Genomic DNA, 60,948 nt, shown 5'->3' with positions numbered 1-60,948 from the left:
CAGGTAGCTCAATTCCTGTTTAGAAGTAAGATGCCTATAATGCTAATGGGAACATTGTATGAAATTATTTAATCTGTGGGCAATCAGGCCAAACAAATCCATTAATCATTCATAATCATTCCTACACATCTGCATTGCAAGAGATACAGTTAAGTACAAAGGAAAACATTACAGATGGGGGGAGGGTGAAACAGAGAATAAGGTAGATCAGTACAACTGGCATGAAATACATGGGGATTTAACCAGAATTTATTTTATTAGCTACAGACCAAGTCCAAAAAATAAGTGTTTAGAGCAGAGTTTGATTTCTTAAGTCTAAAATAGAGATGGTGGAAAAATCCCAGTGAGCTGTATCTGACCTTGCATCACGCCTAGATTCCCAAACCACGTTTCCTGTTTATACAGGAGCAATAGTCTGCTGTATAGAGCCTCTCTGTGTGCCTAGATCTGCACCAGTTCAACAGGGCTGAGCAGCTTGGCACTCTTTCATATCTCAGCTCAATCAGGAACTAAAAGCTTTGTGTTGCTTCATTCAGTTCCCCAGAGAGGCTCAGTTCAAAAGGTAATCCTCAAACCTCTTTAAAGGATGCCAATCAGACTGAGTCTTGACAACTGGAGCTGTACCTGTTCCCTCTAAAAGACATTTCTGTGATCTTCTAGAGCAGGTAAAGCATTTATCCAGGAAGTGGAAGGTCTGAGTTCAGGGCCTGTTCTTTGCAGATCAGAGATACCAGAAGCCATATTGATGTCTCGGTAAGTGTTCACATGAAACCAGCCTCAAAGCTTGATCACTCTCAGTCTCAGCTCCATCCCCTGCACAGGGCACTCCAGAGCAGGTGATGAAGTACAAGGATACTTAAATGAGCACTACTGTGTTCCTCTCAGATCTGACTAATGCCATGCCAGCAGAGGGAGCTGCAAAGTAGCTGAGAGGGTGGTGGTAGTACCTCGATATAGCTGTGCCAGAGGCCTTCCCCCCTTCAGCATGTTCCTGCTCTTAAGGAAGCAAAAATCTACATACATCTAAACTATTTCAATATGGAAAGCTGATTTTTTTTAAAAAAGAGATAAGTTATCAATTTTTAACAGATGTTAAAATTTTAATCTTCCTCTCAGCCTAGCAATAGCTACTCAGGAGTTCGAATTTGCAGCTAACAGGTTGATAGATATAAGCAGCACTGGCTGCTGGTCAACTCTCTGGGAATGTTTTCAGTGAATACAGGTTTGGGAATTACCACTGGATGGCAATCTTGTGCCACAGAGGCTGTAACCACCTGTGATTTTATTTGGCTGCGAACATAGACCTTTTTTAAAGACTTCCACTTCTTCAAATACCATCATAGAGTTACTCCATGTAAGGTATTTAGTTTAATTTAGAGTTGCACCAGCATAGCTGGGACAAGAATATGAACCAGATGTTGAGAAGTGATATTTTGACTGTTAATTCAATTATTAAAGTTTTGAACAATTTATGAGACATAAATACAAGGAGCAAGAGTAGAGGCTCTGGCCATGAAAGACTTAAGAGTACCCAGCATCAGTTCTTCTGTTATTACAATCTACACTAAATTCTAATCACTGACCTTTAATGCCTTGTTACAAGCCAGTGGTTTTGCCCTTAAGACTGCTGTATTATACACAGTATTTAAAGGTACAAAAAATTTTTACTATGGCTGGCTTAAAACAAGAAGTTATCTTAGTTCTGAAAGTCAACATTTGAAGTCTTTGTTTTAAAGTCTATGTATTTAAAATGTTTGGAGAGTGTTTCAATAATTTCTAATCCCAACTGTTATGTTTTTATTTTGAAATATTTGAATAATGTCTCATTTTTTTCACATATAATAATAATTGTGTAAAAGTCAACTTTTTTTTCAGAAAGTATTTAGGTTTTTTGAAAAAGAACCAATTTTTGACTAAATCTGCATTGTTAAAAACTGGTGATTTTTCCAGCTTCCTAGTGGAATAGAATCCTATTCCCAATAACTCTTTAGTAAAGATAACCCATTTAGTTTAATGTTCTCTCTGCTTGTTGTGTATCAATGGGGTGTATGGGAGACCACCAGGAAATTACTCCAAGTACATTTGCAGGGAAATATCTTCCTTAAATTTGTGCTTCTGCTCCTTTTCTGTTGGTACTGATGGTGACACCTCTTTCCCATTAAGAGTTTCAGTTCCCCAACCCCAGACTTCACAGTCCTCTAAACACTAGGAATATCTGACAAGTTCAAGAACTCCTTCAGTAAAATCATCTTCTCTACCTTCACTTTCACCAAAACTCTCACGAGAGCTGGTAACCAATTTAAGCTGAGGTGTTTTCTATTTTGGGGCTGGTAGCATATCTCTGGTTTCAGCCAGGGAAGGAAGTGCTCAGAGTTTTATCACAGCCAGATCTTGTGATTTACTTGGCATAACTGGAAGAAGGAAACGATGTAAATATGGGCTAAAGCTTATTCTTGGGAAATGCACAGTTCCATGGACTTGAGATCTTTAATGTATATTTTTGGTTATTCCTTGCTGTCACTTCTGTTCTCTATTTGTAGTATGAGAATAATAACCCACAAATTCTGTGATGCTTGACAGAAGAGTTCTTTCCATGGGCTAAGCGTACTCAGAGGCAAACCTATCAGGCTCAGGGTAAGAATGTTTCAGCACGCCTTTCCTTCCCTCCCTGGTTTTTAATTCTAAATTAAGAGTTGACTGTAATGGCTGAATAACACAGCAACTTGAATATACTCAGAGAATAGGCTGGAAACTCTTGGCTTCTCACATTTCTGCCCTTCTGTCTTTACACTTGATGCTGGGACTTAGAGCATTCCCAGCTGACGGGATAGTCTGCAATTCCAATTCACCTGTGTCTCACCCACTCTGGTGTATGTACCCTTGCCATTCACTGAATAGCTGATAGTTAATTTAATGTTTTTAATCTATTTTGTGGCAATTCTCCAGGTCTGTGTTCTTGTTTGTGGTTTCTATGTATTAGCTATTGTAGGTATTGGTAGTTGAGAGAAAGGCACTTAAAGAAAAGTTACAACCTTTAGGTAGCATAAGTGGAGAACTGAGATCCAGAGAAATAAAGGTATTTGCCCAAGGTCGCATGCAAGTTTTCTGGCACTGTTAATCTACCTGATCTGATTATCTAAGGCATGTAGGCACCAATGCATATTTAGGTGCATGTATCAGCCACGGGAATGCTAAACTGGAGAAGTTAGTTTGGGAAAATAAAGGAGGGGAAAAAAAGAATAAAAGGCATGCTTGGCACAACTTGAAGACTTTGCAAGAAATTTCTACTTTCCCATTCTTTGAATACTTTGGAAATACATAAACACTAGAGATCTGCATTTTAAAATGTTGTTTCAAGCTGGAATAGCATCTGTTAAAGGCAGTTAAGAAACATCTGGTTTTCCATTCCTGGAACCCTGAGCTGAGGCAGCCGTTTTCCTGTCAGCTCTGCTGTGGAGCAAAATTGGTTCAATAGGTCATTCTGTTCTCTGCATTTCTTAGCTCTCAGTTTCCTATTAAAAAGATGGCCAACAGCATGAGTAAGCAGGAGGGGAAAGGAGATTCTGTGTAATGTGTGTATTGGCCTGTGAAAAAAAATCCATTTAGCTTCAGACTGAGTTAGATAACTGGTGAGAGCAGAGTTATTAAGCATTGCAATGAACACCAGGGATTATGTGGAGCTGTAAGATTTATTAGCCCCCAAATAGTTTATCTTTCATCAGTGGAAATAACAATCTGATACAAATCCCACTGAAAACAAAACAACGCTTCACATTGATGGTCACTGGGCTCTGGACCTGACCCTCTCTGGTATTGCTGATAGATGGTCTGGTGGAAACTGGTCACCAGTACACAATATATTGGTTGCAACTGTTAAGTCCAATCTGAACAGCTCCAGACTGGATGCAGCAATTGGAGGGCCAGCAATGGTTGTATGTAACCATCTTTTCAACCATCACTCACTCCAGTGGAGTTAATCTGAGAACAGCTGGGAGGGAGAATCAGAAGAGGAGTTCAATGGCCTCCTGTAGAGAAGACCAAAAGCATATTGTGTAGGTTTAAGGTCTGACATTCCCAGCTCTCTGTGCTTTGACAATCCTTGGACAAACAAATACATTGTTGAGAACTGCATATTTTTTCCCTTCATCTTTTAAGAATAGGATCAAGACTCATAAAGGCATTCAGCTTCTTACGCTCCCCCTGAAATAATCAGGCATTAAAAGCATGAATAACATTGAGATTGTGCACCATGATCTGATATTTAATTAGCAATGAAAATCTGTATCATTCAGTCAGTGGCATTAAAATTAGGTAACAAGTACACTGAGTTGGCAGAACCTTCTATATGTATCCTTACTGAAAAATGACAGCACTCCTCTTTTGAAAACAACTGGGAAAGGACATCTTGGGACCTTCTGTCATGAACATTTTGTTGACAAAAAAAAGCCAACAGGCCATTGGAGTCCTCTTTCTTATATGGATATAATTTGGCATCATTCACACTAAAAAAGCAAAACTAATCCAGAGGAAGGGTTTCTTCTTTTTTTTCATTAGATGTGACCTTTCCCTTCCACTTGGTGAATTTAAAATACTGAAGAAGTGAATCCTAATCGGAGGAAGAGTTTCCAAAACAGAATTGGAGATGCAGCACTTTCTGTGGCAGGGTCTTGCAAAGTGCTGATGGTAAATTAACTGATGGGAGTCAGGAAACTTGTGAGAGGCAGATAGGGTGCAGGAAGGGAAAAGGGAGTTGAACATCTAGTGGGCAGTTACAAGCAGCTTCCTGACACTATTTACTTGATGAAACATTTTGTTTCCTCCAGAGCAGTGTTTGACTTTGCTTTCATCATTGCCAGTGTAGTAAAGTCAAATGCTGTTATTTATGTCATGTCTGGCTTACATTGCCCAGCATTCACATTCTGATACTGACGTGACCATTCCCTGGCTAGACTGGAATTATCTAAATCTACATGGTGATTTGGTCCTTCCAAACCCCAACTAGACTAGAGACAAATGTATGGTTCCTTAAATAAGACCTAGTCTGACTGCCATGAGAGACTATGCCATTTTACTTCATGAATGGCAAAAAAATAATAACATGTGAATATGAAAAATGCTGTTGTCAATGTATAGTTTGGGACGGAATGATGCGGGTTTCTGTGATGCCTGGGTTCCTAGTCCATTTTCCTAAATGCTATCTTAATCTGCTTTCTTCAGTCTCATCTGATTTTTGTATTTGCCATATATGCACTTTTTTGTGCAAAAGGGGAGGCTCAGATTGAACATTAGGAATTTCTTCACTGAATGAGTTGTTAAGTTGGAGCAGTTTGTCCAGGGAAGTAGTGGAGTCACCATCCCTGGAAGTGTTCAAAAAACAGGTAGGCATGACACTTTTTCATGTGGTTTAGTGGGCATGGCCATACTTGTTTGAAGGCACTTGATGATCTTGGAGGCCTTTTCCAACCTTGATGATTCTTGATTTTGTAATTTGTCTGAACACAGTTACTGTTGTTGTCTGTTTGGAGCACCGAGATCTGGAACTGCTGTGACTTACAGAATCACACTCGGTGTGATTCAAAGGACCAGCACCTGTTACAGAAAACTCCTGCATGATGTGAACACAGACGTGCTTCTGCACTGCTCGAGTTCCACCTCAGCCCCGCTTTTCCTCATGGATTGTCTCCCACCCGGAGCTTTACGTAGGAACGAGGGACATCTAGTGGCTCAACAGAACATGGCAAAGGAAGATGTTCTGCCCCAAAAGATGCGTTGTTGTTGTGCAAATAAGACGGTTCAGTGAAATTTAAGCTGAAGACTGTCTCAGTAGTTGAAATGTAGTTTCAATATATGCAATTCCCTTAGCTAAGAGACAAGTAAATTGTGATGAATTTTATTTTTGTGTTTCTATCTTCTTTGAAAAGGTGGGCTGGCTTTGAAACTTACACAGGTTAAATGTGTTCAGTACCTAATTTCAGGAGGACAGAACATCCTCTTGCTCTAGGAGAAGCTGAGATACAGCATATGTGGATAAGAAACAGAAGCAAATTACACAACACAGTCTTATATATTATTTTTATCCCCTAAATGAACAAATTTATTTTATGCATAAGAATTCAGGATGTGATTACTTAGACTCGGTGATACCTGATAGCTTTCAATGACAAGAAATGAATGTGAAGAGCAGTTAAATGGAACTTTTTTCTTTCTCGGCAGTGTGTTTCCTATTTTAATATTTAAATAATGAGTTTCTTTAACAAGCAACCCACTCTGAGTCATGTTTTCCTCTCTCCCTTTTGTTCTTATCCTAACCAGTAACTGCTTGTCATCCCAATAGCTTTTATTACGAGAGATGAGGTGCACTTAAGAGAATCAAAAATATCTGCATTGAATTATACACTGGTTTTGTATTGTGAGCCCATTTGTGCTAGGTTTGCCATTCTGTCTTTTTCTAGTCTGTACTAAAAATCTGGATGAAGTCTATTACGATGCTTAGACCAGGGCAGTGTTTGACCTCTCAACCTGCAATAACTAAAACTGACTATCAATGACTACCCTTGACTACCAATGTCAGGTAGTCAAGGGTGTAATCTCTGAATATGTCTTGTTCCTATCCTAACCCCACAAAAAACCCCAAATTCCATTGATGCAGACAGAGCTGGCGTATTTTGGCTGGGGCATACAACTAAAGAAGGCAGCCTATATAAAAAGAGGGAGGCTTCTCTGGAAATGAGAGCAAATCATTGCCAATTATTAAGACAGATAATCTTTAGAGAGCAACAGGAGGCATTCTGTCTCACCTGAAATGCTGATAAAACCTGGAAGCCATGGGAGTGAGAGGAGACTGAGAAAAGACGAATGACTTGTTATTTTGCAAAGATGTGTAACTTGGGAATTTTTTTAAAAGAGTAAGGAGTGATGATAAAGAAAATCCTTTGCTAACCAAGAGGATTTTGTCTTCCCTTTCCCTTCTGAACAGACTAAACTAGAAGCTTGTAGGCATTGGTAGTTAAGCTAAGGAAATAGTGAATAAGTAAGCAAATGGGTCTCCCTGCCCAGTTCCATGTGGAGCCCCTCTGAAGACTCTCTGCTAGAGATGAGGGAGGATTCTCAGTCTGTGTGTGTGCCATTAAAATGATATAGGAACAGTTATTTTAAAGTTGCTCAGCTTGCATTAGGAGCTTGAAACACAGAAACTGGGTCCAGTGGTTCAGGCTGGTGTTGTTGGGCATTGTTATTGGCTACTGTTTCATCAAGATACACCGGAAGCAGGAACTTCATTAATGTCCTACAATTAATGAGTAGTGGAGAGAATATGGCAGCAGAATCATATTATAATCATTAAGATTAATGAAAATATTTCTTTACAGTAGGGTATTAGCAGCCTTTATTTATGTGATTGAATCTGCAGGTATTAAACTCCTGAAATTTTAGGTGAACCAAGAGGCACAAAGTTATGTTGTTGAGGTCCCATTTATCTCCAGATTTGTCTCAACAATAGTTCAGTGTAGAGAGAAGTTGACATGAAGAGAGCTTTGAAAGGTTTCTGTTTGGATCTCTAGTGAAGGCCACATTTAGGATGTGAACATGGATATACCATGTTGCTGGCAACATTCAAACTAGTATTAGAAAAATATGAGCTGGAGTTTGTTTAGCTGGCAAGTAATTCTTTCTATTTCAGAAACTTCTGGGAAAGAATGGCAAAGCCAAGGTACATCTGAAAATATATATGAACTATTCTGATGCAAGTGTGGTCAATGACCAGAATGAAGAAAAAGAAGTAGACTGGCTTTTTAATGGAAATTTATTAAATGCGAACTTATTAAATCTCTACTTACCTTTACCACTGTGAGACTCTGGTTACCACATTACCACTTTACTGATTAATAGGGCAGTACAAAATGAACCTAGAGTTACCTGAGTTTTAGAGTGAATAATTTTCCTTGTGAAAAAATCTAGGAAAAATTAACAGTCCTGTATTGACCCCAGATGAGGTGAAAAGAGCATGTTTTGGGGAAATGTTGGAGAATGCCTTGGACAGATTTTGAGCAGAAGGGGTAAATGGGAGAGCTGACACTCACTACCTGGCATCCTTCACACGTAACCTCTGTTACAGTGCTGGAAATCAGCCTAGCATTCCTCTGTTCTTCTGTTGATGCTGGAGTGCCAACAGCAAAAAAGCTGTGACTGCTCCACTCAGCCTTCCACTCCCACTGTCCTGGTGCTTTGCCCCTGGCCCCGTGCAGGCATGGGTACATATTTACTGACTAATGCACACTCAAATTTCCATTGACTAATCTTCCTCTGGCAGGGTGAGTCATCACATAGGAAAGGCTGTTTCTGCTTGTTCTTTGTTCGGATTGAATCCAGTCAGAGTTCCAAAAAGGCCAGGCCAGGCCAATACCTTCAACACCTATGACCATCTCTGTTCTTGCATGGTAACAGAGGGAAGCTTTAAAGGATGTCTGTAGCTTCAAGATTTCTGAAGGGAAAGATCCTCCTTGGAAACTACTTTGAAAGGAGCTGGCAAAGTTCCTGGTAAGAACTTAGCCTTTTCTCCATCTGTCAAAACAAGGCACAATCCTTCCCTGCTTCACAACAGTCTTGGGAGGAATCATCAGTTAACATCTTTAAAAGTGATTTCCTATTATAAATCACCTAGGCTTGGTTCTTATGAACACAAACTCATCTTATCCTTCCTAAAGATCTTCTCCCTCTTTTCACACATCTGCATTCTTCTTTGCATTCTACTATTGCAAAGTGCAATTGCTGCTAGCATTGCTTTTATACACCTGAGAGCAGTTTTAACAATCGCACTGTATTTTCCTGAACAATTAAATAATCAGCAAAAGAAAATAATTCTTCTTCAATTTCTATTCTCCTTTTTATCAGTATTGGAAAATGCTTTCTACCTCATATTGCTGACTAGTAAAATTTCTCATCACTGCTCCAATTCCTTGGTATTGTTATGAAGAAGAATATCTGCATATATCTATAAAGCATTTTTTAGTCCAGCAGTCTTTAAGAGAATTAACTGTGATTGAAACTGGGAACTCTCTATAAATAGTGCCCCTGTATAAATATTATGTGTTGCCTATGTTTGCATGCTGCAGGACCTGTATTTCTTTCTTCAGAAAGGCAACTTTCTCTGGAACAGAACAACATCAGACCAAAAGATCAGCACTGTTTCAAATGTGAAGTGTACTATCCAACTGGAATTGCGCAGGGAGCCAAGAGAGCAAAATGCTCTGGAAGCTCCTGCAATCAACTTCATGCCAGAACTGGCAAGATATTTTTAGCTATGACACACTCTTGAAGATTTATTTAGGGTTGTAAGAGGTACCCAAATCTGTGGGTGGTGACCACTTCAGTTATGGTCCTGCCTTGTCATCATCCAGGTTCTCCTCCCACACATGACCTTGCCTGACATGTGAAGCAGCCCTTGCTTTTCTCTCTCACTGCCATGATTCCTTTTACTCCTGTCATCAGTGTCTCTCCTACTATAAATGTTAAATCTTGGCTTTCCCTCATTTCCCTGTGTTATAAATCCCTTCCACTTCTTTCCCAAAAGAAAACTTCTTCCCTATCCAGGTTTTCTACCAGATGCTGTATGTTAGCATAAGGAAACCTCCCAGCCTTATATGTGTACATGAGAGAGGAACATGAGTTACACTTCATATGGACTTCACAGTGAGGGTGGTCAAACCCTTAAACAGGATGCCCAAGGACACTGGAATGTCCACCCCTGGAGATATTCACACATAGACCAGGCAAAGTGCTAAGGAACCGGACCTAACTTTGAAGCTCTTTTTTTTTGCAGGTAAAGGATGAGGTTATCTCCAGTGATTCATTTTAATCAAAATTATTTCATAATTCTAATTAAATCTTGAAGAAAAAGAGGAAGAAGGAGAACACACAAGAATCTAAGAAAAATATGGTTTTCTGGCAAGAAGCAAAAGGAAGACAACAAAACAAAACAGAGCTGTGCACAGTTATTCTGCTTTTTATGCTCACACTGAGCATAAAACCCAGGATGCAATCAGAGAGATGCTAAAATCTGCAAAGAAGAGAATGAACACCAATATATCTGTGGTTAACCAAGGCTTACTTCATCTGTTTGACCTCAAAGCCTGGTTAGAACTGAGTGTGTTGTCTTCAGAATATTCTCCTCTGAAATATTCCAAGGCACCATCTGTTTTATTTGCTGCAGATTTGCAGTAGGAGAATGATGCAGGCAGTACCCACCTCCTCAGAGCTTGGGCTGAGCAGTGACCCAGGTGCTGCAGCCAGATGTTCACTGGAGATTAACCCCTTTGGGGCTGCAGAGGAGTACGAGCACACCAGGGGTGCCCCTGCCCCCTTCATGGCAAGCAGCAGTTCCAGCTTTCTTGTCTTATGACCACTTCAAAGGTAAGGTTTGCAGTCCAGTGTGTGAATACATGAAATGTCCAAATCAAATCCAGAGCTGTGACAAGTCTTTGCTCTTTTAGGAAATCTTAAATCCGGGTGGATCACCTCTATAGGTTTTATACTACTAGTAAAAATCAAGGTGAGAGCAGAGAAACAAAAATATACATGTAAACTCTATCACGGGTTTTTTAGAAGGACTTCCTAAATTGTACAAAAATTAATGTATTAGTGATCTTAAACGACACTCTTCCAACTCATAAATAATTTGAGAAGTCATTGTCCCAAGATCCTTCATTCCAGGGTACAAGTAGTTAAAAAGTCCGTAGAATCTTTATGAAGAAAATGGTTCTGTGGTCTGGTTTATTTTACTACTGCTGCTGGTTTATTTGGGAGATGCATCACCACCGGATAAACGAGCACTGATAATAGCAGCATCTGTTTAATAAATAATATATTATAAAGTATTGTTCCCTTATCCTCTTAAATAGAACAAGTTCCTGAAATTGAAAGTCCCCCAACAAAAGGTACAAATAGAACAAGAAATCTGGCAGCAAGATATTTCTTCTTTAACAATAGAGCTGCAAGAGCAACACCCTGTTGTACAGTTCGGTAGAAGAGTACTGACAAATACTGAAACATAGAATGCCTGATCCCTAAACTGATTTAATATGATAATTTGGAGTCCTCCAAATCCCAGCCATTAAACTAAAAGCCAATACATTTATGAAAATTATTATAAACTATCACTCATGCATGGCCTTAATGTTGAGTCTGGGATGAATTGCATGAACAAAAAATCACTGGAAATTTTTAATACAAAAAGAAGAAATTTGAAAGGCAAGCACAATGACCACCATAACAGAGAATGTAGCAATTCCTAACACAGCATTAAAATGTTGCTTGCTTGAAATCTGGGCTAAATTTTCCAATGAGTGTGTTTTATGGTATTATAATAGAAACAATATTATCCTGACAACTTGAAAGAAAAATGAGTGGATTAGTAGACAAATTGATAAAGCTAGAAAGGACAAAGAAGCTTCCAGGCATGCAAATGCTGCTTCAGATCTGAAGTAAAAACAGAAAAAGCTAAATCCAGGTAAAGAACAATTTTGCTGAGTTAGGACATCTGCTTTGGTTCAAATGTTTATTAATTTCTATTTTAAAAGCTGTAGACAAAGACCTGGTAAATACATTTATAGTAATATATCCCTGCAAATTATTTTTGAAGCAGACTTGCAATTAGAAAAGGATCTAAGGAGTAAAACTTAACCTGGCAAATCTGCACAAAATCACATTGACTTTCCATAAGATTTAAAATCCTGTTTGCTTACATTGCTTTAGAAAATATTAATTGGATTCCTGAATCACTTAGATGCTTTAGAAGATTTTACTTTTGCTGAGAAAGGCAATGAACAAGTCAGGATACTGGCAAGGAGTGTATACACATGGATCCCTGTTAGTTACACAGACCCAGCTGTGGCGGGCCTGGGTATATTTGCCTCAAGCTGGTAACAAGTTTGAAGCTTGAGCTCTGACAGAGGCAGCAGCAAGCATTGCCCTGAGGTGCTCTCAGTTGTAATAGGTCTCTTAGGCTAGTCCTACTACTGATGTAAACATAGTTTTATAAGATTTTAATTTTTATTTATTGGAACTTTTCACTGGAAAAGGTAGGACAGATCAATTAGAAAAGTAATTTTCTCTTATTGGCCATTCAGGATTTTAAGCTGTTACTTTTAAAATTATCTCCAACAGTTTCCTTGTTTTTAGAATGAGTGCATGATATCATATCCTGAGCCCTTCCCTTTTCTTGTAACTTTCTGAGGCACTAGGAGGAGTCCAGCTATAGTCATCATGAGGATTGGCCTGTAAAACTGTAGTGGAGCTCCTTCTGCCGCCTCCTGCCTGCCTGATTCATACTCCTTAAGAAACTGCTGCTCTAGGACGAAGGATCCTTTAAGCACAGTGAGTATCAGCTGAGAAAGCAACCAATTTATCCAGCTTGTAAAGTTGCATCAGAGAGCAATCACTGCTCTGTATATTTACATTTATGCATAGTTTGGGACACAAAAGAAAAAGGAAGATGTCAGTATTTCACACTGAAGTGGAGAAGGGAATTGCCTGGCCCAGCTGGGGTGAAAAATGAGCAGCAGTGACATGGGAGGCTCTCAGGGTGCAGAGATTGGATTAAAGGTGTGGGCTAGGTGTAGAAAAGCTACATGTATTGTGCCAGGCAACATACCTATTTGCTGTGGATGGACAGAGAGACAGGAAAAAACCAGCTGCTAAAACGTATATACACGTAGCTGTGCCCAAGCACATGGAACTGTATTAATGCCAGATGACAAGCACCTCTTATTTATTCTAAATCTGGTTTCGTATAAGGAATGTAGTGGTACTAGCTAGTAATAAGCAAAATAAAAGGAGAATAAAAGAAATAGTTGTCTTCAGTAATCTTCACTCATCCCTAAAGCATGCAGGCCAAGTACACATTCACAGTGAGTCACTGACTCCTTTTAGTATAACTATAACCTGTGGTGGTGTTACTGCTGCTTTTTTCCATCTTGGTCTGTAGCTCTGAAATGCTAAAGAGCTAAAGGCTCTGCTACCACTGGTGGAGGGCCTAAGGTTTTGTCTCGATGTCTCTGATGTGATAATTTAGTAGAAACTAGGTAAATATATAAATATAAAACTTATTATCATGATTTCTTATTATATTTAATATATGTATAAGGTAGCATGATCCATGTTTCACAGTGTAAAAACTGTTATCATGAAAGTAAATAAATGACATGCATTTATATCTACCAAATGAACTTGTAGAACTTCTGTATTAACCTAGGAAGTTGCTTTTAAAAGGATAGAGCAACTGAATTTTCCTGTGTCTGTTGTCCTCATAGAATACCAAGCGCTAACTTCATTCCAAGGTTGTTAAATCACTTATGACCATGCCTTATGTAAAGGCCTCGATCTAGGATTTGATGAAAACAACAGAAAGCAGCTGTGATATTTCTGTGAATGCTTAAGATAGCAATAACTGTCTCCAAAAAAGTCCTTGGTGATGTGAGCAATTATACAAGAAGCACATAACCTCTGCATATGTCATTGATGACATTACTTTGTATTTTCACTTTGCAAACTGTGGTTTTGATGAGCTCCTTCATGGGGTCACAGCACAGTGTTAGTAAAAAATATTGCTTTTTGTTGTCTGCTAAACTGCACAGTGAGGTAAAAACTCCTCTTTGGTTAAAAAATTGCTGATATAGTTAGTTTTATGATAGAACAAACCTGACATTTTTCATAACACGGCTATGATAAGAGTAACAGGAGGCTAAAGATGTGCTGTGTGCTGCTCATTAGCAGCACACAGCACATCATTAGCATGGAGATTGCTGTACCAGAGATGACCATTAGAACACCTCCTCCAGGCTTCTGCCTCCTGCAGTGACCTGCACCAGCTCAGTCCAGAGAGATCAGCTGTCAAATAGGCTTCACAGGTGATGTTTTTACATGCCTACCAATTAGTACTTTTACATGTCTACGGGTTAATAATTGTCTTGTACCACGCAATGTGAGGGATTTGTAACTCTCATTTAATGAAATATCACAGTGGATGTTCACATTTCCATAGAAATGTTTGCTTCTTGAATTCACTGAGGTCTTGATTCCAACAAAATTGTGTGGCCATGAGTTGAGTAAAAATTCTATTTTAGAAAAAACATTATTTCCTTTCTCTGGATTTAAGTCGCTGCTATTCACTTCCATTAGATGTAAACTTGCTTATACATCATAGAAAAAACTCAAGTTAGTATTTCAATTGTTTGGTCTACTGAAGAATAATTATATATTTTTATTCCTACTTATTGTTTGGTCTGCCTAGTTTGTGGCAATGATTTTTTTTCACCTTATACACTTATTTCAAGGGCTTGACACACAGTTTTAGAATTCTAGAATATGTGATGTAGTCAGGCCACTTGCCCTAGATGAAGCCTAGGTTGGCCACTTGCCCTAGATGAAGCCATGCTGAATATATCAAATCTCCTCCCTGTCCCACATGTCCTTTCCTGATTTCTTACACCTGGGTATTGACAGCTCTTGCTCTGTGGAAAATGTCTAGGTCTGCCAGCTCTGTTTTGTTCTTTTTTTCTCTGAGGACAGTTTCCTGGGGGCTCCTTTTGCCAACTCCTTAACGAGCTGGATTGTTTTTTGGGGGTTTTTTGTTGTTTTGTTTTTTTTTTTTTTGCTTTACTAGAATTCTCTTCACCTAACTCATATTCCCAGGGACTGCAAACTCCACCCGTGTGTGATCACAGCAGCCCAGGGTGCTGCCAATATTGATCTCATCGATTAGCTCACTTGTGTTGCTGACTAACAGGTCCAGTAGTTAATTATGTTGTTGTCATGCTTTAGAGATCCAAAGAAAAGAATTAATCAAATGAAGGAGATGTGTATTTTCCTTTACAGAAACTATCTGATTCTGCTCTTTATTCTTTTTTTATACATCTTCAAAAATAAATTTTCCAGCACCTTGCATTCAAGAAATGTTTGGTGCATAGCAAATGTTTAATTAAGCAATCCCACACAGCACTTGTGAGGCAGCCTCCTTCATTTTACAGGTGAGACAGAGTGAGGCAGTAAATTAAGTGACTTGCTTAATATCACAGTGAGTCAGTGCTAATGCTGAAAATAGACTTTGTCTTCTGGTTCTTTTCTCTGTATTTTAATCATCAAAGTAGACTCCACTCTAAAGTTGAATGAACTCCTCAGTCTATTAAAATAATTGTTCTAAATTCTGTTTAATGTTTTAATCACCTAAGCAGTACTGAAATATTTACAAAAGTTTTCCTTGCTTAGGATCTATTTGTCTTTCTTGTTCAGATTTTGCTTCATATGTTTTGTTTACAGTGATCCTGAACTTCAAAAATATAATCTAGCAGATCTCCACAAAAAAAAAAAGGAGTGCACTTTAAAAATGCTCTGAGTTTTAAGTTTTAAGTGCAATGTCCTTCAGTCAATATAACTTTTTTCATACTCTCATGAGTATAGGGCCGTTCCACTCAATAATAGCCATAGCTTTACTTAATGGAGCACGCTGGAGTTACTGGCCCACAGAAAGACAAAGATAGACTGCTGGTTATGCTGTCATGACAAAATGAAAATGTACCCTGAAGCACAAAAGAACAACAGCATGTTAAGTAATATGTGCTTAGAAGTGAGGTACTGAACTACATGCTGGGTCATCTCTGAATAAACTGGTAGAGAAAGAGATGCCAACCTTGCAGACCTGTTTAAATTAACAGTACCCATGTTCAGGCTAATGAAATGCTCCAGCAGCTTGAGAGCTTTCCTGAGCACAGTCCAGAGGTTTGTTTATGCTGACAGGACATACATAATTTTTTCCAATCCTTGCCATGTTACCTGTTTAATAGTGTTCTTCAGCATAGGATAGAATAAATGGCCCAGAAAATATGTACATAGGCATAAGACTTAAAGAGGCTCAGGAAAGAGGAATGAGGGAATGATATTACTGTGGCTTGCTCCCTACTAAACCTGAGTACAGACATAGCTGTCTGTTACACAGCCTTATACAATACTTTGTATCATACAATATTTTTAGTGTGGGTGAGACAAGCAGAAAAAGCTGTGGTCAGCTCCAAGATTTTTGTAAAGACTTTTGCCACATGTAATGAATTTACATTTTGCATTGTGATCTAGGAAGCCTTACAACTTAATTGAAATTTAACAGCAAAATACCTTAAAAATTCAACTGCTTCATTGCTGAATGCCAATAAAGCTCCTAGGTGGCAGAATCAGTCAGAAAGCATTGGCAGGCTGTATTTATAGAAACAACTCTAAAGTAATTTAACACATTGTACTTGTAAAGAAGATTGTCACATCTGTCCAACTGAATTACAGGCTAGACAGAATGCTTCAGGTAAGATGCTAAGGAGAGATGTTCCAAGAAGGACATTCTGCTTCCTCTATGGGTTCAATACTTCTAGTTTGCCATGTAGTTTTCCTTTGGGCTTTTTCTTCTTAAAATGTTAACTATGAGCATATTTTGCACTTTGCCACTTGGGCTGTGTAATCAGTGATCAGCTGTCCAAGACCCATCAGAGTAGCACTCCAACTTTGCTTTCTGTTTTTGCTGAAGAGTAAGAGATTTTTCTCAGAAACTTCAGCAAATATCCTGAAGCCAAGTGATGAGCAGTTTGCAAGACAATGCTGTGTCTGTGTACCACTATCAGGGACAGAGATGCTGCCTTTCAAAGGGTTTTTGAAAAGCAGGCAGGAGTTGTTCTGTACAAATTAGGCAAAGAAGAGAGTTTTGTGACTATTATAGACTTTGAAACCAAACCCAAGAAAGCAATACAAATAACTGAGGTTTTTTTGGGTGTTTTTTTTTTTTTTTGGTAGCTCTTCATTTATGTGTCCTTTTATCTGTAGTTCCTATTATTAACCCATTAAGTAAAATGGTAATAGTGTTTGAGAAGTTGAAAACTTTAATCAAACATTAGACAATATTTTTAAAAAAACAGAGTTCAAAATAAAATGCCCAAGTGTTCCCTTCCTGACTAGGAATAGGGAGAAGAATCTGTGTGTCTGACCAAAACTAGCCAAACAGTAGAAATTAAATACATGAACATTCAGTTCATGGGTAGAGATTCATTTTCATTAACAATTCAGCTAATAAGTATGAAGAATGAGTCAGTGTGAGAAAAGCAGAAATTACTTGTGGATAATCTGAATGAGAATGGGGGATGCATAATACATTATCACATTTTGAGAGGAGTTCTGACAAAATATGGGCCTTGAATTTTGGATGCAGAGAGTTATACTTGCTTCATCTATTATTGAAGAGAATAGATACAAGCCAGCTTCTATGATTAAGTAGATACTGTGGTTTTTTACATAATTAACATTATTTAAGATCCTACTTTCAGAGAAGGCCTCACTGTGTCCTGCCTACCTTAAGTAATCGGATTATTGGTCACTGCTCCCTGGCAGGTCTGTTGCAGCCCTGTCCTATTGATTCAGCACAGAAAGAAAACATTTTAAGAATGTCAGTTCTTCAAGTAGTGAGGATTATGGGCATGGTAACAGTACATGTTTGTGAAAGGTATATGCTGCCAGACTTCATTCCCTGTGATGGCAAGAGGGAAACTGAGGTACAGCCACAGTGCTGCTCTGAAGAGTTCTTATAGTTAATGTGTTATTCTTTAGACTTGATTGACAGAATTGAGAATGCATTTGCGGTAATATGGTGCTTCTACATAAGAGCCAGAAAATGAAAGGGAAAAGAAAGTGAAAAGAAATGCATAATGAGGGAGTTGGCCAGTTTATTTCTCAAGCTCTTCTGCTGGCTAAAGCACAGTGAAAGGGGCAAAACAGCAATACAAGTTTAAAAAAAATCCAATATGAGTTACCTTAAACTCAATTAATTATAAAATATGGTGTTAACAATGCAGACAAGAAGATTTTTTTCTAACATTCCTTATTATGTGTTAACACAGCATCATAAAGGTCCAAGAACCTTGGATCACACAACTTGTAAAATACCCTTAGAATGTTTTTTGCTGGAACTAGGAACAGCGAGACGAGTACAAGCCGAAACTGTAAATATGGGGAAGACCTTCTCTGTTCAATAAAACAGGTGGTTTCTGCTGAAACTAGTTTTGTTTGAGGACTAATTTGTAGTTCCAAGTGTCTTTCAGTGCTGACAGCTGAAGAAGGTAGCTCGGGGCCAGATTGTAATAATGTTCACTCCTTGATCTAATGGGCGGATGTGTTTAATTAACCTTTGTTTCTGCAGAAGCAGACATTCTGGCAAGCTGTAGGAATGCTAAAGAAGGGAAATCTAAACTGCAATGAACCTAGGCATATTCTATATATCTAGTACTAGATAAAGAATGTTAATGTAGATAAATACTGTTTCCTAGGAGATAGATATGTATAAGCAATTTCTGTAAAAGAAATTTAACATGGATCCTCCTGTAGGACTACCCCTTATTAATTTCACAAGATCCAGCTATGGTCCCATGCCCTCGGGACACTTGTCTCTTGTGTCTGCCACAGTTCTTCAATAGGTGGTCAGAAAAGCATGTATTTAAAGTGAAAATATTCTGTTTAGTATCTCTTGGATGGAGTTAGACCTGACAACCTCATTGCTAGTTCCATGTCCTCCAGTGACTTTTCCAGATACCAGAGCTTGGACTGAGCCTTCCCAGAGCTTCCTGTAAAGTGCAGATCTTAAGGTTTATAGCTAATTCTTCAGAAGGCTTATTGCAAGTTTAATGCAAAGCAGATATCCTTTGCATGAAATTGCTGAAGGCACTGGATTTTTGCTTGGAAAACTAAAGCACTGTAGATTACAATCATACAAGCACATCAAATTCCCTGGCCACAATGTCCCTAATCTTACACTAAAAAATCACCAACTTTGTATGAGTGTTTTGAAAGAACGCAAATCAGAGATTATTGTCTCTGACCTTCATCAGCTCTGCTACCACAATAGCATCATTGTTTGCTATCTGCTCCCCTTAATAAGAGACACCCTGCATTCCTCTCACTTCCTTTCCATCCTAAATCTTTCCATCCAAGAGGCTTTTTAAAGCTCTGCTTTGTCATCTGGTTTTGCTACTACTGTGATCTAAATGCCAATTTTCTTCAGTCCTTTGTCTTAGTCTCAGTCAGCCAAGTCTCTGTTTTCACTTAAAAGGCATCTTATGAGCTTGAATGTTGGAAATGTTATGTCGGAAATTCCTTCTACTCCTGTAGTCTAACAAACAAGGTATATTCCAGGCAAAAGAAACATTTATGTTGTAGCATTATTCTTACTAAAACTATGCTGCAGCAACACAGTATCAATCAGAATCAGAAGCAATACTTTTCCCACCTCAGCACTGTGACACAACTCTTTCCTTCACAATACTGTGCAAAAATCTCCACATTGTCACAGTACATAAGGACCAGTGCTAAGGGTGCAGTTAGATTACTAATTTAGTAATCCCATGCTTTATCCACTGGCTTTCTGTTCCAGAATGAAGTGTTGTGACAACAAATGAGGTAACCAAGGAAAAATCAAACTGGCTACAACTGTCAGAATTATGAGTTCAATATAATTCTTCAGCCTGTTCATACTGGTCTCTGTTTGTTTCTGGTAAGGACTGATGACTCCAAAAGCCACAAACTGTGTTTGAATTTCTTTGGTGATGACAATTTCCTTTGTAATGTTGCCCAGCATCTGAGACTATCCTGATAGGATTGTCTAGCCCTGCTGTAAGCAGTGTCCTGTTGCAAAGAGAAGGTTTGCACAAAGACTGAGGATGGAATGAGTCTTTATGTCCAGATATAAACAATGATCTCCAAAAGCTCTTAACACTGAGCACAGTCAGTGGATGCAGTCAGACTGATGAATTTTGGAGATTCTTGACCAGCATGGTTCAAAATGCAGCCCTCTGGCCCAGTCTGGTCTGCAGGATCTTCTGTCTTGTTTGAAACACCTCTTCTATGGAAATTCCAACTAGCAAGCTGCTGCCTCCTCCCAAAGAGAAGGAAAAGAGTGAGGACTATTCTCAGGATGAGCTGCTGCCTCATCCCAAAATGAAGGAAATGTGGGCAAGGAGAGCACCCTAATACAGAGAAGTTATTGCTGTGCTTCTGTCTGAATGATTTTGAGTGCTTGGACACACAAAAGAAACACTCCTAGATAGCCTGCTACCTTATCTCTTTGCTGAGCAGGTAAGAACAGCAGCACCTCTCCACCAGTGCTGTTCTCATTTGCTTCTTGTTGGGGGTGGGGAGGAGGGATGGGACATAGAGTAGGGAGCAAGGGACAGTAATTTTCCCTTGCAACCTGTTGCTCCACCCAGCCTTCCCCTCAAGCCTGATTCACTGCCCAAGTATGACAGTGTGAATGGTAGGAGGTATGAAATCACAGTCCTGAGCTGCTATTGATTGTCATCTCAGTCAAGCTAACAGGGTACCTCTCCAGATTTTGATCAATGGCAATTAATTATGCTTTTCCTCTTTGGAAGTGGCATACACTTCTTTCCTTTGTTAGCATGTCTGATAATGGCAGGGGATTTTTCTGAAGGTAATCTTGGAACAAAACAGCAGCTCCAGGCACTCTGTAAGAAGCCAAATATAAGGGAAGGGTGGAGCAAAGTTGCTATTTGATAATAGGAATAGTCTACAAGAAAGTTTCCTTATCTCTCTTCAATGCTTGTTTTTCAGAAAGTAACTGTGATGAAAAGGCAGCAACTATTCTTCTCTGAATGTAAAATCTTTTCTGATAAGATTTCTGGAAGAACTTGCATTCAAATCTATCTTGATTCAAATCCTTCCTAAGATGCATTTCTTCCATAAAGTGTTTCTATGCTAATCCACTAGGCGTTGCTATTTACATCTCTAAAAGAAACCCAGGACTTACTTAATCTGGACCGATTGTAGAGTAAGAATGACTAAGTGCATGCATGTCCCATAGGAAAGCATAGTCTCTGGAAAGAATCTATTGCCTCCTGGCAGTAGTTCTTTATATTGTATTTTTATTACTTATTGTTGATTATAATCTCCACAAGGAAGGGGCATTTGTCTTTAAGCATCATTTATGCCTTTTAAGGCCTCATTTATGTCTGTAACTTTCTGTAATCACAGAATCACAGAATATGCTGAGTTGGAAGGGACCCATAAGGATCACTGAGTCCAACTTTTAAGTGAATGGCCCATATGGAGATCAAATCCATGATTTTGTTGTTATTAGCACCATACTCTGACCAGCTGAGCTAATAGTGAAGATCAAGAAGGAAACAAGAAGTAATTTCACAATACAAATTAGCTCCATCTTGAATAGCTGTCAAATTCCACCCTGCCATCTCAGTGTATACCCAGATTTGGTGCTAAAGTCACTGGAACGGAATATAGTCATAACTCTTGAAACAGAGAGGACTGAAGGGGAGAGGAGGCCAGTAATAGTAATACTGCAGCTAATAGATTCATTCCCAGTATCTTAGACTATGCAGACATTAAATAAGGCTTAGGCAGCAGGACAAGCTGAGTCTGTGCTGCCTTGTGTCACAGGCTGCTAATGTAGCTCAGAAGAGCACATCTGCTATGTAACAGTGTAAAAAGGTTCCCAAACCAGGCACTATTCTAGTGAGGTCACAACTTCATGAAATTACATTTGCTCACATATTTAGGCTAGTATTTATTTGGGGTTGCATTAAAGTCCTGCTCTAGCAGAACAGTAGCATTTTTTTCAGTGAAAACTTTGGGAAACTTCTGTGATTTACTCTGTGAAAAATTGCTTGGAGAGACTATTTCCTCTGAGTCATCACTGGGAAAATCCATTATTACAAAGGTGAAACATGTAATTGTGACAGCTAGAACTGAAAGAAAATAACTACAACTGTAGGCATTTTGAACATACTCAAATTTTTGTAAGTATATTGAACATACCCAAATCAGTTGATACATCATATTTCAAACCCAAAGCTGTCAAAACTATTGCTTTTCAAAATTGTAATTAATCTATGTGTCCAAAATTTTACATTGCTATAATAATTATCATAATTGGTCCTTCACAACCAAAATACTCACTACTAGATAAAACATGACAGTTATTTATACCACAGAGAAGAAGAAAGAAATAAGATTATTGCATCCAGCAGAAATGTCTGCACTCTCTATTTTTTAGCAGCATGTGGATATCTGCTCTGGCAAGGAAGCCCTGCCAGAAGAGGCATAGGATGTTGTAGAGGTAGCAAGCTTGGAGCCAGGAAGGAAGGCAATACTTCCTGACACTCGTTAGCAATCTCAGAGGAAGGACAGCATCCTGCCTAGTCATGCTAAATCAGCTAAAAGGCCCTACTAACACAGCAAATCCCATCCTTGTTGAAGCAGAAGGATATTCACATTTGGTTAGGAAAAAGAAGCCATGGTTTTGGATGTGGCTGTGCAAAGTACCCATTAAACTTTACTCTCCTACACTGTGACTTTCTAGTTTGCTCAAGGGAGCTGTGAAATGAAGAACCTGAGGGCTTAGCTGCCTTTATTTTGTCTCCCTTTATCAAGCTTTAAGAAACACACTTGGTCAGTTTTCCCCTTTTGTGCTATGCCTTGGCTTAAATATTTATACCATGTCCCATTCAAATTCTCAGTGGAGAACTTTCATTCTTTCAGCAGCACAGCTACTGCAGACCATTTGATAATTTGTGAAATTCAAATATATTTAATGTGACTAAGTAGCAGAGTTTGAATAACGATGGTTTGTCTTTATACACAGAACTTCCATATCCCCTAAGCCAAGGTGAGTCCTTAGAGTTCAGCCTCTTGTGACCTAATAGTCCTTCACTTCTTGTCAAGCAATTGACAGTTCCACAGACATTTTTGTAATATTAATGTTTCAAGAACCCATCACAGTCAATCACACAGTTTGTTTTAAATATTTAGAAACGGATTTGGTTGTCTTTTTAGACAATTGGTCACAAAAGGCAGCTCAAATGGCAGATTTAAAGCTGCCAACCTGATGACGTGATTCCACATAAAGTTCTTATTAGCAACATTAAATTCCAAAAATACTGGTGAAACATTTGTTAAATAATATAAATTTAAATTGTTATGTGCTCAAACTAGAATACATTTAAAAAAGAAAACTGTCACAAAAAACCAAAAACCTTAGGAAAAACACAAAAAAAAGAAAGGTGATATTAGGTGAATATATCTAAAATCTCAGACTATGTTTCATTACTATTACTCTTACCATTTATTAAGGACTTTCAAGTCAGTTCTGATATTTTGTCCCTTTGAGTTTGACTGTTACATTCTCAACTGTGGTGTTCTTACCTAAACTATCCCTCTTAAAAGTTTCTTTGTCCACATTATTTCTGGTCGGATTGGAATCAGCAAAGCAGAACATTTCCTGTCCTTGGTGGGATGAACCCACACTGGATATGAGGAGACTGTGTCAGCACTAACAGGATGCAGACCAGGAAACACTGAATTTTATTAAGAGGAACTAGAACAAGAGTGGCAAAGTTTTGGCAGAATTAGAATGAAATTGTTGTACATAGACCAGAGTAAGAGCTGGAACTAAAATATTTTTTTATATAACTAAAACAAGGCTGCCAGCAGACTGGTTTGGTAGATTTGGAAACATCAGGAGCATATGAGAAAAATGTTCGCTCAAAACTTAGGGTTTGAATGAAAGCTCTGACTGCCCAAATAACTGGAGCTGTCTGGCAGCCTGGAAAAGTCTACTTTAGTGAGTTGAGAATACAAATGAGTTTTGTCCTGGAGAAATGAGCCATTGACATTCTCCTGAAAAATTAATAGTCAAAAGTTTGGAATTCACAGAAATGGAGTTAGAATTAATATTAGTCAATAAGAATAAAAACAGATTCAAAATCTCCTGCTGGAACACAAAGCATGCTTCTCAGAGAACTAAAAATGTACATGGACTAAAATACAAATAGGAAATATCTCTGTGGTGTGGATCTAAAATAGGATCAGGAGTAGCCACAAGTGTGGTGCCTTCTAATGTATCGTAGCTCTGTCTTCTGCTCAGCACTTTCTAATCTGGACTAGCATGCTTTCACACTTCTTCTAGGAGAAACTTTAGAGTCTCTCCACAATCCAAACCTGTGACACCTAAAGAGATAGGTGAGCATGGTTCCCCATTAGCTGACTGGAAAAACACAAAAAACATTTTTAATTCTGTAGCTTGAGGGAGATGGCAACCATCTTTTTAGAGAAATAAATTTTACAGCCTTCTTCATTATTGATTTGTGACCTTGAGATCTGTAAAATCAGGCAGTATCCTCCTTTATGACAGCTGCTTTTATAACAGCTGATATGATAGGAGGGCAGCCCTTTTATTAAAAGGGCTTTTATTTTAGAAGAGAGAAGGTGAAATTGATGCTGTAGATGCAGCAACCAAGGACAAGTCATGGCAATCACACCTTGTTTTTACACTTATGGCTTTTGGGAACTGACAGGAAAGATTATTTTTGATTTATACCCATTCCTGAGAAGCAGACACGATAATTATCAGGTAGCTCACCTGTATCGTGCAACAGCTATGTCAAAAGCCAACAGTTAAACTTCATGTCATAAGGCTCTTGTGTGTGGAGTCACCTCATGAGGACAGCTTTAAACCAAGCTGGAAAATTCTGGGGATGAGACAGAGTGTTTCCCACACTGTCATCAAGCTGTTGAATAAATCTCATTTGCTTTTAACTGGAATAGACTCCTGGATCTGAGGTCTCCTAAGGTTCTCTGGAATCATATTATAATGATATTCCTAACTTTTAATGCCAGTAATCAATTCTTCTAACACAGGTAAAAGCTAAGTGAATCTTTTACTTCTATTTGCAAAATTGTTCTCCGTCAGAAGTTTTGATTTCTTTTTCCCATGCTGAAATCTCTACCTGCTTCTACTTTTTAATTGCTGTGTTTGCATGACAAGAACTAAGAAATGAAACTTCCGTAAGATACATGGAATCTTAATGGCAGAAAAGCTAGCTATGGCTTAGTGAAACTGAAAACTTTTGTAAAATCACAGCTCTCTCTGAGCAAGAAATTATAAGAATTGTAAAGATGAACTCAATTTAATAAAGTATTAAAGGTGAGTCCTGAAGTTTAAGGAAATTTTAACTGCAAGCAGAATAGTGCTGCAACTCTTTCTTTCATGATTCATTCTGTATTTAGAAATGGTAGGTTAGACCTATCTCCATTGATATACAACAAAGCAAGAAAGTGCAAATCAGCTAAGTGGAAAAGGAATTGACTTTTACCATCTTTTCCTGAATTGAAAATTTCCCGAGTTATCCCAAGAAAACCCTTAGAGAGGTATAAGAAAAGCCAGAAGGAAACTGTTTCTGAGCTAAGAAGTCAAAGAAGCCCAGCTGATCCAGACAAAGGATTCTTTACATGCTAAAGAGAGGGATTCAGCAGGTGGTCTCATTGCTTAGGCTCTGTGAAAGGAAACTGAAAAGGCAAAACTACTTCAAGCTGAATCTAGCATGGACGTGACATGACTCTTGCATTTTGCATCTGACATGATGGATATCTGCAGCCACAATGGCCAAATCCATGGCACTTTTGCTTTCCAAAGAGCATGAAGGACTGCGCTTTTTTTTGGTTTTTTTTTTTTTTTTTGGAAAGAACTGAAGGAAGATTCCACATTAATTTTAATGCATTGTGCACTGATTCCAGACAATGGAAAAATAAGATTATGGGCCACCTCTCCACATTATGTGACCATTTCTCTAGTGATTAAATCTCTATCAATTGACATTTAGCATTTTGCAGGTGTTTTCACAGACTGGAATTAGAGGAAAAGCAGGCCTTGTACATCTTATGACCTGATTATCATTCCATTTAAAATGTTAGTGAACTATTGCACAGAAAATGGAAAGCCTAAAAAATGGCAAGGGTTATAAAGGGAATAACTGTCGTTATGTGAGCCAGATGAAACCAATTCATTTTCTGCTACTGAAAATATAATCAGGAAAAATAGACTAAAGGTCTGTTGTTGCCCTTCAAGAAATCCAGGTTTGAGATTAAACTCATGCCTGAGTGCAGCGAATCAATTTTGAAAAGTCAGAGTTTGATTTATTGTCCTCTGAAAGGTTGTGTAAAGCTTCTTACTAAAGATCTCAAAGTTACACAAAGGTGTTTTGTATGATTAAAGGCAATCATAGTTCTCAAGGACTTTTAGAAGATGCAGATATAGGTTTATTTTTTACTGTAAATTTTAGGTTTTAATTCAGAATAGATGGAACTTTTTGCATTAATTTGTTCAGCATTTGCATTACAGACACACTGATTCAGCAGTAGTACAGGTGCAGATTTGCAGTAAATGATATACACAGATTCTGCTCTCATCTATTAAAATGTCAAAACAAGAAAACAAAATTTGAGAAAGCCAAGATATGACTATTCAATAAACTGTAGTTATCAAAAAATGTCTGACAAAGCCAGTCTTTGGCCATTCTGCTCTAGGCAAATCTGTAACCCAACTTGCAAGGTCTTAAAACACAGTCCTGCAATGGAAGGGAAAACCAGACTAAAGTAAAGCAAATATTCACTGTTTCCCAGTAAACAGTTCCTTTTAGGCTGCAAATATGGAATCAATTTGGGATTTCAGTTATTTCTTTTGAGGACATTAGCCTAGGTAGAAGAGTGGGTGGATTTGCTTGTGACTGCGTAATGCAGTTCTCTTGTGCTACAGATCCATTGTAGCTTCAATGAATTTTGGGTACAAACAGTATTTCTGACCCTTAAACACTGTTTTAGTTGTGCAAAATCACAACAGCTTCAACTTTTAAACTAGAAATGTATATATACCCACATAGATATGCATCTCTCTCTCCCCTCACAGGTTCCTCTGTCCTTATATTTCCCCTTTGCTTGCTGACATTATCCACAGTATCAGAAATCTCAACTCAGAACTTCCTGGCTCTTGGCAATTTTTTTAGCCTTCATTTTACTGCAGTGCTCCTGTTTTATTTTTTTATAGTATTTCAGAAATAAATCATAATGAAATAACAAAACTTGAGGATTGAAGAGAAGCTTATGCCGTGGTTGTGAACTGAGAGTGTACGGTACTTATTTTTTTGGCCAAGGTACATTACTTTTGTAGACTGAGGACCCCACAAACCAGCACAGCTCCTCCCAAGCTTTTCCAAAGGAATAGGAGATTTACTGTAAGTTGCATCAGAAGACAGAATGTAGTGGTTTAACTGATTTATTAATGAGTTAGCAGATTGAATATTGATTAAACTTATTAATATATTGAATCACAATGTGCTACTAATGACATAATTAGCTTCTAGGAAATAGTCTTTTCTAAAAAGTTAATCTCTGACTCTCCTGACAGATCCTAAGTGTGTGTTCCTGTTCACTGAAAAGATAAAAAACAATTCAAAAGCCCAAATGTTACAGGATACAATGCATGCTTATTTTGAAATTGCTTTCCTTAATCCTCTAATGTAAAGCATATTGTACTCTTATCAATATAACATTGAAAAAAAGGAGGGGCTCCTTGTAGACTGTATTGGTAGACTTTGTGGACTGTAGACTTATCAACCACAAGCAACGTGTCTTTTCTAGAAAAGAATGCCGTATAAACTAACACAGGAACACTCAGTAGTGAAAATTTCTCAAATGCAGCAATATTATCATATGACTGTCTAATCTGCTGAACAAGCTCTCTCGTTGAGGACAATGTATTGCTATAATAATACAATACTTACATTAATGCATTCATAGGCACACAAACTTCCTCCAACACTTCACTGGTGGAATAAGTTCCTGCAGAATTACTACCCAGTTTACCACTTTTTTAAGGCTTTCATCTCTGTATTTAAATACAGGAACTAACAAACAGTGAAGTGTTATATGATGTAAATTTAGGGAGTAGTATCTGTACCAAAGTGCAGCTGACGAAGAATTTTTGGAGAAAAAATTTGTAGCCACTTGTTTCACCATCCAAACCACTTCAAACAGAACTTCCAGAAGAGATTTTCCATTCAAGTTCCCATTTAGACCTTTTTTAATTAGACATTTCCCAGCACAATAGTGCAAAGTTATGTTGTAGGTGCAAGAAAAGTCTGATAGTTTTTAGCCAAGTCGTGTCAGAGTTTATTCTAGAAGGAGTGACATTCTTAAACAGGTAAAATACTGTCATAACAAAAAATTGTGTTACAAAATTCAGTTGCCAGGATCTCTCTGCTAAGTTGTGAGATGCTTTAGAAAAAAATTATCTATTGCCACTTAAGCGGTGAAGGGGCATCAAAGCTTCCAAACATTTGCAAAAGATGTTGTGATTAAACATGGAATAGGAAAAACTGCACTTATAGTAATGAAGATAGTAGATTAAAAAGGGCTTTCATGGTCAGATATTTTTACATTAAAAAGTTGTCCTGTTTAATTTTCAGAAGGACATTTTAACCTCATTCTAAGTTACATCAACTTAATTAGAGATTGTAGAGAGAAGTACTTAAAATAATTTTAATTGAAAATTCTTTTTCTTTCTGAAGTATTGCTCCCACACTGCTAGAATGCTGGCTGCTATAAAAGCCAGTAATTTTCATTATTAATGTAATATATTTGTCAATATTTTAATCTGGAAAATTTGATTTAAAAATAAGAGGGGAAAGATCTTTAGCATGAATTTTTTTCAAGTATGCTCACACTACCTTCCAACAACAGCTCTTCAACAAGGTAGTACTGTTCACCTCAGGGAGGTAAATCCTCAACTGTGTTAGCTGCTTATTATTCTAAAAAAAATCTCCTACCTTATCCATTTTTGTAACACTTCATGTATTCAGTGTGATCTGTGAGACACTAAGGCACACTTTCTACTCTATATTTAACAGGTAAAGCTTCACTTAATGTATCTGCTTCAGCAGTATACTTCAGGAAACATCAGCCAGCTGGAGGGAGTCCAGAGGGGAAGGAGAGTGACTGGCAGTTAGGAAACATGACCTACAAAAACAACCTGCAAAATCAGGTGTACTTTGAAAGAGGAAAAGAACTATAAAGTCTGAAAAAAGTAATGATTTTTGAATATTTATCATACAGGTACAAAAAAGGGGGGAAAAAAAATCTCATGGCTATGTCCAGTATGGAACTAATTAATATGCTTAATCTGCAGAAAGTGACAGTTAAGGTGAATGTTGTTGGGTTTTTCCTTATGATAAAGTAGTCCAGTACTTTAAACAAACTGCTATGAAAATACCACAGTCTTAGCTGCATTTTAAAAAATGGCATGCCAAAAATTATATATGTGTAACTGATCTTGGCTTTGGGCCATGGAACGACCTCTTCTAACTCTTTGTAGACCCTTTATTTTCTTTTGATTCTTGGCTATCAAGTTATTTACAATAAACTTAGCTCCTTCTGTAAAAGTTCCAAGATCAGGCCCTAAATCTGTCATGGTGTTGATAATCATGACGATCAGAAGTGTAACACTTGTAAAACTGGAATGTGAAATCCCTTACCTCACAAAATGTCAGTGAGAATCTCCTTAAAAATGACCCTGTGATATGATCCTGACAAATCCCAGCTGTATCTGAAATGGAAAGGTCATTTGACAGTGAACTTTATTTTAGTGTGGTGACTTCCGGCTGTTTGTAACAAAAATAAAGTGAATGGTACAGTCAAAACACCATAATCTCATACAAAACCAAAACCAGAGTCATATTTCATTGCTTGTTTCAGATATATTTTCGTTTATTGCTTTATGGTTTTTGAATGCTGAAGTTCATAAATCATGGTGAGGTCATCTGCATTCTCTTAAGTACACAAATAATCTGTAAAATGTACTTCTTGTTAGGCTATCCATGCCCAAATGGAAAATCATCTTTGACTACATTATTTTTAATATAGAACAAACTCTCTTTAAGGGCACATTATGTACATGTACCTCTTCTTACAAGTCATCTGAGCCTAGACTAACTCTGGCAGCTCAACTCTGCACATACAAAAAACTGTGTATTTTGGGAACAAATGGGACATCACAGCATTCTAGATAATACAGTGGGGGATGGTGTTTCTGTTCCCCAAGCATTCTTCTGTTTCCTCTATGAATATTAGCAAAGAATAATCAGGTGTGCAAATGGTGTAGGAAAAGAGCTAAATATCTGGAATTTACATTTTTCCCATCACAGTTTCTGGAACTAACTTCAGCTAATTTCTGTTTAGAACTCCTCAGAAGGGAAGCATAAGTCATAATCTTTGCAAAGAAAAAATATTTACTGTTCAGTCATCCCACTGCACTTATTCTTGTTTATGACTCTGGCAGTGACATGCAGTGCCCTCTTACATTCTTAGTGGATTAGAATCTAAATATATGCATAAAAATACTGTCCCCATCTCCAGGAATCTGCAGTTTAAAAGATGTTATGGCAGGATAAAGCAACAACTAGAGACAAATTTTTCCATCTCTACTGAAATTTTACTTGTTTAGAAAGTGAAAGCACATAGAATAAAATAAATGCAATATAAATGACAATGAAAAGGCATTTTCTCCCCTAAATTGTTCTATAGAATTTTTCTTCATAAAGTGCTGAAGCAAAAAATATATCTGTAACCATGGAGATTATACCAGGCAACATGCATAATAATTCAAAATGTGGCATCACACAAATGTTCTTTGTCATGAGTGGATTACTACAAAGAAGTAGGTTTCCCCTAAACAATTTTCAGAAGCAGGGTAGATGTGGTTAATTTCTTAACCCTCTTTTTTGCAAGGGGAAAGTGGAAGTGCCAGCATTTTGGTATGTGCAGGAGAATTGTATTGCATTCAGTTTGAACAGACTCAGCTTCCCAGGTTCTTGGCAGTTTTCAATCATAAATACAATTTGCTGAAAACGTTTGTCTTCGGTGAATCGTCACATCGGAGCAATGAATCCACCACAATGCCCATGTGGCATGAAAGATGCCCATGGAGACACAGTTACAGTAAACAGTGCTAATGAATGGATAAACAGTAAACGGTGCTAATGAATTTTTGCTTGGGTCTTCTTGGGCTTGTCCATTTGTTTTTAGGACCAGATACAAATCTGGTCTACAGAATCTACATTAAAAACCATTACTGTTTAATCCTAGAAATACCACGAATTGGCTAATTTAAGTGTTAGCTGTAAAACAGGATTCCTTCACATTTGGCAATATTTTTTTCTCTGTTTATTCTTTCACTGCGTGGAAGGTATCAAATAGCAAATAGCTCTCAGTCTGCCAGCTTCTAGTGCAGGATGAATGTTGGTGCAGTTCTGATACAATCTTAAAGGCAGAGGGAAAGAGTTGCTGTAATCAGGACCTTTCATAATACCTTAATTTCATAATTTCACTTTTCCTCACAAGGAGTTAACTAAAATCTGGTGGTTTGCAGTTTGAGTTAGGAAGAGAAACTGATGATGATGATGTAGGAATGATGTAAATCCTGTTTACTTACAAGCAACATAGAAAATATTGTTACCTTGAAAAAGGAAAAATTCAGAAGATACTTCCTTTTTATGCTGTCCTTAAGTACTCAGTTGCTTCTCAGAGCCACACTACTTTTTTTTTCTGCCTCTGCAACTTCTTTTTTACAATTCCTGGCATTTTTTCCCAGCTCAGAAATTACAGATTTTAGTAAATCTCTTTCAAATTCCTCCTCCATGTTATTTAGCTTTGGCAATAGGCCACTGTTTCACCTATCACTTTTTTAAGGATGAATTTTTTTTTGCATTTATTTTAAGTGACAGGCCTTTTTTATGCTCTCTAACTTGAAAATGCAATTTCACCCAGCCATCAGTGGATAGAGCTAAAACGTAATTAATTCTTTCCCTTTCTCTTCTGCAGGAGGCCACATAGAAGCCCAGTGTGAAAGCAGGAGTTAACATAGTTACTTAACATATTACTTCTGTCCCAGAGGAGCTGACCCCTCAGAGATCAGTGTAATCATAATTTCCATCATTTCCCAAAGTAGGTGTTATCATGCAAAGCATGTTTTTCCAGAAGGAATAATTTTACCCAACATATTCACTCTTAAATTAGTGAGTGGAATTCAAATAGGTCAACATTGAAGCCTAGAAAAATTAAGCATATTAAAGCAATGAGAAAAGGTATGTTTTCTTTTGTAACTGGCAAGACAGAATCACACACCCGACTGTATGATTAGTAACATTGGGATGGCCAGAGAGAATTTGGATTTGAGAAGAACTGATAAAGACTTGAAGAAATAATCACAGTAAATACAGCAATAGCCATTACTTTCTTTTCCTGAGCAGTGAAAACTGCTCTGTGCTGCACACAGGTGACAGTATTGCAGCTCAATGATTTAATAAAGCACTCAGCACACTAAAGCACTCCCGACCCATATGAGCCATTCCTTTGCAATCTGACTTCAGACTTAATTTCTGCATCTATTGGTAGAAATATATACGTGATGTATTTAAGACAGAGCCCTTCCTAACTTCTCTTACCCCTGCACTTAGCTCTGGTGAGGCCGCACCTCAAATCCTGTGTCCGGTTCTGTCCCTCCGTTCAGGGAGCACATTGTGGGGCTGGAGCGAATCCAGAGAAGGGCAACGAAGCTGGTGGAGGGTCTGGAGCACAGGTCCTGTGAGGAGCGGCTGAGGGAGCTGGGGGGGTTTAGCCTGGAGAAAAGGAGGCTCAAGGGGAACTTTCTCGCTCTCTATAACTCCCTGATAGGAAGCTGTAGCCGTGTGGGGGTCGGGCTCTTCTCCCAGGCAGCCAGGGACAGCATGAGGACACAGCCTCGAGTGCGCCAGGCGAGGTTTGGGTGGGACATCAGGAGGAAATTCTTTACAGAAAGGGTGATTGGACATTGGAACGGGCTGCCCAGGGACGTGGTGAACTCACCGTCTCTGGAGGTGTGTAAGGAAAGACTGGATGTAGTACTCAGTGCCAGGGTCTAATTGACATTGCGGTGTTTAGTCATAGATTGGACTCGATGATCTCAAAGGTCTTTTCCAACCTAGATGATTGTGATTCTTTTGGGTCAAACCGAGCCTGCGGGGCTTACGGGCTCAGCCGCGCGGCGGGGCTCTGCACAGAGCTCGGGAGGCGCACACAGAGGCTGCCGTGGGGCGGGCAGCCCCTCCGGCCGCTGCGTTGGCAGGACCGGCCCCTCACACGGCGGGTCCCACCCCTCACGGCCCCCGCCGGCCCCGCCCCAAAGCTGATTGGTTCAGGAGCGCCACGTGACCTGCGGGCGGGCGCGCGCTCGCGGGGAGCCGGGCCCGGCGGGAGCGGCGCCGGCGAGGGCGGAAGTGCGCGGCGGGGGCGCGCGGGCGGCGGCGCTGCCCCCTCAATGAGAGCCGGGGCGCGGCGGCAGCGGGAGCAGCGGGGCCGGGGGGCACAGTCGAGACGGGAGCTGGGCTGGAGCCGCCGTGCGGAGTCGGGCCTTAGCCCCCAGGTGAGAGCGAGCAGCGACCTCGGGATCCCCGGGCCGGTGGGGGCCTCAGCCGTCCCGGCCCCGCGCCCTCGGTGAAGGCAGGCGGGAGTCGCCGGGTCCTGGCCGCAGCCTGGGGATGTGGCTGAGCCCCCGCCGTCTCCGCGCTCTGCGGAGAGGGAGGGAAGGAAGGTGTCACCGGCGGTGCCGGGCAGCCCCTCTACCGGGTGTGTCGGGCAAGGAGAGCCCCACGGCTTCTACCCGTGGGTTCCGCGGCCGTGGGAGAGCACCGGGGCTGGGTGAGGGGAGAGCGGAGGCAGCCGGGGACCGTCGGGCCTGCGCGGGAGCCGCAGTGGGAGGCGAGAGGCCCCGCTGGTGGATTCGGCCGCTCCTGCGGCTCCCGGTGGCGCTGGGCTGAGGTGGAGCCGGGGTCCGCCGTGGCTCCTGTCCACAAGTGGGACGTGGGGGAGGGAAAGGGTGAGGAGGAGCTGGCCTTGAGCGTTAGTGCAGGCTGCCCTGCCTGCTCTTGGTGCCGTCGGATAAGTGATAACGTTTCGTCTGCGGGAGATAAACAGTGGGCTTGGGATGCTGGTGGTCTCAGCTGAGCCAGAAGTTCCTGGGGAGTGTTGTTTTATCTGGGTATGTTCTCTCTCTGCCCGTCTTTATCCTCCCTGCAGCCTTACCATGTAGATCTTGTAGGAAGAGAAGGGTGGTGCCTGAATGTGACCTTACCTGGAGAAGGGCAGGGAGGCAGGTGAGACGAAGCAGCCCAGTCATGTTTCCTAAACAGCTGATGGAGACCTAACTCGGTCATTCTGCTGGAGCCCTGTTGAATCGATTCTGTTCTGAGAGCAGGAGACTTAGCCTTGACTATGCCTGGGTATTTTCATGGTGGAAAGGAACAAGCAGACTGCACCTGCATGAGGAGCAACCTTGCCATTGTCAAAGCTGAAGTCTGTAGTCTGAGTAGTTTTGGGTTTTGCTTTTTTTAAACTGTTCTAACATTACTTCTTTGGTTCCAAATCCTTGTTTTTCTTCTGAAGGACAGGGATGTCAGGCTTGTCCTCAGAGGTACATGATTTTCAAGAAAAACTGTCTTTTTTTCTAAATGTCTTAAATACTCCATGCCCCAACCCTCCCCCTCCCACCCCCCAATTAAAGTTGTTAAAGTGAGAGTAGGAACTAACAAATCAGAACCAGACTTGTGGTTCTTGGAAGTGATTTGCTTGAAGGCTGAAAATAATTTTGTTATGGAGAATTTAATAGTAACAGCTCAGTCTTCCTTGACAATAGCATCTTTGCACTTATTCCTGCATAGCAGACTTGATAGAATAATTTTAACTACTTGGATTTTTGCTTATGATCAGATGATATCAACTCACCATGGTGAAATATTTTGCATTTCTTTCCTCTATTAAATACTTAATTTAAGAATAAAATAGCATTCAGACTAGTCCTGTAAACAAGTTTCCTGTGTTAGACTTTTGGTAGTAATTTGTTTATTTTCACTTCTTTTGGAGTAAGCCAACTTGATTCTGTTTTGCATGCCTGAAAGAAAGTGAAACTGACCTATTTTTGCTATAGTGTTATGTATATACTGCAGAGGAAGTTCTAGTCTAAAGATTTAGGTGGATTGCTTTACAAAAGCTCTTAACTGAAAACTTAATTTGACCAGACAATATCCTTTCTTGGCCATCCTTAAAAACTCTCAAACTTGTCTCTAATTGTCAGTGCAGTGGTACTGGAAATCTGGGTAGAAGAGCAGTTGAGGCATTTGATCAAATCAAGTCACTAATGATGGGACACTGCCTGGACCACTTGGAAGTGTACGCTGAGATTCTGGATGGTTTATAGTTTCTGTGATCTAATGCCTCATTTGGACTCTTTAAGTTTTTTCAGCTGCTTAATTGATTTTGCACTTACTGTTGTTTGACCAAATGCTGGATAAAATTACTTGCTTCTCTAGGTAAAGTGTTGGTGTCCAAGCTTCACATGGAACAAAATTGTCCTGTGAAAATGAAACAGCAGAACAAAATTGTCCTGTTCACATGAAACAGTGGAACAAGCTCTAGCATCATGGTTTGGGAATCTGGTTCATAGTTTGTTCTTGTCCTGTAAAGCTGTTCACTTTCCTTGCAGTGGATAATTGCACAGTAACTCAATCATTTCCTACTAACTAGATTCAGGCTCCATGTGACTGATTAAATGAATTGCTTTCTATTACACAACAGATTCATGTGAATTAATAGCCTCTCTTAGCAGGGGTACTGAGGGAGCCTGTTTCTCATGACAGCTGTGCAGGCACTAGGCGCCCATGGGAGTGCAAGTGCACAGTGGTATCAATCAGTAGGTGTCTTGTGCCTGTTGCTGTAGCAAGCAATTTGGGATGGCAGTAGTGGTGTTCAGGGGTGAAAGGCAGTGGCTGGGGAAGCCACAGAAGTAGAGAAATATAGGTGCTTGATGGTTTTCATTCCCTGAGTGCCTGACTTCAAGTAACTTTGCATGGCTCACTTAGGAGATGTGCTGATCCTAATTATCAACCAGGTTATATAGCGATTTATGTTCTCAAACTCATTCGGTCTTGAGTTGGAAATACTATCCTGCTGATAAAAACCTGCAGTTTTTAGGTTTCCTCTCTTCATCCACATTTGAGCCCCATGTCTCTGCTAACTGTTCTGCATCACTGTCAATCAGTGGTGATAAGATTCCATTGCTTATTGCCTGCTGTTTCTTGGAGTAGCAAGGTCAGCAAACTGTCTTGGTTGTTTCACTCTCCTAGTGGTGGTGGTCAATTTTTTGGCTTTTGTTGTATGATACAGTTGATGCTTGCTTCTTGATAAGAGGTTTAGAACAAGTATTTTAAAAGTCCTTGCTAGTAGCTGCTATGAAGCAATCATTTTGTTGGTAGCTCTTTTAGTTCATTAAACAGAACTAAACAACTTCCTCCATGCCTGCCCCAGAAATATCAAGTTGTCTTGTCATTTAAGCAAGATAAGTCTGTATAATTCATGCTTTATCTCTTCATGTTCTCCCAAATACTGCTTTAATAGTAATATTAGAGGATCTGTTTTGTCTCTTGTGCTTGAGATGTGCAAATGTGTTTTTCAAGACCTGTCAAAATGAAAGTCATGGAGTCTTGTAATGTGAGAATGTTATTTAGGCTGATGTGTAAGTAGCTACTTGATTCTTTATGGTAACAAAGTGCTTGCTAAGAACTTCAACTGTTTTCTGTGGAACCGTGAGCCCACATCCCTCCTTGCTGAAGCTGTTGACAAAGGAATAATGGTTGATTATATGAATATGAGACTTAATGGAATTGCAGTCCTGACTAGGAATCTTTGCTGGATCACAAGTCGAAGACCGAAAAAATCAGTTCTGGGATTATAAACATTTGTTAAAGACTTAATCCTGTCAGCCGTTGCTTTGTGAATTAGTGTTGCTGTCAGTTGAAGTGATTAGTGTGAAATGTTTTAGGCCACTAATAATGCAGCAAAACTGAAGTTTTTAATATGTTCTTCTTAAATTTGGAATGTGTCAAAACTAATCTGAAGGCAAAGCATAGAATTGGAAAGCTGAGAACATGCTGAGTTAAGCAGATGCTGTGATTTCTCTGCTTCCTAGCTATTTCTATATATATTTTTACCTGTAGTGAGAGATTATTTTTCAGAAGAGTACTGGAGACCTATTTTGGGCATGGTAGATGGATATATTAAAGAAAGTTTTCAGCTTGGATTTAATATTGATGACTTTTTTTTTTTTCCCAAGCTGGTGGTTTGAATCACAGGTTTAACAGAGGAAAGAATCCCACTTTATAGACAAAATTGTTATAGAGTACTATATTCCAGGTTTATGCTTAACATGACAAAGCACTTTAAAAGATTATTTGTAGGAATAATCTACCTGAACCCTGGACTTTGTTCTGCAGAACACACACTAAAGCAGCTTTTTTTTTTTTTTTTTAGTAGATGTTTTATAAGGTTAGGGCTACCCTGCTTCAGAGGATGCTGTCTTGGGTACCATTTTAAATCAGACATTTAACAGGTGAAGTAGTTTTAGATCAAGTTGCATGCCTGTTGCCTCAGCTTTCCAGAAAATAGGTGGTTTTGCTAACTGAGGAAGCTGCTCCCTGATTAAAATGAATTAATTATAAAGTATGTAGTGATCTGTGATACAGCCTTTCCACTAAATTGCTATTGCAGTAAGAAACACCTCTCCATGATGGTACTCTTCTGCTATTTAGTGTTCTTGGCTTACTGTGAGATCTTATTTTGGGTAGGTAAGGAATTCTCATTAGTGCACTCACCAAGAAGTCTCACTGATTGACTTTTATAGCAGCTTTCTGCTTTTATCTACTATGTCATAAAATAGAATAGCCAAGAAATTTAAAGAAATGGTGTTTAAAAAGACAGCACCAGTGTCAAGCACACATTCCAATCTTTCTTTGCACTTTATTATGTTTTAAAACACATTTTAAGAATCAATTTTTAAACAATTCTGCAGGCACTGGAAATTTAAAGTTTGTATTATAAAGCAAACTAAATTCAAAGTAGGCTTTATTGGTTGAATCTGTTCTGAAGTTTTAATGGAAGGAAACTAATTAAAAAAATTATTAGGCAGACCAGTTGGTGGTGATACGGTGCATCTTTATAGTATTAGATAAAGTTTCTAATAAAGTGTTAGTCATGATGGATTTGCTTTAAGTTTTCTAGCTCTGCAGTACTACTTGTGCAAGTTGAAAAATGGGCCTTCCCATAGATAAGATTTGTAGCAACTGCATTGCTGGGCATAGACTTGCCTTAAAGTTGCTGAGGCTGGAAGACACTTGTGGAGACTGCCTAGTCCAGTTGACTGCTACTCCTCACCCATAAGCTGGCTCATGATCATCTCTAGTCAGAGCTTTGTGCACTTCAGCTTTTCTGATGGGAAGGACAACTCCCCTGTTTTACCATTCTGTCCTAAAGAGCCTGTAGCATCCACACAGCAGCACTGTAGCCATGAGAGCTGTCCTAGCTCATCTCTGTGGTCCCAGTGAGGTTCTAACCCCTGCAGCTACACACAGACCCCCAACATCTCCAGCTCGTTCCCTGTACTGCATGTGTTAGTGTATGGAAGCACCCTGTTGTGCTGATTTCCCAAGAAAGGCATGAGCTCTGAGATGAGCTGGTTGTGTATCAGAATAGTAGTTCTTTTTATTCTGGTTAAGTGCTCTGCAGAGATAGGAAATGTCTCCAGGAGCACACAAGAATAAATGCACAGTTTGTATTCGGCACTAGTTCTGTATGTTCATGTGACCTGTCATTTGCTAGGTCATAAAGGGAAGTGTCCTGAGCTAAATGTGTCCTAATTCTCTGTGTCAAAGTCAAATGGTTGTGAGTTAACAGTCTGCCACCCAAACCCAGAGTTACCAAGCATGTTATATTGTGCCACTCTTAATTCTACAGCACTCTGGAGGCTGCGTTGAAGAGCACACATTTGGCTGTAAGTATTTTTATAGTGCTAGGCACAGCACTCTATGAGGAGACCAAGGATAGCACTTCTCCCGTTAGTAAAGCTCTCCACAGCTTTTTAGTCTTCTTAGCTATAGGGCTGCTGAAATTGCATAAGACCCCTGTACTGGTGTCATAATCTAGTTCCCATTTGAAGATAGAAATACTGCTTTTGGCTTTGATGTAAAGTATATGAATGCAGTTGTCTGAAAAACTGTCTGTTATTGAAAACATTTGCTCCTAGTCCAGTAGAAAGGCAGCTCTTGCATGTGCAGAATACCTTGGTATGGTATTCTCTACCTCATTGGGGAAACTGGAGTAAAGTAATCTATTTAAAGGTGACATAATACAGCAGCTGAATTATGTGTACTAAGTGTCTTTATTGTTGTTTTGTGTGATGTAAAAGCATTGATTGAAAGATGGAGGGAAAGGTTCAGTGCTTGACACTTGTGTGATGTTGCCTGATTGAGGGAGCTTAGTGACTCACTGTATACATTTGTGAACTCTGCAGTGAAGTCAGTGAAGTGCTTAAAATAGTGGAAGTGCCTTCATAGGCTATAGGAAGGTGATCCCTGAGTGCTCCTAGGGATCTGGGATTCTATGGTTAAGAGTGAACTCAGGATGGGGGATTATTACTTGCCTATCTGCATCAAATGTGGTCTCAACAGTGGTTTGCATTTCCCCAAATGGAGATGTGAGCATGAGATACTAACTTCAGTTTGCATGCAAGGAATGTAATTGTATGGGCAGAGACAGTTGTTTCTGCGGGTATTACCTGAATAATGTTTGGACTTGTGACTTATCCCAGACATCCAGTTCAGTAGGGAAGCATGATCTAGTGAGATATGTCCTTTGGGGAAGCAGCAGTAGCAGCTAGTGGCCTGTCGGCAGTGTCTGGTGCCTTGTTTGTGAGACCAGTGGGCTGGATCTGACAGCCCCAGGACTGGTTAACAGTAGTGAGACCTCCTGCAACTCTGTGGCACACTTCTTGGTTGAATGGGCATTTGTGGTGTTGGTGAAATCAGTGGTATTGATAACTTTTTTGTGGATTATATAGCTGCAGCTTTTTCACCAAAGTAACTGAAACCGTGTTATAACCTCGTACTGAGGTAAGATTTTGGTTATTTTGAGCTCTAGAGTGCCACTTCAGACACTGTGTGATCTGACATGTTTGACTTGGCTGTTGTATTTGTTCAACTCTTGGAGATCCAGTTAAAAATTGGTATGAGATTAAATAGCTGAAGCATGTCACCACTGTCTCTTAGTAGTTCAGTGGACTTTGTGTAGGCTGTGTATCAAAGATGGACATGTTTCTGCATGGGTGAGCTTCCAAAGGAAGTATAGTTGTAATACATTTTGCGAGTCAGTGGGTGTGAGGCTGTTGAGCAAGTCTGTTGCCTGAGTGTCACTTTTCTGGTATGAGCCAAGTTAACTAGTGTGAACAGTGCTGTCATAATTCACCCTAAGTAATTAGGCAACTACACTGTTATCACCACAGTGACAAACTCTTAGCATAGTAATACTGATTAATGGTATTAACTCAGTCTTTGTGCTTGTAGAAGAATTCTGTCAGGTTTTTTAGCAAGATCTTGCAGGGTAAGAGCAACATGGTGGATCCCTCTCTGCTGTAGTCTGTCTTCAGTGTGTCTTCTGGGTGTTAATATTAGACTTGGAGGCTTTCTGAAAGTACTTGGAGAGGTCTGGCTAGACATCTCCCTACAGAAGTGGTTTTAGCTGTAATGGCACTACTGTCTTATGACTTTCACTCCAGGTAACACTATCTTGCTGAGAAAAAAAGTGTATCTGGTTCTACATATGCCCTACTAGTTGCTCTTACTGAGTCATATGGAAAATAATGTGGAGAGTGGTTTCTTACTTATTTCCCCATAAAACTCTATGTAACTATGATGCTTGCATGCTATCAGTGCAACAATGAGGCAGTTATTATAATTGTTCTGCCTACATACAATGACAATGTCTTGATACTGTTGATACCTGGCTATTAAGAGCATTCACTTTATAGCCTGACACTGAAACCTTATTTACTTGTATATAGATGTATGTGATTTTTTTGGGGGGCAGTGGGGGAGGGTGTGCTCCAGTGCCTTAAAAGCACTGTTGTAGGGACGTCCTTTTTCTTCTCTGAGCTACTGCACAGAAACAAGTTACTTGGCTGTTTTTATTTCACTCTGATGGAATTCTAAAAATAAACAGTCAATCAAAACCAAGTAAACAACAACAACAAAAAAAAATCCCCCCCAAAAAACCCTGAACAAACAAATTTAAATATTTAAGTTCCTTAGGAACAGGGATATATGTTTGCTTATATTTAACTTCAGCATAACATCTGAGTTTTAAAGGGTTGCTTTAAAGTGCTGCTCTTCTGAGCAATGGATCAGTCTGATTCTTTCCTGTGACTAAATCTTTGAAGGTTGCAACCTTGCTACAGACTTGGACAGGATTTAGTTCCAGTTTTTCTTAGACATCAAGATTATTCTTAGCAAGGTTATTGGCTTGAGATTACTGCTGATGTGTAAGGTCATATCTGTTTATTTGTAATGAGTAATCTAGAATGGTTCTGCACTGAATGATGTGAGAGGGCGTATATTTAAGAATTTCATCTGGTAAGTAAATGTCAGATTTGCTTTCCAAGCTACATGGATGCATCTCTGAAAACTTGTAAGAGTTAAACTGTGCTTGACAAGGACGGAGGGGATTGTGGGGAATGTGATTATTATACAGGTATTTTGTACTTAAAATGGATCACTGTTGTGGTGGTCCAGATCTAAACAGAGCCTTAAAAGATGGAACAATCCAAGTCTAGCTATAACCTGTTGGAAAGAGCAGCATGCTAGACTTTGTAGGTTGCAAGGACAATGATCGGTTAAAGGAGAGTGCCCCTGGGTGTCTCTTGTTCTTCCTGTTCTACATAATAACTGTAAGTGCCAAAAAATATCTTGTATACTAAGTCCACTCTTCTCAAAATCACTTGATCTTATTAAACTTTTTCAGTCTAAGTGAAGAGCTGGAGATGGCTTTGCGTGCAAATGTGTGGAACAGTGAAAAGTAAGCCAGTATGGAGACCAGGGTACTAGAAGGGATTCTTAATCCTAATTGGCTGGTATCCAGTGGCTGGATGTCTGATGCTATTGATACTGTTGGAATATTTTAGTGGGATATCTGTGTCCTCTGCATGCATGCAGGGAGGGCTTCTGATCACAACTATATTAAAAATACTGTTTTTATACTCCCTATGATATTTTCCAGATGAGCAAGTCTTAGGGACTCTCCTGCAGTATAAGTTCATCTCACAGTCTGCAGTCTTTCTTACTATGGATGCTAATACTCCAGTCTGATTCTTTTGATGAAAAATAATTCTGAATTGAAATGGTTCTTCAATCTGTGCCTGTCATTTCCCCAGCCTTGTAGGAGATGGAGAACAATAATGACCTGGCTTCAGGTTCTGGTTTAACCTTTGCTGTAACAAAGCGAACTTGCTAGTCCTGGTCTTGCTTCGTGTGTCTGTTAGCAGTGTATATGTAGCTCCTGCCAGAGCATATTTGTGACAGCCAATATCTGTAAGTGTACACACAATTCTGGGGGATTTAGGCAGGATTAGTAAATAATAATAATTGTCTGAAACTGGTGTAATGTAACTTTCAGTGTATCAAGTGAATGTATTTACTCTGAGTTTTTTCCCCGTAACATTTAGGGATATAGTTGTTGCTGCTTTGAATGAGAATCTAGCCTATATAAAGAGGTTAGATCCCTTCATGTGTACAGAGTAAAGTTGCTCCTTGCTTTAAATTCTTACTTTTCATCCTGATATAAAGTATTAAGTTTTCAAAATCTGTTTTGAGTTTCCTTTCCAGTGCCCTTATTGTGGCAACTGCAAGTCTACTATTGGATCTTAGGGAGAGAAAATTCCTGATTACCAAAAGCAAATCTGAGGTTTGGGGTTTCACTCCAGTGCTCAGCCTGGCCACTGCAGCAGAGTGGTGGCTACTTCTTGTCTGAGGAGTGAATCGTGATCAGGGCCGGGGAACTGCCCTGTTTCTGCAGCAATATAAGTAACTGCTTGGCTGCTAAACCTTCTTTGGCCTTAGCTGTACAAGCTCCCTTCACATCAGCGCTGAGGCATGTGTAGCCTTGCAGATGTGACTGGCAGGCCCAGTGGGCTGTGCTGAATGGCTCTGCTGCAGGAGGAGATGGGCTGGAACAGCCAGGGGCAAGAAAGAGGGGACTGAGGGACAGGAGATGGTGATGGCAGCGTTGGGTAATATAAATGGGGACTGCAAAACTACCCCAATGTGCTCTGGGAGTCATCTCAAATGGAATTAATTCTTTGATCTAATTAAACATGGCTTAGAAAAATCTATAAGCACAACTGAGAAGGTAGAAACATCCAGCATTACATGGGGAAGGATATGAGGATATGCCAAGCAGGAATTTCTACCAAACACATCATGATCTCTGTTTAGGTTGGAAACCATTAACTGAAAATATGCCAAGAGGTAAGATATTAGCACAGCAAAAGAGGACAGAGTAGCATTTGTAATTTTTCAGCCTGCATATCCTAAAATTTTTGGTGGCATTAAATATGCCACTTAATCTCAAATGGGTTTTTTTAGTTGAATTACCAGTTGGAGCATTTACAGTCCATTGAAAGCTAATGGAATTTCAGTACTTAAATATTTTCTGGGTAACCTCAGAATGGCTGAGGAGCTCTTAGAGTTCATAGCTCAGTGAGATTGTTAATTAGTTTTGTGATCCAGGGAATTTCTGTGACTGCATTCTTATGGGCATATCACAGAGCGAAACACTTCAGAGCCTCTAATTCATATTCTGATAAATGAGGATCACTAAAATACCGTTGCAAAACCTTGTTTCTTCTGTGCTGGCTTTTGATGACATCATATTTAAGTCTTTATAATAGATTGAATACCCAGATTTTCCTTTAAAAGTAGGTATCTGAAGGGTTTAACAAAGCTCCTCTGTCAAGCTATTGGGCTAAGGGTTTCTAGAATCCTGTTTTAAAATCCAAAGAATGGCTGCTTTCAGTGGCAGGATAGCAGTGAAAAGAAATGTCCAAAGATATCAGCTGCACAGCAAGAGAACAAGGGCTGATCTCAGCAATTTTGAGCTTAGAGCTTTATTTCAGTTTTAAATCTCAAACTGAATGGAAGAACTAGCAGCAATTCCAATTAAAGCCTTTGGAGGGTCTCAGATTCTTTTATTACAGCAGCAGAATATTTATTGGAAAACAGGTAGACTTAGTGAAGCTTCTCTTTTTATTTTTTTTCTCACGTACTTGGATGAACTGTAGCAAAGTTTCTTTCTTGTGAAGTGACACGAGTGTTTTCTTTTAAGTGTTCTGCAGCTGTGGTCATCTTAATGCACATGAAATAAACAGGGATGTGAAAGTGTGGTCTGGTTTGAAATACACGTAGTTATTCAGTCATAGTCTTTGAATCTTGGTATTAGGTAAACCAGTCCTGTTTGTAAACTGCGTTCTGAGCAGTTTTACTGTTTAGGTTGAGGAGAGGGTGGAGAAAAAGCAGTTTACTAAAGTGTTTATAAACAATTGCCTTGAAGTGCTCAGTTTCAAGGGACCAGCCAAGCATGACACAACATTGTGCAGGGGGCTTTAGTTAACCTGCAGGAATTGTAATCTAAACAGATAAGGGAAGGCTGAAATAGCTGGTGAGTTTAGGGTTAGATATCTTCCATTGAAGGTGGCATGGTTTGATTAGTCCTGTGGCCAAGTAGAGATCTTCAGAAGTCTAAATCAAAACAGCTGATTAGTAACTCCTATGGTTTGAATTGTAGATTCTGTGCTTCATGTGGGCAGCCTGTGGCTGGTGTAACCTTCTATCCTTGATCTGAAGAGCATCTTTCAGCAGCATCACAAAGCTCCTATTGTGCATAAGGCTGTGTGTTACCTATTATAGAATAAATGCAGCATTATCAAGTCAGTGGCTTAATCCTTATCTTTGAAAACAGATGAAACAGGTAATTACTTCTATTTTCTTGAAGAAGAAAGACTGCTAGAAAAAGTTTATTCTTTGTTTGTAAAGTTTATGCCATGCTAAACATGGCATCTGTCTAGCAGTTTATTTCAAAGCAGGATGAATGGTAACCAGAAGGAGCCACCTCCCCTACCTCACTCTCCCAAATAAACTTTCAGAAGGTTTGGAGTGTGGTGGGTTTTTTTGGTTGGTTGGGGTTTTTTGTGGTTTTTTTTACAGCTTATGACACTTAGCATATGAAATTCAACATGGTGTCATTAAACCTGAGGGTAAAGTGACAGATGGAAATTAAATAGATTGACTGACTGCCCAATGGATTGCTTCTTGTCCTGTCAGATGAGGGTGAATCTTGCTGGAAATAAATGGTGCCCAAACAACAAGTAAAGAGTAGTAGGGGAGAGGAGGCATCTTACCACAGCATTAGGTGTCTTGTCTGGACATCTACTCAGAGTGTGCTCTTCAGCATATGTAATAAGACCCTTTGCCTTAAATCTGTGTTCCTTAAACTGAAGGGATTTGAGTAATGTTTTAAAGCAACTGCAGTTGTCACGGGTTCTTCTAGACACTGCTCCTTTTTTTTGAGAAGTGGTTGGATTTCCCAAGACTTGTTTTTCTGTGAACAGATGAGTTAATGTCAGTGTCTTGACTGCCTCAAGGATGCTTAATGTACAGAATAGGAAGAAAATTAATCCTTGCCTACTCAGAGATAACAGAGGAGAGAGCTTCCACTTGTGTTAATAGATTTTGGGGTTTTTTTAACTTTTTTTAACCTCAAGGAACTGATAGATGTGAGCTTTGAACCATGTTGTGTAAACTGTTTCTTGGGCTGCAGAAGTGGAGATAAAAATAAACAAACAGTTGGCTACAATGCCTTCTCTTGTTGTTTCATTAGAATATTCCTATTATAATCTCACCATGCCCCTTTCTGAAGCAGTGATGTGCTGTCAGCCTGTTCTGTAAGCACTGGTTCTTCTGCACTAATACTGACTGTGTTAATCCTGTGTCACACTGTTTCAGCCTTCCTTGTCCTCTGTTCTTGCCTCCTGACTGCCCAGCTACTCTGGGCTGGAGGGGGCCATGCTCCCTCTGATGCCACCAAAGAGGAGCTGCTTTGTGTGCAGCTTCTGGGACCTCACTAGTGCACACTACACAGGGTCTGTGTTGTGAGCAAACTGCTGCATTCAAGGATCCCTGTAGTCCTGGTCCTCTGAAATATTGGAGTGGCACTTGGAACAGCTCTACAGGGAAGATCAAGTGCCTTGGTCATGAAGATGCAATCAAACTGTAAATTTTTATGCTATTGGGTGGATTTTGTTTAATGTTATACTTTGATTATGAATCAGGTAATAGTGTAAGGCTGACCTTGCAGTTTCTACAAGCCATTGTTGGGGTGGAACAGAGAAGGAAAGATTTAAATATTCTCTCCACTTACCTTTATGATGAACTCAAGCTTGTTGGTATTTTTCCTAAATACAACTATTCATTTACCATGACCATGTAAAGATGTGGTATTTGTATTGACAGGAAGAGAAGTCTTTTCTCTTGGCTGTTAGTAAATTATGTTTTTATTGCTGGTGCATAGCACAGTGGATTTAGTGCTGCTGCCTATTACATATCCTTGAGTTTGTGATGCCAGAAAAATGTCTAATTTGAAAACTTTGTATTAGATAATACAACAGTTACAACAATGTTAGGATGTCTGATAAAAGAATACTCACAGGTTAAAACCAGTCACAATTATATGAAAAGTAGCTAAGGGTCACGCTCCAGAAAGCAGCTTATCTACTACTGGGAAAGCCAGACTACTCTTGAGCTAGGACAAAACAGCATTCTCCACAATTTAAAAGCAGGCTGTGTTATTTCTAGAACACTTAAAAGTCCCTGAACTATCTCATTGTGTAGCCAATCTGTAGCTCTTGTTTCTTGGGTGTTTATGTCCAACCAAAGCTGAATTCTGGTTTACCATCTGTAGACCATGTGGACAATAGGCAAAGCAGCTACTTCTGGAGTTCGAATGCTACCTGTTGTGTTTTTTCACATTCCTTTGGCAGGGAAATGTTCTCTTCCTCCCTTGCCTCTCTGGTGACTAAGAGTTAAAAATCAGTCTCTGTGGCAATGGCTGAATTCACTGTCCCAAACAAATACGTTTGTGCTGTACAGTGCAAACCTATGGAGAAGTAGGAATTGTCACGCCCCATTTCTGTACTAAGGAGTGTCCTGGATGAGGGAGCTGATGTATAACATAATAGAGAAGATTACCAGAGGAAAATATCTGTCTTCACTTACCAGTGTTTATCCCAGAATGAGCACTTAAAGATGATTAATTTGCATTGCTGTACTAAATGTATGTAGCAAACAGGTGTGAGTAAAAAAACTCTGCATGGAAAAATACTGTTGCTTAGATGTTTGAAAATGCTGTCCTGAGGGCACTTCTTGATTGTTGGCATGTTTGTTCTTGTATGCATGAGTCAATGAGAACTTAGTTTGATTTGTTGCTTTTCAGAACATCAAGTCATGACAAGGGGAAAAAAATAGTCGCTACCAGTGTACTCTAAGGGCAATTGTCCAGACTGGTCATGGAATTGTCAGTCTCACAACGCGGGGCACATCAACTGGATTGCTTGGAGCAAACTGCTTTCAGGGAGAGGTTTGGACCGGACAGTATCCAAAGGTCCCTTTCCAAGCTAAATAATCCTATGGCATGTTTGTAGGCTGATGATCCCTTAGTTTTTTGTTAATTTTGTTTAGGCCAGCTGGTTGTCCTGAAGTTTTTTCCAATATACTACTCAGTAATGTCTACTGTTGGCCTTGTGTTTCCATACAGTAGCACTTGCTGGTGTGGCAGTGTTTTTCTAGACTAATTGTGTCCAGGTAAATTTGGGACTCCTGGAAGGTCCATTCCAGGAGCTTCTGTGCTTCTGGAATAAAGTGTGCTGCTATAAATCAAGGCTGGTACAGCCACTTCCTGTAGCAGTGTTTTCTGAATGGTCTGCTGGTCTCCTTACAGCTCTCTGCCAGGATATGATCAGCTGGGGTCCTTTGTGGTGCTCCAAGAAAACAAGAATCTCTCTCCTGCCCTCTACCATATACACATCATGTGTCTGAAATACTCATATTTGGGATTAATATTCTGTGTGGGAATCCTGACTGGTGACACATCTTTGTTTCACTTATTTCTGCTTTTATTTTCAGTGTGCTGTCCTTAGAGATGCTGCTCTGTGCTAATCAGCGTGGCAGCTGCTGCTTGTGCTTCTGGTACAACTACTGTGTCCAGCTACTCTTAAAGAAACCCACCCAACCAAAAAAAGAGGCAGTATTATTTTTAAGGAGCCTCCAGTGTTTAATTACTAGCCTCACATAACACACAAACAGAGGCTTGTTAGCTAGGGCTTGTTTATTGAAGCTTACTCCTTTATGGCTTAGCAACATCAGGAGAAGAATAGGAACTGAGTTTTTTTTGCAGTAAAGCAGAATTTTTTTTTCTAAGCAAATTAGATTTGCAGCATCAAAAGGCAGGAAGAGTGTAAAATAAATGGTAATGCCATGTTATGAGACTTTCTGCTAGGAGCTTTTGCAGCTTGTTCCTGCCAATTTACTGTGTATCTCTGCTGTTTTCTTAGCCTATGTAGGGAGAAGATCAAAAGCCAGATTTCTGCCTATGAGCAGATCTAAGGTATAGCTGTATCAACATTAAAGAAATATTTTAGAAAGGTGTAATGCCTTATAGCAAGAACAATAAAAAACACTTAATTTCATATCTTCTGAGAAAGAGTGGGTTTTTCTTTAGAAACTACTCTAGACACTAGTCTTGTAGGCTGGGTTTACAAATTAAGAGTAGCTTGTTAGAAACCTTTGGCACTTTTATTCCTCATACTGTTGTCACAAATAGAAGGCATTTGTTTTAATACCTTCTCCTACTCATACTTTAGGCATGGTTTGCATGCCTGTGCTTTGGAGTGGCCCATTCTTTAGGCTTGCAGGGCGGGGTTTTAATCTGGTCTTTCAGCCCTTGTGAGACACTTTACCTGCATGCTACCCTGATGTCACCAATGTCATGGATGGGTGACTGTGCTGCTTCTCTCTACAGATCTGATTGGTTGCCTGGCACTTCGTCTGTGGCAAGCAGGACAATGGCTGCCAGCAAGAGCAAGAACCAGAGTTCCTTGGCCCTCCATAAAGTAATTATGGTTGGCAGTGGAGGTGTGGGTAAATCTGCCCTCACACTTCAGTTTATGTATGATGAGGTAAGTAACTTCAGTTCAGCTTCTCTAAAGCACAAATTCATATGGCTTGCTAAGCTTTTTTTTGTGGGACAGGGGAACTAAATGTGATGAGCAAAAGACCTGATGACCCCACTGGCAGGAGCAGGATGTAGAAGGCTGGGAAATGTGTCCTCTGGGAACATCTCTGGCTAAAGGTGACAAAATTGATGCTTATTTGTGAAAGAACTGTCTTCAGAAGTCATGCGTAATATATGGGTGCTTGTGTACAGAAGCTGTTACTACTTGGAGTTGAACTTTAATTTTGTAATTTAGGTCAGTTAAGGCTGAAGTTAGAAGTAAACATTCTAGCTCATTCTGATGAAGTAGGTGCTCAGGTGATGAAGTAGGCATGTTCATAACATGAATTCTTCCATACTGGTGTACAGGAAGCTAGATTAGGTAGCCCACACTAGTTTGTGAAGGAATACGTGATCCTGTAGTTCAAAAGTTAGTATTTTTCTATGGGTTGTCCACACATACTGTAAGTATCTGAACAGGTGATGTAGTCATTCATGAAAGCCAGCCAGCTTAATTTGGCTTAATTGTTGTGTTCTGAGGCTGAGAGGCTCTTTACCTCTCTACTTCTCTGCAGGATGTGTGCTGTTGAACTAAGTTGAACTGGCAGTGGCTTTGTGGCTGTCATCAGTACTGAATGGACCTAAAGTATGTGCCTGTGTAATTATGGAACAGGCTTTCATGTTCAGCAGCTGGATGCTCTCATCTACACCTGTTAAAATACCTGTTCCTGAAGTATATTCAAATGCATTTTCTTAAAGTGGGAGATGTAGATAATGCCAGCACATTGCTTAACTTATACTGCAACTCTGTTCCTAAATTGTGCTGAAGTTGCTGACAGTGTTTTGTGTAGCAAAACTTGACTAGGCAAATTGGCTCTTTGATGTATTAAGGGCTTAAATAATTTGCTTTTAATAGTAATACTAAAAAAAAAAGTGAAACTTAGTGGCTGACTGAATTATGAGAAGGTTTTGGGGAATTTAAATGTCACAGAAGTGAAAGAAGGAAGATAGACAAATACTGAGACTGTTTGACAGTAATTCTAAACACTGATCCCTTTCTTGTCAGTTTGTAGAAGACTATGAACCTACCAAGGCTGACAGCTACAGAAAGAAAGTAGTTCTGGATGGTGAAGAAGTTCAGATAGACATTCTGGACACAGCAGGACAGGAGGATTATGCAGCTATCAGAGATAACTATTTCCGCAGTGGGGAAGGGTTTCTTCTTGTCTTTTCAATAACAGAGCACGAATCCTTCACAGCAACAGCAGAGTTTCGGTGAGTAGTTTCTCTCCTAGGCAGGAGAAGTTACCCAGTTCCTGTGTTGCTCTGACAACTCTGCCTGAAAGCTACAGCTCTTTGTTCTTTGTCTGTTACCATTTGATCAATAAAAGTGACACCTGACCACTTTGCTCTCAGCAACTGATAACCTAAACCACAGTATTCAGCCTCTGGCTTTAGCCATCTTCGTGCCTGCAGCTTACAAGTACACTATGCCAGCAGCAACTTCAGGCAAGTAACAGATTCTTGGACTCTTAAAACAGGCATATTCCAGCCAATTTTCAGTCTTCATGGATGTGAAGTTTAATTATCTTAGAACAGTACTTCTGGAATTAAGTCTGTCTTTTGGCCAGGTTTCAGACACAGTATTGCTTACTGCTAGAAGCAGGTGCTCTAAGGAAGGGAAGGATTAGCCTCCACTCTCAGGTATGGATTTGTGCCAAACAAGGGTTGGCAGCCAAGCATTGCTATTGTAGGCAGACGTATTCCTAGAAAGACACAGAGTAGTAGTAAGCACTTCCATTTTTCTTCTTGGGATTAGCAGTTCTGATGTAAAAATTGGCACCAGATTGACCGCAGAAACTGCTTGTGTAGTGTGGGGGGTAAATAGAAAGATTTAAACCACTTCTCTGGTTTTAAAATCCATGTAGCCACATTCTTCCGGGCAAGTGTTCTAACTCTTTTTGATAATACCTGTTGCCTCAGTAGAAGGTAAACCAGAGATTGCCTGGAATAGCTATATAACTTGAAGGAAAACTGCCCAAAGCATAGGGAAAGTTTAGGAGTTCCTTATGCTTGTCAGTATAAGAGCTCTCTGTCAGTCTGCCTTATGTTCCCTTTGCTTCAGTGGTACAAGGTTAACAGATACTAACTGGTAATGAAGTGCTGTAGCTGAGGACGCTTATTTCTAGGTTTTTCTTAAAGCTAAGGCAAACTCCCCTTGCACTCCAGAACTTAACATATCACACTCTTCCAACAGTACTGGATGACCACAAAATCTTTCATGAGGTATAAAAATACTGATCCTTCCTCACATAATACTTCTCTGATTTTGTTCTGCTTCAGAAGGCTGACAGTCATGGGACACACAAGCAGAATTCAGTTTGCTCTAACTGGAGCTGTGAAAGGGGCCAACAGTTCAACTGTTACAGGACTGCAAAATTGAGTACTAGGACTCTTCCTAATGTAAGATGGAGGAAAAAGTCAGGTAACACTCAAAGAACACAAAGAAAATGAGACAAGTGGAAGCAATTGGGTTTGGCTTATGTGCCTAAGTGAAATATGTTAAACCCAAAGTTTAAGGCTTTGAATGAAAGAGAGTAGGAGTATTTATCTTGGCAGTTTGGTTTTTTGTCAGACTTCTGTAACTAGGTTAGCGGTGTGTCAGTTCAAGATTCCAGCGCAGCAAAACAATGAAAAAGCAATGCTAGCACTGAAGATGGACAAGAAGGGCCTAAGAGCTTTGTGATGCAGAATCTCCTACTTTTCAATGGTTCAGAAGTAAAACAAATAGTGAAGTTAGTTAAATGGAATATTTAGGCTCACATGCATGTGCTAGTTCCTTGGTCCAGGAAGGAGTGTGGAATGGGTAGTATGAGTCACCAGCATCCCAGGCCAAACTGCAGAGTGGTATTATTTACTGCAGATCGAAAAGTTCCAGAATCCTAACGCTATGAAAAAGCTGAATACTGAGCAAACGAGAGGCTTGTCTTTAAACCCGAGCTCTCCTGCTGATGCTATGCATTCAGTGTTTGCTTTCAGTGCCTCTTTAATCTGAAAATGTGTGAAGATGCAGTTAAATGCAACAGCAGATTGTCTGCTTCAGTGTTAATGCTATTTTAGAGTCTCATATACTCTCCATACATTGTTATTTTGTAGATGGAAAACACAGGCATCTGAAGTAGTGTGGTAACTCGGTGAGATGAGAGGGTGTAGCACTGTGCTCATGCCTCGTTTAGCTCTTCTTCATAACTATTTAAAAATAGTTTAGAGTGGTAGAGTTCTTCCAGCATCCTAGATGGACAGCAGCATGTGTCAGTCTGGTTTCAGCTTGTGTTTTACCCTAGTAAAGAGCAGACTGAGACTGGTATGCAACATCACTCCATCTCCTTTCCTGGATGCCGGTACATCCTCTTAGCATGACAGGTTAATGCTGGCAGTTGAATATCTTCCTGGAGTCTGTGAAGGAGGAAAGTTGCTAGCATTTTAGTTCAGAATTGTGTAGTAACTCTCTCCTTTGGGTAAAGTTTAGGTAGCCATTAGGAATGATCTCTGCCAGCTACTGGGCTCTTTGCAACCTATTGCCTTGGCAAGGACTTGATGTTGCCCAGACCTACATAGAGATGTGATGCAGCCTGTGAATTAAAGATGGTGACTGAATGCTAAGGTAGAACTTGGCAAACATGGCACTTGTACTCTTTTCCTCATTCAAATGTGAACTCCTGCTGCCAGTTGCTCTTCTGCCATAGTCGTCTTTCCTAGAGCCTAATTACTCACTAACTAAATGGTAAAACTGCCTTCCTGGAAGTGTGAGGCTTTCAGTAGTGTAAAGCCCGTAGCATTACTATGCTAATCTTGGAGTAATTTTAAAGTATGTGTCCAACTGTTGGGAAATAACCCAGTTGTAAGCACTAATAATGTGCAGACCACTTGATCCACTCCACATAAGTGTGGGAGTTTTGTTGCTACTACTAACACAGATATTTTTATTTTGAATACCTCATGTATTAGGGAACAGATCCTGCGTGTCAAGGCTGAAGAAGATAAAATCCCCTTACTGGTAGTGGGAAACAAATCTGACCTGGAGGAGCGCAGACAAGTGCCTGTAGAAGAGGCTCGAAGTAAGGCAGAAGAATGGGGGGTGCAGTACGTAGAAACCTCTGCCAAAACTCGCGCGAATGTAGATAAGGTAAGAGAAATAACATCTGCTCAGTTAGATCATCACTACTCATTTAGTAGCTGACTCTTGCTGGGACAAAAGCAAATCCACAGTTTGGTTTCTGAAGGCCTAGTTTATTAAAAAAAAAAACAAACAAAAAACAATGAACTTACTGGAATGTGTGCACTTAGGCACACACCTAGCTTAAGGGAACCTGAGATCTGGAACAAGTTAATGCTGTTGTCTTAACTGTTTGTACCTGAACCAATAGTTTTTCAATAGTTCTTTGGGTAAATGGTTCTAAGGATTCTCTAAGCATGTTATTTTGTTTGTAGGGTGTGTCCTTCTGATAACACCAATAAAAAACAAGCTATGGACAATTAGAAACTGTTCCCCCTTCTCTGTAAAGCTATATGTAATGTGGTTGATCTTAAAAATTTTATTCTTGTTTTCTGCCAAGACTACTTTGAATTGTGAGAAGAACTTTTTGCTGTGTCCCTATCCTGTTTTGACTTGTCCTTGGTGGTATAGGACAGTTATTCTCATGTTATTCTTCTGTTGTTTTCTTGTCTGAACAGTGGTGGTGGGATATTCTAGAAGAGAAATGAATTATGACTATAGAGTGTTTGTCCTGTATAGAGGACAAATCAATTTCAGTCATCCCTTAATTTTGTTTGTAGTGAGGAGTTCTTGAAGAAAAGGGTGCCTTTTTACTTCACCAGTTCACAGAAGATTATATGAAATTACTGTTTGCACCCTAAGGGCTCCAAATGTGTCTTACTAATATGCAACTGTTTAAAGATTACAATTTTTAAGCGGTTTTCTCTTGGTTAAAGAACACTTGCAGCCAGCTGTGCTCTTCTAGACAGCTTCCTGTTCTTCTATATTAGTTCACTAGTGAAAATGTTGTTGGTGCACAAGTTACTGGCAGGAACTCCTCCTCTCATCAAAACTGCAGTATATGAAACTCCTGAATTGAGACGTCTTGATTTAAAGAATGTGGCATAATTTCAGTTTGGTGAAGTCACAGTCAGTTGCATAAAGTGGGTGATGTAGTGAAACATGAATATTTAGACTTGCTTTTTCCTATAAGCATCTCATATTACTAGTGAATGGCTAGCCTATTTTATATTTAGACGAGTTTTCTGATCAGCTGGGATTAACAGCAGTGAAGCTGTGTGTCTGGAGAGTACTAGCGTGGTGATCTAGGTTTGCTGTTACAGGTCTTCACTGGCTAGCTCATGTGACGTACTGGTTGTCCTCTGTATAAGCACTGCTAGGTGCATTGTACAATAAGATATTTCTCTTTGTGGTGATTGTGTGTTAGTACTGCGGCAGAATAAAAAAAAACTTAAGAGGGTTTTGAATTACAAACTAATCTACTTGTGATCAGTAGCATGGTCTTGTTTCCAAGTATCAAAGGCTTGAGAGTTCCTGTTTGTAAAAAAATGGACTTTAGTTCTACAGAGTGATGCTAAACTCTTATTCTGTAATCATAAAAATAATTAAAAAAATAATTTTATTTTAAATAATCCTAAAAATACATGCCCAGTACAGCAAAACAGCTCTTGCATCTTAAGTGGTATGTACCTAGATATCAGGAATACAGGGGTGAAATTGCCTAAATTTTGGACAAAAAAATTAGACATGAAAGGAACCATGACTTTCTCTGAATTTTTCTTAGAACATAGTTTTGAGAATTTTTTGTGCCTTGTCACTTGAATTCTGCACCTTTGTAATTATAGACCAAGCAGAATAGTAACTGCATGGAAAAGACTGAAGTCACTGCTTTCCATAGTTAACAGCAGTGGAAATGTTTGCTAGGCACAGACAAATGTTCTCATGAGTCTGAATGATGCTTTTGTGCAAGAATCGTATTTAATAAAAACCCCTTAAAACAGGGCTGTTGAATTTTTTGATAGCCGCGTAAGATTGTGCAGTTTTTTGTCACTGCTTGACACTCTACATAATTCTGATGTTTAGTTTGTCACAGGAATCTTTGTCTAGACTTACTTCTTCTGTGTTGAGTACAGTGTGGTTCTACATCTTTATTTGCTGCTGAATACAGTAGTTTTTATCTGCTTTCTGGTGGCTGATGTTGTTTAATCTTTCTTTATTTTTCCCTCTTAGGTATTCTTTGATTTAATGAGAGAAATAAGAGCAAAGAAAATGTCAGAAAACAAAGACAAGAATGGCAAGAAAAGTGGCAAGAACAAGAAAAGCTTTAAAGAAAGATGTTGCTTACTGTGATGCTTTGGAACTGTAAATATCTATCTACAGGTGGCACGGATAAAATACCACTAAGGATATAGGGCTGGATTTATGAAAGGAAGTCTGTATTGACTCCCTTATCTTTTGCTTTGCATATCACACCTTCAAAATGTGAAAACAACTTTGCAACCATTTCCAGTATCCAGCAAAACCTTTGCCTCCTTAAACTGAAATGGGCTCCATCTTTCAACTTTCAAAACTAGAAATAGTTTCAGAACTACAATCCTTCTGCTTGGTTACACAATGTACTTTTGTATTAACTTCCTTCTAATGTTTCTGTGTGTTTCTCTTGAACCTCTATTGGCCTTAACCAGCACAGCTGTTCAGGTTCAAACACTTTTTCCCGCTGTTGCTGCCCTCCTTGATGGTGCAAAATGCAGAAAGGCTAGATGACACCTAGTAAAGGGTTTGAGTCTCCATCTTCTCTTAGTTGTCACTGGTATTTCTTACACTGAAATCTGCTGACTTCCTCCTCACACTCCATGTAAGAAATAGCAACTGACAGTTGAGAGTCAACTCAAAACAAACTTTCTTCTGTGTTCCGTTTAGTCAATACAGCATTCATGAATCAAGCCTATGGACTCAATTCAGACTTATTTAGGAAATGCAAAAATTGATATTTAAACACAGGCTAGATGCATTCCCTGCTGGGGTCTGTCTTCTCATCCTTAAGTTAGTGGTATGGGGTGAGAAAATGACTGTAAGCCTTTCTTCAAAAGGAATAGTATTATCACCATCTCCCTGAAATGCTGTCCTGGGTTTCTTCCGTGTATTGTCTTGACTCAATTACACTCTACATCTGTCATCCTTCCCTTCCCTTGTACTGGAGTAGTGGAAATAGGTGTTGATTTAATCAGTTACGTTTATATTGGAACACTTGTGATGATAATGTTGGAAAGTGAAAACATCTGCATCTGTCTCCTGTCTTGCTGTAGATGAAAATGCTGAATAAGGGTGGGTCCCATCACACAATCATGACCTGGAGTAGGTGAGGCATATATGTTACCTCTCAATGATTAGCTGGCTAGTGAGCTGTATGGTGTCAAAAAGCAAATGAAGTTAAGCAGTTGCCACATCTGTTACTCGCTGTTAATTTTATATGTACTGTTTCTGATGCACAGCAACCTAGCACATGATGAGTTTTGCTGTCAGTTATGCAGTGGTGGTCATGTTCAACAAAAACAGCCTACAAGTGGAAAAGTCAGTACTTAGCAGGTTCTGTTGTCAGCTAAATGAAATGAACTTTCTGATGCAGTTTAAAAGAAGTGCAGTTGCCAAAAATCACTTCTGTCACTGTGGAAAAGAACTCTCTTCTGGTTGTGGAGTTTCTCAATGAATTATGGCTATCTTCTGCCTCCATGGAGTAGAGAAACTTGAAGAGTAACTTTATCTTGCTGGTAACTGGATCCTTAAAGCACAGTTCCTTGGTGAAAGGTTGTTCAATGAAGCTCACTGCAGCACTAAATTAACTAATGGTGTTTCCTCTCTTCCTGAGGTGGAGTAGGGAATACTGTTCAGTACTTAGTGTTGTAATTTGAGGTTGAAAAATATTTTTTCATGTGTACTAGATTGCTTTTGTGCATTCTGTCTTTGAGCATTGAAAAAAAAGTAAGTTGTGAGCTATATCAGAACCTCTGATGACCTGAGGTTTCACAGGGATTTATCACAAACTCATTGTCTTCCATAACTAGTTCATCTTGTCAGGCAACTCATTGGATTGGGGAAACTGTACTAAATAAAAGGTGCTGTAATCTTCATTCTTGTCAAATTAAATTCCTTCTTTGTTATTCTTATCTTGTATGGGCAGAAAGAAAGGTTAACCAGCTCTGGAAATGCTTCTCTATGAACAGTATCATTAATTGTGAAGCTGGCTTTGTAATGCCCAATAGTGTTTTGAAGCAGAAGCTGGAAGCCTGCTGGCTTATGGAACTTGTCACTTGAGCTGTGTCACCTGTGTCTAAAGCCTAAGCACTGAATAGGACACTGGGAGCTCTAACACATCTAACAAAGTTTCCTATTGAACTTCCATGGATAAAAGTCCATTTCTGATGGTATATTGTCCATACAGCAAATGAATGTCCTCTTCTGGAGGAAGGCAACTCAGTTAGGTTTGGTTTTAGTTGAGACTTAACCTTTAAGTCCTTAATTAACCTAAAGGATAAACAACAGTTGAGTTCACGTTACAAGCTTATCTAGGTCAAGCCCTCCGAGGCAGGTTGTAAAATGTGTAAAACAAAATTGAATAAACTGACCTTGCTGTATGAATAATGAATTCAGCAAAGCTCACAATGAGCAGCTCGGCTATGTTGGCTCAAGAGACTTGCATGCCTTGACCTTTGATCTCTATAGTCTTAAGTACCTGACAGTATTTGATAGGACAGATGAATTTCTTCTCAGAACAGCGAGTCTCTCACTGGTGTTCTTACAGTCCATGTGCTGTTTTCACTCAGGTTATTTTTTTCTCCAACTGATAAAGCTGTGCCACTGAGGTGGACTTACTTGGAAGAAGGTGCTTGCTGTTTCATGGCTTCATGTTGCATCTCTTCAGTGTTCTGTTCTTGTCACCTGCTCCAGAAAGACTAGGCCTGGAGACTAAATAAAGCAGCTTTTCAGTTTTCCTCTTCTGCACTTGTGCCAAACTCAGTTTAACTTGCCAGTTACAGCTGAAAACACAATAAACAAAGCGGCTACCTTGCCTACTTTGGAACACTGGGCAGCAAGCTTTCTGACTTGTACCAGAAAGGCAGTAAAGCTCATCCCCTGGACTGAAATCCTGATGTCTCCACCTCATGGTGGAAGTGCCTGAATATGCCCTTCTGAAAAGGGGCAATATGATTTGGGGGTTTTTGAATGGCTTCCAGATGTGCTTCACTGGACATCAATGGATATCACCATCAGGTGGGTTGAGTGGAGTGAATATTACATGGCACAGCATCCTGTGAGCAGTGTGAATGGAGCTTTGAGTAACTGGAGGTCAGGTACATCAAATAAGGGATGACTTTGGCAGCAGGGGCTTCATGGCTGCCTGCTGGCCCTGCTGTGTAGCTGAGGAGACGGAAGGCTGGATTGAAGCTGACATATTCTATCAGCCTTTGCACGTTGGGTAATTAAAAACCACAGCTTTTCTTTGTTGGTATAATGTGCTCTTAAATCATTCTGGAGCATGGCTGTAGGCAGGTAACTGGATATTTGCAGCTGGAGGTTATGCAAGACTTGACTATGCACTTGCACTTAAGCATTCAAGTATTCTTGCGCAATGGCTTAACATGAAGTCAGGGAACTGTTTACTGCTACGTGCAATCTTCCTTATGTGGCTTAGCTTCAAGTGCTCCAGTTTTCCTTCTGCTTTGAGCAGAGCAAACAAGCCCCTGTTATAACAAGGGCTAAGTCATTATATGAAAGAAATACAGGACTCCAGGACTGCAAAGGCAGACTTGACTCTTGTAGAGGAGCATCTCTCCAGGTGGGAGTACAGATGCAGCATGAAGCATGTTTTCAATGACTTGTGCCCTATGTGTTCTTATACAGACTGATACACCTCTACTGCAATTTCTAGGGGAACACTTGGCTTGATGAGGAGAAAGATGTATGCATACATTTACTGGGCATTAAACTTCAGTAAGATGTTGATAACCATCTAAAGTTCCAGTTGAGTCCTATCTGGCTTAAGTATAATGCTCAAGAATACTTCGGGTCCAGGGTTCAAAACTACAATCTGGAATGCAGTAAGAGGTATGTAGGGGGGATATGCATCTAACTAAATGCTCACACAGATTTTTTTTTAAAGCTTTTCAGAGCATTAACCCAGTTCTTAGGCCTGACAGGTCTATCAATTCTTGCTCAAAAAAAGGATACTGTTATCAGTTCAGCTCAGAGCTTATGTAGACAGAAGCTTTCCTTAATTGCTATAAGCATATGTTGCAGTGTTCACCTCCTGTTGACTTTATAGTTGGGAGAAGGAGGGAAGAGGAACAAATAAAAAAGCTATGATTTTCACTGTAATCTCCACACTTCATGGAAATGGCAGGTGTTCCTCTTGGGAGGGGAAGGTGTTATCTCTAACACCAAGTGAGAAGTTTAGTGTAGAGGAAGTGGTTGTGATTGCAAGACTTAATGAAACTGCCTCTAAACTATGTATGCTATACTATACAATGTAAATTCTTATTTTTTTTTTCTTACATAGCTTCAGAGCTTTGTCTCTAACTTGCACAAACATTTTTAATGTCTGTAAAACTGGTCACTTTTCATTATCATGCTAATACAACTGATTTGTATTACTATTGATAATAAAAAGAGAAAATGAGCTTCATATTTGTTTGTTATTGATTTTTACAGCATTCTAAAAGCATACCTAATCTCCAGATTCTTGAATGAGCCAGCCACCGATTTTCAGTGTTGGTAACCTTTCTATCAAATATTTAACAAGATTATATTGCAGACTCTGGACGGGAGAACAAGGTGACTGAGACTCTCATCATTGGCTTTCTGGAAATGGTATGCATGTTTTTCCAGGACTGAATTGACATAGTAGTTTGGTTCATTCACAGTTGATTTTCCAGAACTTAATTGGATCAGACAGCTTGTATCAACTATATGAACGACAGGGTTGCTTTGTCTTTTCTTCAGACAGTCTTGTGCCTTTGAATAACAGAATAAGCAACACTGTGTGGAAAAAGTAGTCCTTAGTCCTTTGAGTGTGCCAGACTCCATTCTCTATGTAGGTTTGTGGTGAATGAACTACAGGAAAGAAGCTGGGATGCTTCTGAGGCAGGATGGCTCAGGACAGACTCACTGCTCTCTAATGCCACTTAATTTGGAGTGGCAGAACAATGAGATTCAAAGTAAACTTTGAGGCAGTTTCTGTCACCGCTGCTGTATAAGTTGGAAGTGGAACATTCTCTAGCCAATGACTTCTGGCCAAAGACTACAGCAATTTACATAATCTTGTTTACATGGTGCTTGCCTGGTGTTTGCCCTGTGTTTCTGATTGCCACGGTGGTTTATGTTGCTGTCCCTCCCAGTGAAGTAAATTTTAAAATTCTCTGTGGCAGAGAAAGGGTAGCATGGGAAGTGTTGTGTAGGAGGCAGAAGAGGGTTCTGAGCATAGTTGTCTTACACTGCTATACCCAAAGCCCAATTGGCACCTTTTTCTTCAGATAGTCTGCAGATGCTTCTGAGGAGCAGGGTTGCCTTTGGTTGCAGCAGGATAAAAGTGGGAGGATGATGACTCGTACATAGCTTGGCTCCTGCCTTTGTGTTTGCCTGTATTCTGTCCCAACCAGAACATTTCAGTGTGGTTCTGTGAGCTAACTGCTCAATTCCTGGGATGGTACGGGCACCTCTTCCTGAGAACTGCTGGCTCCATCTTGTGGATTTAGGAGTTAGAAGCTCTGCTGTGGAGAGGGGCTGTTCAGCATGCT

At 39.6% G+C, this 60,948-nt stretch overlaps 1 protein-coding gene across 3 annotated transcripts; it reads left to right on the top strand.

Annotated features, from left to right (window-relative positions):
• Positions 1 to 12,272: 12,272 nt before the first annotated feature.
• On the top strand, positions 12,273 to 59,829 carry RALB (RAS like proto-oncogene B). Of its 3 annotated transcripts, XR_014616301.1 has the most exons (6): positions 33,173 to 33,331; positions 48,910 to 49,066; positions 50,168 to 50,376; positions 53,110 to 53,287; positions 55,388 to 57,978; positions 58,173 to 59,829. XR_014616301.1 is itself a non-coding variant. In XM_084209254.1 (5 exons), exons 2-5 carry the CDS (start codon positions 48,953 to 48,955, stop codon positions 55,505 to 55,507), a joined length of 621 nt encoding a protein of 206 aa, XP_084065380.1. In that variant the 5' UTR covers positions 12,273 to 12,369; positions 48,910 to 48,952; the 3' UTR covers positions 55,508 to 59,829. The 3 variants fall into 3 exon arrangements, 2 of the variants coding, with proteins under 2 accessions (XP_084065380.1, XP_084065379.1); XM_084209254.1 differs by lacking the exon at positions 33,173 to 33,331 and adding an exon at positions 12,273 to 12,369 and having other exon boundaries at positions 55,388 to 59,829; XM_084209253.1 differs by having other exon boundaries at positions 55,388 to 59,829.
• The last annotated feature ends 1,119 nt before the right edge of the window (positions 59,830 to 60,948 follow it).

Source organism: Fringilla coelebs (genome assembly GCF_963513975.1).
Source record: "Fringilla coelebs genome assembly, chromosome: 7".
Classification (NCBI taxonomy): domain Eukaryota; kingdom Metazoa; phylum Chordata; class Aves; order Passeriformes; family Fringillidae; genus Fringilla; species Fringilla coelebs.
Note: the sequence above shows the minus strand (reverse complement) of the source record. Positions and strands in the feature narration are given on the sequence as shown.

What these genes read in the sequence shown, in the direction of transcription:
- RALB (XM_084209254.1), top strand. Translation starts at nt 48,953, where the DNA reads ATGGCTGCCAGCAAGAGCAAGAACCAGAGTTCCTTGGCCCTCCATAAA. An exon ending in TTCAGTTTATGTATGATGAG is followed by an intron (nt 49,067 to 50,167) that starts GTAAGTAACTTC and finishes CTTTCTTGTCAG; the next exon opens with TTTGTAGAAGACTATGAACC. An exon ending in ACAGCAACAGCAGAGTTTCG is followed by an intron (nt 50,377 to 53,109) that starts GTGAGTAGTTTC and finishes CTCATGTATTAG; the next exon opens with GGAACAGATCCTGCGTGTCA.